The 72,089-nt window shown below is 33.4% G+C and overlaps 1 long non-coding RNA gene across 1 annotated transcript; it reads right to left on the minus strand.

Moving 5' to 3' along the window:
* Window positions 1-10,176: 10,176 nt before the first annotated feature.
* LOC147823417 (uncharacterized) lies at window positions 10,177-36,894 on the minus strand. Its single transcript, XR_015443916.1, has 4 exons — window positions 33,296-36,894; window positions 31,994-32,053; window positions 13,901-13,978; window positions 10,177-10,288 (listed from the first exon to the last, which is right to left on the minus strand). It is a non-coding gene; the product is annotated as an uncharacterized LOC147823417 (long non-coding RNA).
* Window positions 36,895-72,089: the final 35,195 nt, after the last annotated feature.

Below are 72,089 nucleotides of genomic sequence, written 5' to 3' on the forward strand. Positions count from 1 at the left end.
TTGTTATTCTTGTGTTTTGCCATATAATAAGAAAAAAGTAGATATAATCTATTTTTTAATTTAAACATTAGCTCAAAATACGAATTGCTATGAACTGACTAGATAAATGTTTTAAAGTCTATCCTTAGTCCAACACAATTTAAATAAGAGAGGTCAATTTGTAAGATACCAGGTCGTATTGATGATTCCAACTCCTTTAGGAGAACAATGGTCACATAAATGCCAGGCTTAGTTATAATAGATCAAGATCAAGGAGCAGGAATATGGGTAAAGGGTACAATGGTGTAGAGGGAACTAGTAATTTTATCCTAATAAATAATTGAATCTTTCCAATCTACTCCCAATACCATTACTCTCAATGTATATACACATTAGCTGAGAGTAAGCATATTTGTGACATGGGAAAAGATATCTGTCTTTCCAGGGACGGGTAGTGAAATTTTTCCTGTTAAAACATAAAATATAGCCTATATTACCCTATTTTTATTTAACAGAGTAATAATTTCTATTTGTGTAGAAAGTTGGCGTATTTGCTGACTTTTCAGCCCAGTTTGGCTTTAACAGATAACTCAAAATAATAGCGCATTAGCCATGATTGAAGTTCATTGCTTTCTCACATAAACATTTTAAGGAAGAAAATCCAGGTCTATAATAGACTTTGCACTGTGTAAGCCTCCGAGACTGAGCCTACTTCTATAATGTTGCTTACACATATGCTAACGCCATTCTGAGAATTACTTTGTGGTCACGGATGGATATTCAGGCTCCAGCCATCTTCTCTACATTCCAGATGGAAGGAAGAAAGAAGAGACATAGATGGGAAGCTTTAAAGTTTCACAGTGATTTATAGAAGTAAACACAAAACATTATCTAACTATGCACATGATGCAGACTCATCTACGATGTAGAAAAATTGCAATCAAGATAGCTAAGTGTCTACTCATTCATCCTGCTACCAACAGGAGAGCAAAAACTGGGAAGAAAGCAGTATTAAGTGCACAGTGTTCCAAAGTATCACAAACAGCCAAAAGTATGCATATTAACATGCAACTGAGAGGATTTAATGAAATTATTCCAAAAACAAATCATGAATAAGGAAAGCACATCTTGAAACAATGTATAAACTATGCTTTAATCAAATGAATGTAGAACAAAGACCATAGTGCTTTAATAACTCATAGAATATTTTTAAATGAAAATTATTTTGAAGCATTGGAATTTTGGACCAGAAGGGTGACTATAAAGTAATCATTAAGAATTCTGGCTTCTGTGAAGCAGATTTCCTGTCTTTGGAAGCTGGTTGTAACTCTCACTTGTTGTGTATCATTGAGCATTTGTTTAACTTCTCTCTGCTATAGTCTTCTCATATGTTAAAAAGAAATAATATTTCTATAGGACTGTCATGAGGATTAAGTCACTTAATATGTGTACAGATCTAATAAAAATAGTGTAACATTAAAACAGCATAACATTAAAACTCATCAAATAAACTCTGTGTGTATATTCATGTATAGTAGTATTTTTGTATTTGTTTGCTAGTATTTTGAATATATTTTTGCAATATATATATTTTTTATTTATTTATTTAGTTAGTTATTTTATTGGTACATTTTAGATATACAATTCATTTACATTTATCATTTGGTGTTTGTACCTGTACATGATACATCTTGGTTCTTATTTTTTCCCCATTACTTGTGCGCCCTTCACCCCTTCCACCCTTCCCTATTTACATAGACATCATTTCCTTTTTTTTTCTTTTCTCATAGATTTTCCTTTCCCTCTTTTCCCTTCCCCTTCCCCTCCCTTCACCCCTTCGTCTTTGGACCTTTTCTCTTATTTCAAATTATCAATTATTCATTTTAATCATTTTAACCCTTGTTTACCTTGTTTACACTATAAGTTTCTCACACTAGAGAAACTATTCAGTATTTACAGAAGGGTGTCCTATTTATTTCACTTAAGACTATGGGCTCAATATGCATCCATTTAGCTATAAATGACTCTAGTTTTTCGTTCTTTATGGCTGAGTAGTACTCCATTTTATAAAAATACATATGAAAAATTTTCTGATGTACAGAAGATATTATAATAAGTAAATTAAAAATCTTCATCTCCAATATGGAAGATGGCAATCTTGGAAATCTCGAAGATGGAGGGCGGTAATAGTTTCATATGTTAATATTCAAAGCAGATATGCATAATACTCTTAAGAACTTGACTACCTAACAGAAGACATGGCTTTCTACTCTTCTTTTAAACTTAGAGTATGACAATGTCAATATCTTCTTCACTTATGTTTTACCAAGTAGAACCAGTCTTTCACATAAGATTCATGAAAAGGCATTGTAGTAAAATATGACAAAAGAATTCACATCTTTTGCTGCATGGGAAAAGTACTTAAATTCAAACCCCACATATTTAGTATTTGATTGAATATATAAGAGAATGAAAGATTAAGAAGTAATGTCATAAATTCTAAAAAGTAAACCAATTAAATAATTTCAGAGCAAATATGGCTTCAACATATAGCTTATGAATATTGCTGTAATCTCACATCACTTAGTCATTTAGTATTTTTCTGCATTGACAGGCAAAAGAAATATAGCATTAAGCCATGAGACATGTACATTTCATTACAATCATTCTATTTTTTGTAAATTGAAATAAATTTCTCAATTTTATCTCCTTAAAATTATAACTTCATGTTAAAAGTTCACTCTCCCTTTTTGTTTGGATGATTTAGTGTAAAATTATGCTTTTACAATCAAAATATGACAAGTCATTCAAGGAGAAATAGAGAATTTGAAACTTTTTGTAATATTCTAGATAGACTTGAAGTGTTTCTAGCTAATTCTGTAAGTAAAGAATATACCAGGCCAATTAACCATTATTTCTTGCAGCAATCAGAATGAATTGTAATTAACCAGTCAGGGAACTGTAGCTCTCTAAATTGTTACAGATATCTGTGCAAAATAATTCTTTATGAGCACTATTATCTCAGACCTATGCAACGTAATCTGAACTCAGCAACTATACCCAAAATTGAGATTGTGAAGCCAACCTATTTAAGTCATACCTTGGCTTTTTTTTTTTCTGCTGCATAGATATTTCTTTCTTGTTACCTAAATGAGTAGAACTTTATAATTTAAAGTTTTAAATTGTTCAATAAAAGCTTTAATGAGTGTGTTTCCTCAAACTGGTAGACTAGATTTTTTAAGACCTGACTGTTATGTAGTTACTGCCTTTTCAGTTACTTGCTGATGCTATATTTTGAGCAAATAATTATATAACACTTTTCTTTCCTAAAGAATGTCTCAGGATCTGGGAATGGCATTCCCAGTGTCAGCAGTGGCTTCACCAACAGTTACGTAAAATGTGAAGATGGCACCAGGAAGTCCCATTTCACACTTCCAAAATTAATGCTAGTAGATGTGTGAGTGCATGGGTGTGGAAAAATAAGCTATGTATTGTGGCAGGGTTTGTCCCAGAATGCTTAAATAAATGAAAGAAAGGATTCCAAGAATATTATTCTGAAGGCACTGGACAATCCAGTGATTTAGTGAAAAATAAACACTCGAAGAAAAAGGAATTTTTCCATCTGTTTCAGTCAAAATATTTTTCTTCTCCTATGGAAAATATATGCAGTGGAGAATAAAAATTATGTTGTAGGTGAGATGCGATCTCATCTCAACTCCAATCTTGCCGTGTCTACCAAGCAGAGATCTTACAGGGGGCATATAAATTTACAAGTGCCATCAATAAACAAAAACACTATACCAGGATGTTTTAAATAATCACTCTAGGAAAGAAGCAAAGCAGGTGGCAAAAACTACAGCAGAAATGAAGGTGATATTTAAAATTTCCTGTGCATATTGGGTAAATAAATGAAGGAAACATGATTATACTTAAAATACATTTTTATTAAAACACTACACATACACAACAGTGACATATAATGTAAAATTGTCGAATGATCCTGGAGTCATGAATTAGCTTGAATGATAAAATAGTAGTTTTGATGAATTTTGGAGGAGTAAATGGGGCCCACTTTAAAAGTAAGAAACTTATAAGGATGGTTGTGTTCAGGGAGTCTTCATACTTCCATAGTATTTATGGTCAACTCATTATGGAAAGATGAAAGAAGGAAAAAACCGAAAAAAATTTTTTTGTAAATATGGAGGAGTGGTAGGGTGGAAGGGAGGGAAGGTTAAAGGGGAAAAAACAAGAACCAAGATATGTCAAGTACAGGTACAAATTTCCAAAGATGAATGTGATCATGATGTATACCTAAAATGTACCGATAAACTTAATGAATCAAAAAAAAAAAAAAAAGATCTCCTAAAGGCTGCAGAAGGCACAGAAAAGGACTAATCACTGAAAATTATCCCACATGCACTCTATCCTTGCAAAGACAAAACAGTCTTCCTTCAGAGAGGTAAAAGAAAGACATTTCTCCCACACCATCTCTCTCTATCCTTCCTGTCTCATTTAAGATGAAAAAAATATATATACAACAAGAAGTAAAACATGGTCACAGACCAGAGATACAGTCCACTGAAATACTAAGATAAATTATAAGATTTTAGAAGCTACCCTCCCCCAATGCTTTAACACAATGCCAAAAAGGCTTATGTTAATACATTGAGAAACAGCTGGAAAAACTAGTGATAAAGATCCTGTCAGAGAAGTGGTAGTTAAGGAAAGCTCAAATCAAGAATACTTACAAAAAGATCAACAAAGAAATTTAAATCCCCTGCCACATAAGCCACAGAAAATGACAAAGTTCAACCCAAGTCCAGTTACCATAAGTCTTCACATTATTGAACCATTACCTTCATTTCCTATTGACTAATGCAGTGACTGGAAGTGGAAAAGGAAATCTAAAGATGCAAAACCAATATAAGAACTGCACTCGAGTTTGACATGGATGTTGAATTTATCAGAAGTACAATTTTAAAAAAAATATAGTTAATATGCTAAATGCTGTCAAAAAACAGTGACAAAAAACAGAAGGGTAATGTAACTAGACAATTGGAAATTTTAAGAGAAAAAAAACTAAAGAATATTCTACAACTTAAAGTTGTTGTAAATATTGCAGTCTTTCTTTGACAGGCTCATTGGCATACTTGAAATGGCCAATGAAACCAGTGAGCAAGAAGAAATATCAATAAAAATTTTCAAGATGTAACTCGGTGCTAAGGTACTGGGTTCAATCTCTGTTGCCACAAACAAACTAACAAATAATGATTTAAATCAATTAAAATACAATGTCAAAGTAAATTAAAACCAGATTGGTTCAAAGTAAGAAAATGAAAAACAACATACTGTGCTAACATTAATGAAAGAAAAGATGAAATATCTTTTACCATGAACAGCTGTAGAATTTAGTCCAATATTTTTCTCCAACTACTGATAGGATCACAGGATCATATGGCTTTTTCCTTTCCTCTGTTAAAATGATGACTTTTGGGGGTGGCTCTTCCAATGCTGAACCAGCACTGCCATCCCTATAATAAAACCACTTTGTACATACTGCCAGATCTGACTTCTAATAGTTTGATTTGTTAAACAAATTTCTATCTATGTTCATACTTTTTTCTTCTATTATCTTTATCCAGTTTTAGGATTAGCACAATGTTGATTTCCTAAAATGAGGGGAGAAGTGTTCCTTCTTTTTTCTGCTTTAATTGTTTGATATAATTTATCAGTTAAAATGTATACAAGCCTGTTGTTGTCACATAGGTAAGTTTTCAAACTAGGAATATACTTTCTTTAATAGGTGCTATTGAAATTTTATATTTCCTCCAGAGTTAGTTTCATTAATTTGTCTTCCAAGGTACTTCTTAGAAGTTGTCAAATTTATTTCAAAAAGGATTTTTGTAATATGCTTTCTATATCTGTTTAAATTCTGTAAAATCTGGGGTAATGTCTCCTAGATCTTGATATTGTAATTTAAAAAATGTATAATTGATATTGTGTAATAGGAAGAAAAAGTCTATAGGAGCAGGGGAAGTGGGAGGGGTAGGGGAAAGGAAAAAAGGGAAAAGAAAAAATATGAGAAAAGGAAAAAAATGGAAACAAGGTCTTTGCAAATAGGGAAGGGTGGAGGGGGTGAAGGGAGGGCAAGGGAATGAGGAATAAAATAAGAACCAAGATACTCATGTAATGGTACAAGATCCCAATGATGAATGTAACTGTATTTTATACCTAAAATGTACCAATAAACTTAATGGAAAAAAAATACAGAAGATGAAAGTAACCATCACCAGTGATAATTCACATTGATAGAATTGACCAGTGATAAGATATGAGAATGATAATTTAACAGTATGTTACCACAAATTAATTTGTCTAGTTTAGTTATGAGAAAAATATCAGGCAAATCCTAAGGAAGAGGCATTACACAAAATTCCTAACCAGTAATGATCAAAAGTGTTAAAGTAAGTCAAAATAAGGAAATTCTAAAAAGCTGTCAAAACCAATAGGACCCTACAGAGACATGACAGCTAAAATTAACATATGATACAAATTGGGTCTTAGAACAGTAAAACAAAATGTCATTAGGGGAATATTTTGAAAATCTGAATTAAAGTATACACTATCATTAGAAATAAGGTATTAATGTTGGTTAATTAATTTTAACATATATATCATAAAAATATAAGAACTTAATAATACAGGAATCTCAGTGTGCGATATACTGGAAAATTATCCTATTTTTGTAATAATTCTCTCCGGAAATTTTTAAAGTTTATTTTTAGAATAAACCATGACAGATTCTCAAGAGAAAGTATAATGTTGTTCAATACAATGTGTATATTTCCTCATTTATCCCAGCAGTTTTTCTAGAATACCCCTGGTGTAGCCCTTTTGATATAGCTCTAGGGCAGTTAGGGGACAGAATATAAAATTGTACTGCATTCTTTCTCCCGCCCAGTGATTCAGCCTGGTGACTGATGATGTATGACATAAAGGCTGTTATACGTTATAACAATATCAACAAGATCACCGAAGATACCATGCCATAACATGGAGAGGTTGGATGAGTTACTCAACAACCAAAGATGCAATGATGGATTTTAGCTTGAGAAAATACAATTTCTGACAGTCTGAAACACTCAATGGAAATCCAATATGAATAGTTTGGGAATGACCCACATTTACTTCATTATTGATTTTGTTTTAATCCCAATTTGCTCCTGGCTGTATCTGCCCTGAAGATAATTCAAAGAGCTGACAAAAGATTCATGTAATTTGCAAAAAAGTAAAAAAGTCACTTCCAAAGCAGTATAGTCAATATAAATCAAAGGCAAATCCTTTATTGTTTATTCAAAGGCTATATAATTTACACAAACCAAAATTGATAAACCTCAAAGAATTTATGAAAAAACATCTGTATCCAATTCCATAACAGAGGCTCTGAGAAATCAGAAGCCATATTTCTCCTAATATAGTCCTTTGGCTGGATAATCAGTGTGACACTTGTGCCAAATCTTAAAATTTGAAGGGGAGAGGGACTGGGGATTTAGCTCAGTGGTGCCATCACCTGTCATGCAAGTGCAAGGTCCTGAGTTCGATGCCCGGTAACCCCCCCCCCCCCAAAAAAAAGTTGAAGGGGAGAAACAAAGGTCTTTAGGGAAGGTAGTTGGTGGAGGAAGATCTTGCCCAAAAGGTGAGTTGTAGAGCTTCTTTTTCTTTAGTACTTCCAGTATGGCAAAAAGTGATCTGGCTGAAAATGTTAAGAACCACTACCACTTTGGACCAAGGGTAGAATGGCGTGCCATAATGGCTTAATGGTTACATTTACTGTGGCTTTGGGTGAATGCCTGTGAGTCATCTACTTTTAGGAACTGACCTTTTTCAGTTAATTGTCCCATCAATGTTTGGGTAATCCTAAAATGCCCTATTTTTTAACTCTTCCTTCTTGGAAATCCTAGTTTCACTATGATTTTTCTGATGGAAATATTTTTCAATTGAATAAGTAACACCAAAATATACATTAAAATAATGTGATATTTTAAAGCTTAGGCTATGACTTGAAGAAAATATGTTCTGATTTATGGCTTTTTAAATCTTAGATTCAGACTGATTAATTTTATATCTATGGCTATTGGTTTCTCATATCTCAAATGAGTGCACTGACCATGTCCTTTCTAGATACATTGCTACACAATTCCAAAATATTAAGATTAATTTGATTAGAGATAATATGATGAAAGTTAACATTTCACATTATTAATTTTATTAGTAAATGCATTATTGTAAATAAATTACATTTCATCTTTTAAAATCAACAATTATGCCTTATTACTTTATAATCATGAAATATAATGGACATACTCTAGTTGTACAAAATATTTTGAATTTAACATACCTATGATGCCTTTCTATCTTTACATTGGCAGAAAACATCTAAATTGAGCTTTCAAGATAAGAAATGATAGTCAAAATGCCATTTAACTATTTTCCTTTATGTTTCCAAACTCTAGAATAATACTCCATATGTGGTCACATTCCAAATATAAGGTCTTATTCAATTATATTAGTTTATTGTGGTTCCTGTAAAATAATAGCACAAACCTAGTGACTTAAAATAGCACATATTTATTGTCTTGCAGAGCTAGAGATCAAAAGTCTGAAATAGATTTTACTGTGCTGAAATCAAATTGATGGCAGGGTGCCCTAGTTCAGGAGTCTGTTGGAAAAAAATTATTTCACTGCATCTTCCAGCTACTAGAACTTTATTCTCTTCATTTCTTGGTCATAGCTACTCTTTTTTATTAGTCAAAGTCAATAAAGTATAATCATACATCAATGATCACATGGTTTTCTTCTATTTTGTATCTGTTATCACCTCCTACCCTTCATACTATCTGATAGGAACATGTGTGATACACTGGAATCACCCAAAATAATCTACAGACTAAAAGATCTTTAAGAATTATATGTATAAAATGAATTTTGAATGTAACATTTAAATTTCACAGATTCCACTGATTTGGATATCTTGGGGAATGATGATTCAATACAGCTATGGAAAGAAAAGTTAAAAGTGATAATGCAAACAATGGTAGAAAAGAGGAACAAAAGAAGAGAATAGAGGGAACAGTTATAAAGTACGTGGAAGAGAAGAGAAGATGAATTTTTCAACATAGCTAAATTAAATTAAAAGAAATGGACTATATGCTTCAATTTTTAAAATAGGCAGAAATTGACAGACTTTAAAAGAAAAAATTATACATAACCACATGCTTCTAAGACATGTGTTTTATATATAGTCATGAAGAGATTAAAAATAAAATGGTGTAAAAAGATATAGCATGAAAAATCTAAGTCAAAACATTGATGTGGCTATATTAACATCTGAAAAGCTAGACTTCAAGACACAGGAGTTAAAGAAGGTCACTTTACAAAGATAAAATTATCACTTGAATATTTATAAATATGTGCTAAATAAAAGAGCTTTAAAATTTATGATGAGGAAATTACCATCACTAAAAGAAGAAAAAGTACAAATCCATAATCATTTTTGAGCATTTAGCATCCTTCTTTTAGTAATTTATAAGACAAAGAGACAAAAATGCAATACCGTAGAACATTTGAAAACAGTCAACTAAAGTGAATTAATTGATATTTGTAGATCATGAAGAAGATAAATAATTGCAAAATCATAAAATAAACTCAATAGATTTAAAAGTTTTGCAACCATATCTATTATAACACCAACATAAATTGGAAATCAAAAAGAATACTGCTATTTTTCCAAATATTTGTAAATTCGGTAGTATATTACTAATGAGGTTTGAATAAATAATAAATCACAGAAAGAAAAGGAAAATATTTCCTACTACATTTGAGTTAATGCTCAAATATACAATATAGCGACCAAAACTAAACTGGTACCTAGAAGCCAATGTATAACTTTAAATGCTTACGTTGTAAGAGAAGGAATTTCAAGTCTGTGAGCTAAATTTTTAACTTAAACTACAACACTATAATAGTGATATATAAGAAAAAATTAAAATTTAAAAAGTAGAAGAAAGATTTATAAACAATGATATACAACCCAATCATATATAAACACAAATTAATGAGAAAATGTGATTTTAAAAAATTAATGAAATTAATAGACAAATTAAGACTAGTCAAGAAAAAAATGCAAACTCTTTAACACTAGAAATAAGAGGATATTAGTACAGAGTCTATAAATATTAAATGCATAATAATCAAATAATATAAATACATTATGGCCATACTTGAGATCTTAGAATAAATGGATGATTCTCTGCAAAATAAAAAAGAAATAGAAGCTTTGAATGTCCTTATATGTATTTTAAAAAAACAATTCATAAGTTAAAATCTTCTTTCAAAATACCTTATTCAAAGTCCAGATAAATAAACTAGTAAATTTTTTCAAATATTTAATCCAATTTATGAGTAAACAATAACAGTAGCTAAAATTTCCTAACCCAGTTAATCTTGCCATCAAAAATGTCCTAAAATATTAATAGATTAAATTATAGAACAGTATCTGTCATATATATATATATATGCAAAAATATTAGCAATATGAATCCATGATTACATAAACAATACGTGACTACAAAGACTAAGCCCAGGAATAAAAGGATATTTGAAAATTTGAAAATAAACCTTAATAAATCAACATACTACAAAATAATAAAGATGCACTATCTACATAAATGAAGAAAGAGCATTTACCACCTGACAAAATTAAATGTGATTTGGATAAAAACTTTCACTAAATCAAAATAAAAGGAGAAATTTCTCATCAGTGGTGGCATACTTAATTGTCTTCTTTCTCTCTCTCTTTCTCTCTCTTTTTCGGTACCAGGGATCAAACTCAGGACCTTGCACTTGCAAGCCAGGCACAGCACCACTGAGCTAAATGCCTGGCCCTGAATTGTCTTCTCTTAAGAAACAATAAAACTACCATTTCAAACTGAACCTTGAGGAATTTACCTATGCAAAACAGGAATAAAAAGAAGGAAGGACAATTCATAAAGATTGAAAATGAACTTCAACTCTGATTATCTGCAGATAGCATGAGGGAGTTCTCATCATAAGGAATGACTAATAACCAACCTAACAGAACCATAAGTAAATATATTTGACAATAGGATACAAGGCCAATACAATAAATTTTAAATACAGTATTTAAGTCAAAGCTCTAGAAGAAAAGCTAGCAGAATATGTTCATAGGCCTGGTGCTCAAAAATTTCTTAGAAAGAAAAATAGGTGCATTTATTTAAAAGGAAAACAAATTAAAAATTAGACTCCATTAAAAGTATCTTTCCAATAAAGATAACCAAGAAAAGGAAAGAGAAACCTAATGTCTGAAAGAAAATTCCCAACATATCTTTCTAACAAAGAATTATGCAGAAAATATATGAAGAATTCTTAGTAACAAATAGTATTGGTAAATATTGCAATTTATAATGTAGCAAAAACTTGAGCAAATATTTCAAAAAGATGTTTGGATGTTTTATAAAGAAATAAAAAGGTGTTCAAAATATTCATTGGGAAAATTTCAACTAAAACCACAAGGCGACACTAAATTGTACTACTTATTAGTATAACTAAAACCAAAACCAAACAAAATATTATTTGTTCTTAGTTAGGATGTGTAGCAAGTAGAACTCTAATACATCACCACCAGGTTGGTATCTCAAATGTAATAGGGACATTAAGATACTACTTGTTGGTTACAAAGTAGAAATAAACCTCCTTGTGGGTCAACCATGAGATATTTATGAATTTATCCAAAAATTAAAATATTTATATATAAATGTGAATAAAATAATGTTAATTTTATGTTTAGTCATCTAAACAAAAAGAAAAAGTGGGGAAAATCCACAAAATGTCCATCAACACTTGAGCAGATAAATATATTGTAATTCATTTTGTAGAAAAAATAAGAATAAAGGATGTTTATTAATTAGCAAAGTAAATGAATCAACATAAAATATTATTTTAAATAAAAGGAAAAAAACCAGAAAAGATTCTATTGTATGTTTTCATTTGTTTGATGAAATTCTAGATTTGGTAAAACTAATCAGTGGTTAAAAAAAAATAATGTATGGTTCTGTATATGTGTGGCAGAGAGTGTTTCAATGGAGTGAAATCAAACTCTCTGGGATGATGGACGTGTTCTGACTCTGATTTGAGTATTTGTTATATGAAGAAAGGAAATTTGTACAATTATTGAACTTCATATTATTTTATGTAAATTTTATATAAATTAAAAAGCGTTTGGAGGTAAGACATAGCTAACAATAAATGGAACACTTACAGTATCACAGAAATGTCATTATTTGGAAGTTCGCTGAGTGAATTAGAAACTTACGCTGTTGACACAAAGGTGCATGTAACAGCTCATAGCAGTTTTATTTATAATCATTAAAACCTGGAAACAACTCAAACATCCTTTAACAGCTGAATGGATAAACACACTGCATAATATCTACCTAATTGAATGATATTCAGCAATAAAAAAGAACAAACTATTGATTCATGCTGCAATGTGAGTAAACTTTAAATGCATTTTGTTAAGTAAAAGAAGCCGGCTCCCAATGGCTATATATATATTGTATGATTTCATCTATGTGATATTCTGGAATAAGGCAACATTAAGGAGGGATAATTGATCAGTCAAGGGGTCGGGCTGGAAGAAGAAGTTGTTTACAAAATGACAGCTGGTAAAAGTACTCAAAGGTAATACTACTGTTCTGTACAGTACTACATGATGGATACATGACCACACATCCGTCAGACTCATAGAACTATATCCATACAGCAAACACCACTGAATGAAAATTCAAAGATAGAAAAAACAAAACAAAACCATGATGTAGGGAGAACACAGGCTGAAATTCCTCTAAAAAGAAGCAAATTACTTTATAAATAAATCCTAAAGCTACACTGAAGGTAATGAGTAAAGAAAGACTTAAATACATCGGGAAAACTGTTCTGATTGGGTATTGGAAAGATAAAGACTGAAAACTAGACAAAACCAATGTACTCCAGTTAGCAAATTTCTTTCACACAAGAATAATATGCATGCACACGGAAATGGATAAAATATAGAAATGTGTGCGTGTACACACAGTACATGTATTTCTACTACCTGTCTGCTTGACTGGGCTAGGAGGTGGTGACACCCAAGTTATAATAATGAGTGTACCTAACATCAATCTAGGTACACTGCCCAATCTCCAAAAGAAAGGACAGGGCTCCTTGGAAATGGAGTTGATAGTTGATTCTAAGCCTGGGAAAGGTAAAATACAAGATAAGCCTGAAACTGATGTTGGCAGTTAGGATATGCCAATAATAAAACAAAAAGAGAAGAACACATCAAAAGCACAGAAGACTGGGCTGGAGACACTGCTCAGGGCTAGAGCATTTTCCTAGCATGTCTGAGGCCTTGGGTTCAATTCCTAGCACCATTAAAAAATCAACGTAAACAGGAGACAACCAAAAATTCCAAGCAGCCAAAGTTCAAATATTTTGTAAATGAGTGTAAATAATAACAGCATTGGCTTTGAACTAAATGACAAAATAAATATTCATGAGGACTCATATAAATAAATGAATAAATAAATTCACGGATGAGAAGTATAACTCTTACAAAATAAATCCAAATTCAAAATATGAAAACAATGAGGAAAATAGAAAAGCACCTTGGAACACCACAGTAATCTTTTCACAGTTCACTAATGAATATTAAAATTAGTGGGCAAATGTTTGAGGCAAACAGAATATTTGCATAATCTCCATTGTAGCTTTTCACATTTATTAATGACAAAGGTAGGGAAGAGATGTACAGTGCAGAAACCTGAGTGATATCAGCTTATCCAAGTGGTGACTATAACCTCACCTGTAGAAAGCATGTTCTCCTTGACATTGTATGATGAAATCTGTCTCTCTGGTGTTCTTCCAGAGTTCACAATCCCAGCTGAATAACACAAAAATAGAGCAATAATTGAAACATGAATGTGTGACAAAATTCATGAACTCCAATCTGTTTCCAATTTTTAAAAAAAGGAAAAACTGAAAAAAATATCACAGATTGAAGGTGTCTAAAGAATCACAAAAATTGAATGTAATGTCAGGCCCTAGATTGAAATCTAGAATAGGGGGAAAGATATATTGAAAACATGGATGTAATCCAATAAAGTGTGTAGTTTTGTTCACAATACTGTACCAATACTAATCTTAGTTTTGAAAAAATTGTCAGTTACATAAATTTTTAATATTAGAGGAGTTTGAATGAAAAGTATTCAGAAAATCTGTATTGTCTTTGCAAATCTTCTGTAAACCTAAGATTTTTTCAAATTAAAAGTGAAAATATTTAATGTAAAAATCTGAGTCTTTCTTTATGTTCCAGAAATATTAAAAAGTTCAAATGTTTCCTTGAGTTGTCTTGTAGAATGAGCAAGGCCCAGAACAGAATGTAGAATTGACATTTTAATTAAAAAATTATTGTTCTACAGGATAAAAACAGATATAATAAAATTGACTTCCTGCTACTTACCAACATTCTCACTTCCCACCCACTGTTAAAGTTTTAAAAAATAGCAGCTTTGTTGAGGAATAACTGATGTATAATGACATAGTCACAATTTAACATGCACCACTGGTAATTTTTTTTTTTTTTCAGAACTTGAGATCCGACTCAGGACCTTGTGCTTGAGAGACAGGCAGGGTGCAGGGTGCCACTGAGCTAAATCCCTGGCCCTCTACTGGTAATTTTTGATGGAGCAGTACACCTGAAGAATCAACAACATAATCAAGAGAGTGAACACAAGCATCATCCCCAATATTATTTCTCCTCTCTTGGTAATCTCACCCTCACAGAATTGCCCAACCTGCCCTGGAAAACACTATTTACCTGTCTGTCACTATATTTTCATTTGTATATTCTTAATTTTTATGTAAATGGATTTATCAACTATACACTCTTTTCCTATGACTTTTTACAACCAATGTAATTATTTCTGAGATCCACCCATGTTGTTGTACATGTAAAAAGGTAATTCCTTTTCATTACTGAGTAGTTTCCGTCAAATAGATGTGCATTGTTCATCTTTTATCTGTTGATTGATGTTAAGCAATATCCAATTTAAGATCCATACAAATAAAATGCTTACAAGCCCTTGTGCTTGTATAATATATACTTGAATAAAAGGATTAACTCTTTGGTAAATACCTATATTTGATATGACAGTTTTAAAGTAGATATTTGTTTAACATTTTAAGAAGCTGTCAAACTGTCTGTAAAGTAGTTTGACATTTTACTCTGACTGGTAGTATATAACCTTTCCAGTCACGATACGTCTTATTTTATTTATTTATTTTTCCATTAACTTTCCTGGTATATTTTAGGTATACAATACAGTTACATTCATCATTGGGATTTTGTACGTTTACATGACCTATCTTGGTTCTTATTTTTTCCCCATTCCCTTGCCCTCCCTTCACCCCCCCCACCCTTCCCTATTTACAAAGACTTTGTTTTCACTTTTTTTTCGTTTCTCATATTTTTTCTTTTCCCTTCTTTTCTTTCCTCTTCCCCTCCCACTTCCCCTGCTCCTTTAGGCCATTTCTTCCTATTTCACAATAGCAATTATACATTTTCATCCTTATTTACACTTTTAGTTTTTCACACCAGAGAAACTATTCAGTAGTTACACATGTGTGTTCTATTTATTTCACTTAAGAGTATCACATAGTATGGGCAGTCACTATAGCCTTTTCAACTGGAGTGTAGTAGTACACATTGTGCTTTTATTTTGCATTTTTTCAGTGATATTGAGCATCTTCACATGTACTTGTAATGAAGAATTTTGAAATCTGTTACCCATTGAACATCTTGTTTTATTACTAGATTTTGAGGGTCACACATTTTGGACACAAATCTTTTCCTGATATTTCCATTGAAAATGTTTTATCTCATTTTGTAACATGAATTTTTATTTTTTTAATAGTTCTAACAGCCTATCAGGAGAATAGTATGTAGGGTATAAGTATATATACGCAAATAGAGTAATTGCATAATCTTCATATATATATTCCTTCTTTTTAATCTCTATGGCTACTTATTTAAAATTATTTTGTAAGATGTATAGTTTGATCTTTCTTTTGTTGTTGTTCAGCCTTATAATCTTTACTGTTTAGTTGTACTATTTAGATTTCATAGTTAATGAGTTTATTATTACTATCATTAGTGCTAATATTATGATATTACTTTTATATTAATTTGTCATAACTGTCCCTTTTTCCTTTTCTCCGATCTTTCTGATTACTGGCACTTTTTTTTTTTTTGCTGATTTTTTACATATAGTTTCTTATTTTGATTTTATAGTTTTATTTTGGATTTATTTTATTCACTATTAATTTAATACAGTCTATCTCTAATACATTATTTTATGTGTAGTAAAGCAATCTTAGCCTAGGATAGTCTATGCCCCTCTTGTCTTTGTATTTTCAGGCATCCTAGATGTAAATGTTTACTTATACATATTTCATGTGTCCCAAATATTCATACATGTATCTTTCAAATGAATTTAAATATAAAATCTTTTATATCTACCCTGACATTACTATTTCCTTTGCTCTTCTTTTTTTTTTTTGCATTCCATTTTTCTTTTATTGTAAGGACAGAATTTCTCTTAACAACTCTTGTGGTAAAAATCTTCAGGAGAAAAACTATTTTGGCCACTGGATGTTCTAAAAAGTCTGTATATTGTTTCCACTTTTGAAATATATTTTCACTGAATACAGAATTACTGGTTGCTGCGTCTCTATTTCTTGCATTGCATTAAAGTGGTTTCTCTTTTGTCTTCTTATCGTTTGTCTTCTTACTTTTATTCTTTCTAATCTTATATTCCTTATATTTTCTGTTCGGTATCTAATGTCTTTTTACTATAATTTAACATTTTCTCTTTATAACTTTTTAAAAGAAATTTAAATACGATATGCTTGGTGTAGTAGTCTCTGTGTGTTCTAGTGATTGAGTTCATTGAGAAAATTTGATATATGACTTTATAATTTTCATTACATTTGGGTAAAAGTAGCCATTAATTTTTGTTTCCCTTTTTCATTTCCTAGAATTATAATATAAGGACTTTTTAAATTATCATACATCTTACTGTTGTCCATTTTACTTATTTTTAAATTGCTTTGCCTGTACCTGATTAATTTCACAGTTTCAATTTTCCTGTTTTTTCACAATGTCTAATTTATATTTAATCCAAGCTGCTGTACTTTCAACTCATACATTGTAGTTTTCACCTCAAGATTTCAATTTGAAATCTTTTTATCTCTTTATATCATTTCTTATCTTTTAAATAAAATTAATACAGGTATAATAATGTTTCAGCAGTTCAAGGTTTCAATATATTGATTGTATTATCAGTTGTATACTGTCCTTGAGTGCCTGAAACTCTTTCACTGAATGTCAGACATTCTGAATTTTATCTTGTTGGATAATAGCTTTTTGAGGTTTCTATAAATATGGCTGAGCTTCATTTTCTTTTTTTTTTTTGGACCAGGGATCGAACTCAGGACCTTGTGCTTTCAAAGCAGGTGGCTGGACCACTGAGCTAAATCCCTGACCCAGAGCTTAATTTTTTAATACAACTGAGTTCCTTGGAAACAGCTTGGGCTTTTGAAGTTTTTCTAAGATTTTTTAGGTGTTTAGTCTATGAATAATTAGACCTCATTATAGTGGCAAGGTATTCTGAGTCCTTACTTACTGTCCTTTGAACTGTAGATTTTTCCTCCTGGCTGGTAAGAACAAATGTTACTTCCAGGTCCCAAGTGAGAACCTGAGAGATGATTCCTTGCCTCAAGAGTGTCCTTAATGGCTTGCCCCAATTATTATTCTGAATGCCTCAGAGAAATCCTCCTCATATCTCCAGAATAATGTCTCTGTGTGGCTTTTTCTTTTCTTTTGATATTCTACCCTGTAAATTATAGCATCCTTGGTCTTCTTAATTTTCAGACACTCACTTAGGAAGTCCACCATCCATTCTTAAACTTTCTGTATAATAACTAGTCTGTCTCCAGGTAGTAAGTTCAGCTAACTATGGGGCTCACCTTGCTTATTTTCAGCCTTTTGGTTACCTTACGACCATCAATAACTTCATTCCTACCTATATTTACAGTCTTATATTTAGACTTTATGTCTTTTATGCACTTACAGACACTAAATACCTCCATGCCCTTTGTCCTTGTTCATACTCTCTCCTCTCCCTAGAATGCTCAGATCCTGTCTTTGACACCTAGACTGTTTAGACTTGGCTATTCAGTCTGATTTCTCTATACCCTTCTTTCACTTAGCTTACTACAACACATTATAAATATATATAAAATTATAAGCTGATATTAATAGTGGAAGGGATTTGTTTCACGACTGATTGTAATCATAAAACTTAATACAGGTTAGGTGCTAAACACATATTTATTGAATTATATATTTCCCTTTTTATATATTTTAGAGACGTGCATAATATGCTTCTAATTGTTAAAATATTTTATTTCAGTCAATATTATGGGACAAATAAAAGTATCATGTTTCTTATGATTTAAGAGGCCTATGAAATAAAATGATTATCCTTTTTAATTAAAAATCAATGATGTGTGTATTTAATTATTTTGTTTAATCAAAACATAACATTCTCAAAAATATTAATATATTTATCAGCTCAGTGCCTCCTCACTTCCAAACTTTTATTACTTAGTGAAATCTTTGACTGCCAACTAGAGTTGGTGTGCTTGTTTGTTATTATGATTGCTTCATAATATGTTATGTGTTCTGCATCCATGATTAAGAACTTTACACACAAATTAAGTGAGATTAGACATATTTTGACACAATATCTCATGATCTTAACCACCATAAATGGACAATTGTAGCTGTTAAAGCTAGTGATTATTTGGTAATTAATGTATCCTAAGCATTCAGATAATTACTTTATACATGGTATTTTATATAATTTTTATCACAGATTAGTGTGTTCGGTGTCGTTATCCCATTTTATTAATGAGTAAACAGAATTTAAAAAGAAAGTTGAGAAGGGTATGCTACAATCTGAATGTGTCCCACAAAAATCATAGGTTGAAACTTAAGCTATTAGGATGAATAAAATCATATTAATTCCCACCTATTTTACCAAGTGAACATCTCTACCTTGCACAACTTCTGTCAGGAACTTGGCTATTTGAGTTGTACCATATAATAAAATCGTTTGAAAACCACAGCTTACATTATTTCAGCCCTTTGCAATTTTTAGCATGATTTGGCAAACACTGCCACTTCAGAACCCTGAAGTAGTTAAGTCAGTTTCATGTTTCTCACTGTGCAGTTAAGAAAACACAAGCTCAGTGGATTCTTCCTTGTAAACATCAGGTATCTCCCACCACCCGTGTCCTTCTGTTTCCTTATAAAACAATAAACTCTATTCAACCTCCTGGTATTTATCCTATTTTCATCTACCAGTAATTCTTTTGTTCTGTACATTTTCATGGAACAATTCCCTTCCTCACTGTAATGAGTGCTTAGCTTACATGGTCGCTCCTTAGGGTCCTCCCCCACCCAATATATTTATTCATCTTTCATGACTTCTCAAAATCTTAATCTATATAGAACTTTTTTAAAAGACACTTTCCTTTTAGAACTTTTCCTCTGCCTTTCATTTCATTACCTACTTCCTGTCTATAGCACAATAAAATATGACTGAATCTTATATACTAGAACAGCATTCAGCAAAATATATCTGTTCATGAAAGACTGATAATCATAGTAATCACTCTTTAATAAATTATTGACTGTTGTATGTATGTTTTCACTGAAGGAACAATTCAAATATAACATTATATTTGGCACCATTAGAATACATTTTGATTACTAAGCTAAATTTTTGTGATTATATACTGTATTAAACTAGGTTTTATCATGAAGGTAAAATATTAGCTTTAGTTGTCATTAAGAAATTTTGATAAATATAATATTGTTTTATAAACCTAAAAATTATGGTGTACATCTGTTTTTGTTTATAAGTTAATAAAATCTATAAAAATCTGAAATCCCAACTAATTAAAAAACTGAAATCTCTTTATGTCAAACTTGAATTGTAGATCATAATTCTAGTCTAACATAAGCATAATATGGTATTGTGTTAATTTTGTATGAATATTATTTAGATAATGGACTTTAAGGTCTACATTCTTTGTGTATATATATTTACTGTAAGTTAAATATTAGATATTTCTCTCTAAAATTATGCACTGCAATAATACTTTACTAATGTTTATAAAAAAATTATTTATTTATTTTATATAGTACTATTTTCATATTACAAACTTCATTACAATTTCCTTTTGGAATGTTGACTATAAATAAATTATACACCTTATTGAAAAATAACTAAATTTCTCTGTTCTGTCAATAGACTCTGATAAAGTTACCATTAAATTTTATAAAATAAAAGGAAATCAAGTTAGGTTTAAAAAAATATTAGTTTTATTTGGTATATTTTTAATAATTCTTAATTGGATGCAATTGTATAGTTTCAAAAGGGAAATCCAATAGAAAAGTTATTTGTGCTATAATATTTCTAATTAGAAGTACAAGACTATTTGTACTAAATTTTAGGTTTTTTTAGGAAAAAGCACAAGTTATACTATTTCTGATAACCAAATAGGTGTGCAAAGTCTTTAAAATTTTTCTCAGGGTAATTATTTGTATTATTTACTTACCTTGTGTTACTAAAGAGCAAAATTTTAATATGGAAACCAATTCACAGTTTTCTAGTTTTATATCAGAAAATGATTGCTTTGAAAGAGAGCAAAGGTAGTATAATTTAGTTAGTTAGTATTTTTGAGAAAATAAATGCTAATTTTAGTCTTGCTTTAGCTTCTCTGAACTAGCACTTAATCTCGGCTTTTTTTTTTTTTTTTTTTTGTACCACAGATCGAACTCGGGTCCTTGTGCTTGCCAGGCAGGTCTCAGAACAACTGAGCTAAATCCCTTCCTAATCTGGGGTTTACTTTTATTGATTGCAGGTAGATCATAACTACAGGCTCAGGTTTTACCTAAGATAGCCACATCTTATTATTACTGCTTTGGTTTGATTGTTTCCTACTCCACTGTTTTTCAAAACTTTCCCAATAATGATAGTTAATTTGATGATTATTCTATATTTACAAAAATCTCTTATGGCCGGAAATGTCAACAAATATAAATTATTGCAATGTTTAAATAACTACTGGAATTATTTTGCTCATTTCTAAATTACTTTATACATCACTATCTTCTAAATGCACTTTAGTACAACACATACATAATCCAAATCCATGTGGGTGTTGCATATACTGCAATATGAGTTTAGGCAATTTACATCTATGAAGATATGACATTATGTATATTTTACCATATAATATACTTTAATGTCTTTATATTTTTATTTTCATTGTAGTAAAATGTATATAAAATGCTATTTTTTGTTTGTTTGTTTGTTTTTTGGTACCAGGGATCGAACTCAAGTCCTTGCACTTGCGCAGCAGGTGGTGAAACCACTGAGCTAAATCCCAGGCCCTAAAATGCTATTGTTAACATTTAAATGCACAGTTAAGTACTGAGGAATATACTCACATTATTGTGTACAATTTACATTAAAAGAATATATAAATAATAAATTATCAAAACACCATGAAAATCACGAGTAAAAAGATTCTAAACCAAATTATAAAGTAAGTAAAATGTGTGTATAAAATCCCAAATACTCATGCATATCCTAATTTCAAATCATCCAAACTCTGCTTATTGTAGCACACAATCTGAGCCCTGTGTGCTACAAGAAGAAAGTATGCCATCCACAAGGCCATTATAATGGCTTACTTCTAGATGTCACCCCAAAGCCACATGTGCTCATGCAAAACTTTTTGGAGCTAGGCTGTGTGATACTGGGATTAAGGTTGTGTGGTACTAAATTAGTCCACTGGTTGGAATTGGTATAGTTCTGGGTGTGGCTGAATGCAATTACTGAACACAGAGAAGCACCACCCTGTATGTTGGCAGCATTACCTAAAAGGCTTGTAGCCTAGATGGGGATAAAAGGGAAACAGGCTACTTGATGCCACCTGCCTGTCTTGCTGTGGACTGTTTTTCTTCTGCCATGTCCCTCTGCCATGCCACCCTGCCTTGGAGCCAGCTGACTAAGAAATGAAACTTCCACAAACTATGAGCCAAAATAAATCTTTCTTCTTTTAACTTTGGGTGGGTATTTTTGTCCCAGCAATCAGAAATGCCACTAAGACAGATTTTGCTACCAAAGAAGTGAGGTCTTTGCTGTGACTATACCTAACCATGTGGTTCAGGAGCCTTTGGGAATGGCTTGTGGGAAGAGGTTGGAAAGGTATGGAGATGCTGGCTGAAGAAGTAGCCCTGGAATGCTGTAAGCTGAATTTGTTGGGAGATTTTGGTCAGAGTTCAGAAGACTGGAATGCTGAGAGAAATGCAGCAGGTAAAGACCAGGTTCAGAGGTTTCTGGAGGAAAGAACTGCACTGGTTGGTGGACTCCAGAACATGTGTGTTATTCTTTGGCCAAAAATTTGTATTTTGTTCATGTCCAGAGATTTTTCAGGAGACTGAAATTAAGTGCAGTGGAATAATTAATCTGACCAGAATATTTTCAAAGCAATCTAATGTTGAGGCAGTGGCATGGCTACTTTTGGGGGCTTTAAGCTAGATCTATGTTGAGAATCAAGAGCAAAGAGCTCAGCAGAATGATTTAAAACATTTTGAGTTTGGCCAGAAAAAGTTCCAGTAAAGTTATGGCCTGCAAAGATGGAAGAGAGTAAAACTGGGTTACTGAAAAGGAACAGGACAATATAAAAGATGGCATGAGAACATCATAAGAACCAGCAGGACCCCACCCTTTGCAGCTTCAAAATTGAAAAGGTGAAAAGATCTTGAGAAGAGAGCCCCAAAGCACCATGTTCTAGAGTGGCAGTGACTAGAGAATTTGTTCCTCAGGACTGGATTCACAGCACTCAGTAATCTAGGTACTCACCCCCTACAGCCAAGAGAGGAGAAAGCCTGGCTACTGCTCCAACTGGTGGCAGACCTCGGCCTCATCCATGTGGTGCTGGTTTTAGGTGCCTACAGAATATAAGGACTGTGGGGTCAGGAAGGGTTCCACACAGATTTCAGAAGAAGGCCTGGGAGGCGAGGCAGTGTGCCCCTGAGCGGGCAGTGTGTGATGCTAACAGTGTAAAGCTGAAGGAACAGTAGAAACCCCAAAGGGATGGAGAAGCCAGGAACATGATCATCTCTGGAAAACTGCAAAGAGAGAAAAGAGCCAGCCCAAGAAAGAAGCCATGAGAGCCGCAACTACCAGCAGTGACTTAGGAGTGCAAGCTCCTAAGCCCTTTGGAGGTCACTTCTTTCCACAGGTTATCCCAGGTGCTGGACATGAGAATGGGACTTAATGATTGCTCTGCTAGATTCGGAACTTGCTTTGGTCCCATTTCTTTCTATCCTCTTATTTATACTTTTGGAATGGGAATATTTATCTTGTTCCATTGCGTGTTGAAAGTGTTTAACTTTGTTTTCATTTGTACAGGGGCTCACAGCTGAGTTTGCCTTAAATCTTAGAGGAGACTTTGGACTTGGACGTTTTAGCAGTGCTGAAACTGTCAGAATTTTGCCAACTTTTAGGGATGAATTAAATGTCTTTTGCACAAAGGGGTGTACATGAGTCTTTTGGGGCCCAAACTCAGAATGTTATAGCTTATATCTAGTGTCGCCCCTCGTGTGCTCATAGGTGTAGCTTTTGGGAGGTGGGTGGATCATGTGTCTGTGTATAATGGCTTGTATCTAGATGCCCTTCAAAAGTCTCATGCGGTCATAGGTGGGACTTTTCAGAGGTGGCTGGATCTAAAGTGTTCAATCCTGGGATCGAGGAAGTGAAGCTCCAATTGACTCATGGTGCAATGCTAGGATTAAGGGTGTGAAACAGAAAGAAGGCTGCTGTGGTTCTCATTTGTGGCTTGTCATTTGCTGCTTTCTGCCTTCTGCCTGCTGCTCTGTGATGCCCCTCTGCCATGCCACCTTACTCTGGAGCCAGCCAACTATGAACTGAAACCTCTATGAACTTTGAGCCAAATAAACCTTTCCTCCTTTAACTTTAGGTGTCAGATATTTTTGTCTCAGCAGTGAGAAAAGTAACTAAGTCTGTTATAATGGCTTTAATGGAATGTGATAACTAAATTGATTTATTATAATTCTGGATATGAATAATGGAAGGCCCACCCTGGATATGAATGGCACCATCCAAAAGTCTCATAGCCTGCATAGGATAAAAGAGAAAGAGAATTGCTGCTGCTGATTCCTGGCTTTGCTGCCTCCTGCCTGCTCTGCCAAGAACTGTTTCTCCTCTGAGATACGCCCCCTACCGTGCCACCCTGCTTTGGAGGTGGCTGACTACGGACTGAAATCTCTACAAACTGAGCTAAAACAAACTTTTCCTCCTTTAATTTTGTACATTGGTAACTAAGAGAACCACTGAAATCCAATATGTCCAACTGCTCCTGGAAATTGTTTGTGATTGTAATAGTTTATGAATAAATACTTGAACCTTAATAGATAAGATATTTGGTCAAAGACCCACAGTGAATAAAAGTTAAAATTTTCACTTTATTTTTGTTATCTCTAAACACCTGATACTTTATTACAAATATTAGCTATTTAAAAAACCCAAAAAACAAAAAAACAAATACTAGCTATTTCTTAGGCAGCATTCATTACTAATGGAATATCATTTTTAGACACACAGGTTTATCCACCTTTTTAGCTGAAGGTCTGTGCTACAAACAACAGTTACACATATAACTAAATCTTCAAAACAAAATGCTTTCAGAGTTGATCCTTTTTAAATTGTACAATAATTAAAGTTGCTTTTTGTTAAGGGATACTGAATTTATTTAGTCTACTTGACACCAACTAGCTGCATGGACTTAGATAAGCTTCTTAAATCCTTGGATGTCTCTGTCTTGCAGTTATCTACCTATTTAGATATATTTATCTGACATAAATATTCATCTGAACATAAATATAGGAAGTCACTTATTTGAAATTTTGAGATTGCAATAATAATAAAATATATAAATTGTTATGAGGTCAGACCAATTTTTTAGGACACAGCTGTTGGTCATTAGTACCTACATTCAAATCAAACTATTCAGATTGAAAATCTAGTGCCAATGGATTTAAACTTATCAATTTTAACACATTGCTTAATTTAATGATTTAGGATATTTTCTTGTAATAATGCCTAGAAATAATTATACTGCTCATGTTGTAAAGTTAGTGGGAGAATCAAATAAATTGTATAACATGTTTTTTGAACATAGTCTGTCACATAATTGATGTTCAAAGTACATTAGTCTTTCTTGTGGTTATTTTCTTCAGTTTTCTTCTCAGTTATCTCAGCTGCAAGAACTCACTGAGTATGGAGATTTTACTACAGTAAGAATTCAGAGCCCGCTTAATGTAAAAAAAAAAAAATGAAGTATATCTTCATGGGAACAAAAATCTTCGAGTTCTCTGCCTCCTGGGGCCACCTCTACATTGCAGGGGTAAAAGGACTGCTTTTTTTTTTTTTAGTTCTTTTCTTGGTACATTTTAGGTATACAATTCATGTACATTTATCATTGGGTGTTTGTAACTGTACATGATGTAGCTTGGTTCTTATTTTTTTCCCCATTACCTGTGCGCCCTTCACCCCCTCCACCCTTCCCTATTTACATAGATTTCATTTTCATTTTTTTTCTTTTCTCATAGTTTTTCCTTTCCCTCTTTTCCTTTCCCCTTCCCCTGCCTTCACTCCTTTGTCTTTAGACCCTTTTTCCTATTTCAAATTATCAATTATTCATTTTAATCATTTTAACCCTTGTTTACACTATCAGTTTCTCACACTACAGAAACTATTTGGTATTTACACATGTGTGTCCTACTTATTTCACTTAAGAGTGTGCCCTCAATATGCATCCATTTAGCTATGGATGACTCTAGTTTTTCATTCTTTATGATGGAGTAGTACTCCATTTTATAAAAAAAAACCCCACATTTTCTTTATCCGGTTTCCAGTTGATGGGCACTCAGGCTGTTTTCAAGCTTTAGTTATTACAAACTGTGCTGCTATGAACACGGGTGCACATATATCACTGTGGTATGATACTTTTAATTCTTTTGGGAAGATACCCAGCAGGGGAATAGCTGGGTCAAATGGGACCTCTAGTCCTAGTTCTTTGAGGTATCTCCATACTAACTTCCCCAGTGGTTGTACCAGTCTGCACTCCCACCAAAAATGAAGAAGGGTTCCTTTCTCCCCACAACCCCGCCAGCATTTGTTATTTGTTGACTTCTTGATAGCAGCCATTCTTTCTGGGGTGAGGTGGAATCTCAGTGTTGTTTTCATCTGCATCTCTCGAATGACGAGTGATGTTGAACATTTTTTCACATATTTGCTTGCTGCTTTTACTTCTTTGTCTGAGAAACGTCTGTTCATTCCAGTTCCCCATTTTTGAATTGGGTCTTTGAATTTGGGGGGTCTGATTTTTTTTCAATTCTTTATATATTCCACAAAGTAGTCCTTTGTCTGAGGTACAGCTGCTAAAAATTTTTTTTCCCATATTGTAGGTTGTCTGTTAGCTCTGTTGGTGGTTTCTTTTGCAGTGCAGAAGCTTTTTAATAAGATGAGATTCCAGTTGTTGATTCTTTCTGCTACTTCCCATGCTGTTGAGGTTTTGTTCATGAAGTCTTCCAGTGCAAATGTCTTCAAGAGTTCTACCTAACTTATCTTCCAACAAGTTTAGTGTTTCTGTCTTAATATTTATATCTTTAATCCACTTCGATCTTAGTTTAGTACATGGTGATATGTATGGGTCTAGTTTTAATCTTTGGCAGGTTGAAATCCAGTTTTTCCAACACCATTTATTAAATAGGCTATCTTTCCTCCAATGAGGGTGGTTGGCTCCTTTGTCAAAGATGAGGTGGCTAAGCATGTGTGGAGTTGTTTCTGCATCTTGTAATCTATTCCACTGATCCTCGGGTCTGTTCCTTTGCCAGTACCATCCTGATTTTATCACAGTAGCTTTGTAGTATAGTTTCAAGTTGGGGATTGTGATACCCCCAGCCATGTCTCTGTTGCTTAGAATTGCTTTAGCTATTCTAGATCTCTTATGGTTCCAAATGAATTTTTGGATTGTTTTCTCTAGTTCTGTGAAGTATATTGTTGAAATTTCAATTGGTATTGCATTGAATCTATATAGTAGTTTTGGAAGTATGGCCATTTTCACTGTATTGGTTCTTCCTACCCGGGAGCAAGGGATGTCTTTCCATTTTCTTGAATCTTCTTTAATCTCTTTTTTCAGAGTGTTGTAGTTTTCACTGTAGAGGTCTTTGGCTTCCTTTGTTTGATTGATTCCTAGATATTTCATTTTTTGGATGCTATTGTAAAAGGACTTGTTTCCCTAATTTCTCTCTCAGTGAGTCTGTTATTTGTGTACAAGAAGGCTATTGTTTTTTGAGTGTTGACCTTGTATCCAGCTACTCTACTGAATCTGTCAATTAAGTCTAGAAGTCTTCTGGCAGAGTTTTTTGGGTCTTCTATGTAAATTATCATATTGTCAGCAAATAATGACAGTTTAACTTCTTCTTTTCCTATCTTTATTCCTTTTATTTCTTTCTCTTTTCTAATTCCTGTGGCTAATATATCCAGATCTATATTGAAAAGTAGTGGTGATAGTGGGCATCCTTGTCTTGTTCCTGATTTTAGCATGAAAGTTTTCAGTTTTTGACCATTTAGTATGATGTTGGCTGTTGGTTTTTCATAGATAGCTTTAATCAGGTTAAGATAAAGACCTTCTATTCCAATTTTCTAATGGGTGGTTGATTTTGTCAAATGCTTTTTTCTGCATCTATTGAGATGATCAATTTCTGCATCTATAGGATTTTGTCTTTGACTCTGTCAATATGGTGTATTACATTTATTGATTTACAGATGTTGAACCATCCTTGCATCCCTGGGATAAATCCGACTTGGTCAGGGTGCATGATCTTCTTGATGACTGTCTGTATTCTGTTTGCCAGTATCTTGTTGAGCATTTTTGCATCTATGTTCATTAGGGAGATTGGCCTGTAGTTCTCTTTTTGGGTTGGGTCTTTCCCTGGTTTTGGAATCAAAGTAACACTTGCTTACAGGAATGAATTTGGAAGTACTGCTTCCTTTTCAATTTCCTTGATGAGTTTAAAGAGTAATGGTGTTAGTTCTTCTTTAAATGTCTTGTAAAATTCAGCAGTGAAGACATCCAGACCTGGGTTTTTCTTTGTTGGTAAATTTTTTATTACATTTTCAATTTCACTCATTGTAATTGAGGTGTTTAGAATTTCTAGATCTTCTTCATTTAACTTTGGCAATTCGTATGTATCTAGGAATCTGCCCATTTCTTCTGTGTTTTCCATTTTATTGGCGTAGAGGTTCTCGAAGTAAGTATTGATGAACCTCTGGGTTTCTGTTGGAACTGTTGTGACTTCACCTTTTTCATTCTTAATTGCATGTATTTGTGCCTTTTCTTTCCTTTTTTTGATAAGGTTGGCTAAAGGTTTATCAGTTTCATTTTTTCTTTCAAAAAACCAACTCTTTGATTATTTGATTTTTTGTATCATTCTCTTAGTCTCCATTGCATTGATTTCTGCCCTGATCTTTATAATTTCCTCTCTTGTATGAGCTTTGGATTCGTTATGCTCTTCTTTTTCTAGGAGCTTGAAGTTCTGCATTAGGTTATTTATCTGAGTTTTCTGTTTTCCAAATGTGGGCATTTACTGCTATGAATTTCCTGCGTAGAACTGCTTTCATTGTGTCCCATAGATTCCTGTATGTTGTACTGGCATTTTCATTTACTTGGAGAAACTGTTTAATTTCTTCTTTAATTACTTCTGTGACTCATTGGTTGTTCAAGAGGGTATTATTCAGTTTCCATGTGTTTGTTGGGTTTTTGTGGTTTCTTATTTATCACCAATTTTATTGAACTATGGTCTGATAATATACAGGGGGTAACTTCAATTCTTTTACATTTACTTAGACATGTCCTATGAGCTAGCATGTGGTCTATTCTGGAGAAGGACCCATGTGCAGCTGAAAAGAATGTGTATTCTGATTTTGTGGGGTGGAACAGTCTGTAAATATCTATTAAGTCCATTTGTTCAATAGCTTGGTTCAGTTCTAGAATTTCCTTGTTAACTTTTTGTCGAGATGATCTGTCTATTTGTGATAGTGGAGTATTGAGGTCTCCCACTAAAATTGTGTTAGTGTTTACTTGGTTTTTCTTGTCTATTAATATTTGTTTTGTATAGTTGGGGGCATTCGTATTTGGTGCATATATATTTAGGATTGTCATCTCTTATTCTGGATTGTTCCCTTCACAAGGATGTAGTGACAATTTTTGCCTCTCTTAATTAGTTTTGGTTTGAAATCTACTTTGTCTGCAAATAAGATTGCTACCCCTGCTTTCTTCTGGGTTCCTGTGGCATGGAGAACTGTTTTCCATCCTTTTATTTTCAGTCTATGAGTTTCTTTTTGAGTTAGGTGTGTTTCTTGTATACAGCATATTGCTGGATTTTGCTTCTTAATCCATTCTGCCAGTCTATTTCTTTTGATTGGTGAATTGAGGCCATTAACAGTGAGAGTTATAATTGATAGATATTGATTTATCCTTGTCATGATGTTTTACTTTTGTTAGCTGTTTTATTTCTTAATTTTTCCCCCTTTCCCTTTAGTGTCTTACCTTGCCTGGTGGCTTCCCTCTGTTGGGCCTCATGGAGTTGTGACCTTCATTGCTTTTTTCTAGGATATTGTTTAGAATCGCTTGTAGTGCTGGTTTGGTGTTCATGAAATTTCTCAGGTGTTCTTTGTCATGGAAGTATCTAATTTCCCCATCAATTTTGAAAGATAATTTTGCAGGATACGACAGTCTAGGTTGGAAGTTATTTTCTTTTAGGGCTTGAAATACTTCACTCCAGGCTCTCCTTGATTTGAGGGTTTGTGTTGAGAAGTCTGCTGTGATTCTGATGGGCTTTTGTAGGTGATTTGTTTCTTTGCTCTAACTGCTTGTAGGATTTTGTTTTTCTGTTTGGTTACTGGGATCTTGACTATTATATGTCTAGATGTAGATTTTTTTATCATGGCTAGTTGGAGTTCTATATGATTCACTTATCTATCTGTACGTCCAATTCTCTACCTCTGTCTGGAAAGTTTTCCACTATTACTTCTGTGAACAGTTTTTTTTATGTCAATTGTGCTTTCTCCTGTTTTTTCATGGACTCCTATCAGTCTTATGTTATTCTTCTTTACATCGTCTAGCAGTTATTGGATTGATTTCTCGTTGTCCCTTACTATTTTTAAGAAATCTCTATTTTCATGGTCTCTAACCACGATTCTGTCTTCTATATCTGATATTCTATCTTCAGATTCCCTTAATCTGCTGTGGATACTTTCAATGGAGTTTTTGATCTCCTGAATATCTGTTTGAATCTGTTTCATGGATTCCATTTCTTTCTTATGCTGGGTGATCATGGTTTCCATTTCTTTCTTGTGCTGGGTATTCATGGATTCCAGCATATTTCTGAGCTCATCTATTTTTTTATCTGTTTCTGTTCTAGATCCTCTAATCATGTCTTTCACTCTGCTCACCATCTCTGTAGATATCTGGGAGATTATTTCTGCTTTGAATTTTTCTATAGCCTCATTCATCTGTTTTGTTACTCCCTATGCTATCAGTTCAGGGTATCCAGGTGGTTGGTTATGGCACTTTTCCATCTCATTTCCCCCAGGATTTACCCTTGGTGGGGTGGAAGTCTGAGTTTGTGCCTTGCTTAAATGTCTTCTCATTTTTGTTTTTAATACTGTCCTTGGTTTAATTCCTGGGTTGACAGTTTGAAATTGCTTATTGTAGGTATCTTTGTTGCTTGTAATTAGAACCCTTATGGAATGATTGCTTCTCAGAGGTGTCTTCCCAATATAGCTGGTCTTTAAGTTTTGAGCCTCTAATGACTCTAAGGCTATCTCATTTTCCTTATACTAGGAAGGTTCATTGACTAGATCAATAACAACACCCTAGCCCAAGTGATACAATCACCAACACCATAGCATCAAGTACATCTTTGAAAATGACATTTTGTGGTAGTTAATAATCTATCACCTTTAGCTGTGTGAATTAAATCAAGGTCGAGGACCAACCAAACATATAGTGAATAAACTCCTCAATATAACAACTTTACCATTTGGGATGGGGAGTTAGAAGGGGTTGGGGAGGGATTGACAGATGGGAAAAAGGATAGGGGAAGGTTAGCAGTGTGGCCAGAGGACACAGGTGAGAAGGAAAAAGATACTAATAGGAAAATAAAGAAGAACTCCAAACAAGGACCAAAACAGGGACAAAAAGGGAAGATGAACAATGTGGGAGAGCAAGAGAGTGAGTGTAAGAGAGAGATAAAGGAAAGAGAAAAGAAAGAAGAAAAGAAAAGAAAAAATGGAGAGAAAAACAAATATTTGCAAAGAGTAGGAAAAAAGATAAGAGGATCAAAAGAAAAGAAAAGAGAAAAGAAAACTAATAATACTAATTTTGGGAATAAAAAATAACAATGAAGATGAAGGGCCTCTTTCAGGGTATGTCTCTGCTGTCACAATAAACAACGTGGGTAGCAGTGTGCAGATATAAGTCAATGAGTCTCAACAAGCTAGTCTCACACCCGTGAAATTCAGGCAGATTTCTGGCTGCAAGTCCCAAGTTGAGTTCCCTGTCCTCCTGTAGGGTTGAACTCCCAGAGTTGTATTGCAGGTTCCAGTTGCCCTTCCCCTGAAGATAGTCCCGGTCTTGATGGGAGGTGATGATGACTCCAACTTACCCAGTACAGTGGTCTGGTGGTCCGGTGTCCTCTGCATCTTTGTAGTGTGGAACCAGGTGGCTGTACAGAGAAGAGACCAGAGGAGCGGGGTGGGGGTGGGGGTTCCAGTGGATTACTGCTGGGGCACGGCATCCACAGACCTGCCTCTCTGCAGTGGGCTGATTCGGCAGACTTACGACCTTGGTACAGCGTCCCAGGACTGCTAACTTTTTGTCTCACCAATTAATGACTGGGCTTTATTCAGATGTCCATGTTTTTCTCGTCAACAACCACTGCTGTTGCAAGAGTTAAGTCATTGTGTACATAGAGCAGCCCCTCTGATAGGCTACTGCAGAGAAGATTTCCTAGGAGTTTCTACACAGTGTAGGCAATGAAAGTCATCGAGTATGCCTATTTTAACACTAAAGAATCAGTAGTGCACAGATTTATTAACTGTCAAAGCTTAAATTGTTAATGACAGGAGAAACCAGCAATTTAATCTATGTGTCCCATGTTCTAGAACCCTAGAATACTATATTTGGCAGTTTTAAGACACCAGCTATAAAACTTACCTCCTAAGACCAGTCCCCATGCACATGCCAGGTTCGTACCCCACTACTACTCTCTATCCCTAAATCCTAACCATTAAAGTAAGCACAATTAGAAAACAAATTCAAGCTGGCCGATTATAGTCCCCATACAGAAATTAAATTTTAAGCAGTTAGATAGTGGCATGGAAACAGAAAGATCATGTGGAATCAAAGTATATGTATAACTAAGAAAAATAAAATAAAGAGCAGGCATGAAAAATTTCTGATAAAACAAATCCCTTAAAAATAGTCTCAACCTTACTTAAGACTGTAGATACAAATGACACTTCATTTGGGTTGTTTTTGGCAAATGTTTGTGTTTTAAAAAAGCAAAACTTAACTTTAGCCAATCAAAAACACCCAAACTTATAGTTGTGTGGCTCACAATGGTCAAGCAAACAAGACAATTATATAATGGTAACCTATCAAAGAATTTCCTTGTTTTATTTCCTGTTCACTCCACATATATGTACCTCTAACACTTCATCATGGGAGTACTAAACCTCTTTTGGTTCAATGCTTCCCAAGTAATGAATGGTTATTTGCTCAAATAAACTCTTCAAAATTTCATTGTGTCTTAGTTTTTGTTTTTTAAGTACAAACACAATAACCTGTGAAATCTGGCCCTTATGAATGGGAGAAACATCCCCTCCACTCTTGCCTCAAAGGAGAAAATACATACAGGAAAAAGCAAATAAAACTAGAAGAGAGAAAGATGGAAAAGTAGCCTCACCTGATGACACTACAAATCCCAGGTCGATCTTTCCAACAGGTTGCTTCCTGTTTCCTATCTTCCAACAGGAAGATATTTGACACTGAAGCCCTGACCAGGCCAACACCCAGCTCTTCATTTCTCTAGGAGCTCAGTGAGTCTTCTCTTTTCCTAACCAAAAAGAGCCCTGCCTGGAGCTCAGGACACTGTTCAGGAACTTGGTCTGTTGGAGTTTCTGTCCTTCCTTCCTTATGCTCCTAGTAAGAAATTTAAAATCCAGAACACACTTCATAAAACAGAAAACTTCTTACATATATTTTATGCACATCAAATTTCATGTTACAACAAAATAGTTCATCAAATGAGTTCAAAAGAAAATTGTAAAACTGTGCACGCCTTTAGCTGTATGTTTTTTAAATATATTTCGTAATGATTCATGATAAACAACTTACTAATCCGTGTGTTTTACTGACTTAAGATTTTCAAATACAGAAATAATTCACTAAAAGAAATTGTATTTAGTCCTGTAATTATATTTTTATTTATAGACTGAAATATAAATATTTCTGTGAAATTATAAAAATACCTGTCTTTAACAACAGTTTATTATACGTTTTTAAAATAGTAACTATTATCGCTTCTCAGCCTTTTGGCTAAGATCAAGTGTAAAATAGTAACTATGAGGTTATAAGGAATCAAAAATAATAGTTTTAACATGTTAATTTGAAAGGCTAGTTTACAAGTTTAGGTCCTCATATTTAGAATGAAATTTATTTTCACCTGTACAGTGATATTTTTAATCTACATTAAAATATTGTTATATTAAATGTTTATGTTGGAGTATGTTAAATATTAGTGATCCACCTTAAAATAGTAAATCACCTTCTCAACAAAAGATACTTAACTGAATCCTTTGTCTATAATAGAGAAATTTGGAGGAATAAGAATAAAATTTATTTTAAGAGAGACTTTCACCTACTCATACATGCAACTTTCATTGATAAATGAGAAAACAAGCAAGAATTAAAAAATCTCAGAAGAAAACCAAGGAAAAGGAAATTTAAAGGATGATTTAAGGTAATAGCAAGAGTCAGTGCCCGTACTTAAGTCACTGATCTTCCTAACTCCCGTTTGTGCTTTGTCCTCCACTTCAGTCTCTACAGAGTCCAAAGACTGTTTAATTCTCTGTCAATGGTAAGGATAAAATTGAGGATAAGTATTTAAGGATAAAATTTTTCCCTAAAAAGTATAATTCTTTGTGTGTGTGTGTGTGTGTTTTATCTGCAGTGAAATGCTCACATTCTATGTTTACAGAGAAGTTATGTGACACCTTCTCTATAAAGAGAAAATGATTGGAAATTAGTATGCAATATATTGATTGAAATACTGCTGAAGTGTTTTTTTGAAAAGGCCTCTACTAGAATCTATCCATACTTTGAGATTCTCACCCAGTTTCTGTATCACGGAATACACAAGGAATATATAAGACAAGATAGTGTGTTAAACAATTATAGGAAATGACTAAGTCGATATACTAAAAAGGATATACTTATTCTTTGATTAAGACATCAGAAGTGATACCTCAGTAGGATACCTCAGTACCTAACAAAGTGTCTAGCATATAGTAGTTATTGCATGAATATTTTTTAAATGACAGTAGGAAAAAATTTTGACCAACAACTAGGTAATTATTTTGTTTGATACCTTTTGTTTGAAAGCATAGGAAAATTAGAATTAAAAATTTTAAATATGAGATTCATCTTAATAGATTTGTTGTACCCATATAAGATTTCAGGATCATTTCATGGAAATTTTTACTTATTAATTTTATTTTCCACACAGATTAAGCAATATATATCAACTTTGCATTGAGGTAATTGGGTACTTTTAAAAATTATTTATAAGTCAATGAGATTAATACCTTAATTGTGTTTATAAAATTTAAATTCTATACTGTCTAAACAGAGTGTCTTACACATTTGTGAATTACATGAGATTATCCCACTTTTTCTAACAAATAAAATATTGTATGCAATTTAGAATAAACACGATTTTCCCTGAAAAAAGAGAGACACGAAGTAGATTGGCTACAATCTGCTGTCACCACCACTATCATTCATAGATGTGTGTGCTCAGGCCCTATTTACACACACTGTTTTGCTGGGCACTGTTTCAAACACCTTACTCAGTGAATAAATTGGCAACAAGATGACAGCAGTCTTCCCAAACTATTCAAACCTTAAAACAATATAATATATGGCAAGAAAAATGTTTGCCTTAAAAAATTAAGATATAATGGAAAGTTGATCCAGATAGTCAAGATTAAGTTCAACATAAAATCATGCACTATAGTTTGAGACTGATATTTATCAGAGAGCTCTTACTCTTCTAAAGAGATTTGCATTAACTGGAAACAAATTAGAGCAGAACAGTAACTCTTTAAAAAATATTCCATTAAATGAACGCTTATTTATTCAGGCTTTGAATCTGGCAAGAGTTCTAGGCAACTCTTTCCAGTAACATGTCCTCTTTCAAAGCTCTAGGATTTATTTCCAATTTTTCCACAGACAAGTCCCTTCTTTGCTGTCTCAGTTTTCTATTTCAGTGTATCAAATAGCAAAACTTTAAAAAGAAAGGAAATAGCATGGATTTGTCATGGCATTAAATACCACCCCTAATTCTGTTTCCCCTAACCTTAAAATGAAAAAATGTGGCTGAGTGAACAATACATTTTCTCCTTCTTAAGATCCAATGTTTTTACCTCCTTAGGTATAAATCAGAATCAGACTTGACCAAAGTCCTTTAAAATGAATCTAATTTTCTTAACCACATTCTATCATTGTTCACATTATATATGTTAAAAGATTATTGAAATTGAAAAACGAGTCATGTCAGCTAGGTATTATTGACAAAATTGTTATTACACAAATTTAAATTATTTAATATTACAGCAAAAATTTTCTAAATGGTGTCAAACTGATTTTCATGAAGTAAATCAATAGACATTTTTTTCTGTGCTTTTTCAATTGTGCACAGATGACACATTTTGAAAGCTGAAATTCCTGCATGTTTAGTGTTCAGGATGACCAATGCACACATAATGTAAACAGGATGATTCTTACTTCACAGTTTTTAAAAAAAAGATTTAAGATGTCCTTTCTTGTTATTGTTGTGATGCATGTGACAGACACTGTTTGTCCCTAGCCTGTAAAACTTTTTTTTCCTCTTTCTTCCTTGCCAGAAAAATAATTACTCAGTATCTTCCTCGGGTGGAGTTATATTCAGAAATATGAAACAGGAGAGAAAGATGATGTTCTTTCTGATGCAAAAAGAGAAGTTGTTTGCCACGTTTTGCCTAAGCGTTTAGTAAAGAAAGACATAACGAATGAAGTCACTGCAACATCCTCTGACCATTTGAGATTGGAAGCAACGTAAAAACTGAACTGTATGTATGAAGGACATAGAAAATAAAAGGCCATACAGACTAATAATCTAATGAATGTTCAAGTAACATCAAGATAATTAAAGTAAATGCTAGATTTGTCTTTTTTTCCTAGAATGGGAGAACTCTAAATAATTACTTTCACATATCTAAATAAGAGAAAATAATTGGAACCAAATTATAACATTAAAACTAAGAATGCATTTTCCTTAATATTATATAGTCATAAACTTAAATTCATGCTTTCTACTATCTAATAATACTTCCTTACTTTATAATTATCAAGAGTGTAGTTTTCTTTATTTTTGGAGGGATCAGGTCATAAGCATTAGCAATTTAGCTTTGAAAATAACTTTTTCTCCAAACAACTGTGTTGGTATTAATTACTTTTGACAGTAATGGTATAGCAGCTCATGGAAAGACGTGCATAGTTGCCTTCAATTAACTCTAACATTAATTTCATTAGATTCATATCACTTACGATTTATTTCATATAATTCTCTGCAATATTCCCTTGATTTCTATATATTTCTGACTACATTGTAATAATTCATTAACTTTTGGAAATAGAGAAATTACTTATGTATTTTCTGCCACTACCACTCATGGTTTCTAAAAGTTAAGGAATCTAAAACAAACCTCAAACACACTGAAACACTTAAAATTATAATTTAAATATACCAGATATCCAAAGTCAATAGATTATATTACTGCAAAAGTCTTTAAATTGAAATAATGGCTTACATAATCTCTAATATAACAAACATATTTGCAAATGTTTTTCCATTGTGAAAGAACACTTTCCAAAAAGAAACTTACAAAGATTTTTATTATCATTATCACCATTGGAAATAGTTGATATGTACACACTTAACATTTTCCTTTTCTCAATTTTCTTCTGATCATTTTCAAATTATAGGAATGCTGCCATTGTCAATAAGGCAAACCTGTTTAAATATACCAACACATATCACATGGGTTTGGGAAAGAAATTCATTTCACTTGGTTGAGAGATCAGTCTGATGTTCCGCACCAAGACCTTTGGACAGATGATTACAGTCATTCAGGCAATGCACAAGTTGTATCACTGCCAAACTTCCTCCCTCCCTGGGGTCATGGATTAGTGACCTTTGAGCAGCTGCCTATGCAAAAAGGCAAAGACTCACATGTCTCTCTCTCTCTCTCTCTCTCTCTCTCTCTCTCAGATTCTCTACATAAATCTAATTGACTGCAGTGATATCTGCTGGTGACAGCGGAGAAAGCTGACAGCTGCAGGCCCTTTTGTTACAGCCAAAAAGCCACTCTTGTAGGGATCATAGATGAGTTTATTAAGTACTTTTACTACTCAGCGGGTGAAGTGACTAGCTCACTTGGCATGAGCACTGGCCTGAGAATAGCAAATCAGCTCTTAAAAGTATCTTCTTGTCATCTGAATTGTAAATGTTCAGTGAGTTAATACTAATAATCTTTTATAAATAAAACTGACCTTTTAGTGCACTACAGTGCTATCAAGAAAGTTTTTTCTTTCATTTTGCTAACTTTTCTTTTCCTTTGGTTAACTCAGTTTGGCCTTCTATACACAATAAGCAGAAATCTTAGGACAGCTCATGATTAAGTGTAATAAAAGAGGTCCACAGGTGAACAATCTAATACATCAGTGTGCTGAGCTTTAAAATGCTGTCAGGAGCTATATTTTAACTTGTTGGTAGATAAGAGTACAGAAATAAATATCTACTTCAAAACCAAACTCAGAACCAAAGAAACTCATAGTTAAACAACCCAACATAGTGCTACTGTTTTTAAGTGACATGTATGTCATACTTTTCTACAAAATATTTGAAGTTGTACATAAGGCTCTTAGTTTAAAGAAACTATAGAAGTTCATCATTATATACTATAATCCAACATTAGAAATAAACTGTTCTACTGGATCATAATGATTTGGTCCTGGTTTAGACTGGACTGCATCTGTCTACACATTTCTTTGTCTAATGATATATAAAATGCTCTTTGAAATGCAATTACAAACACAACAAGGAAATCTGAAGACCCAGAAGTCCTGTTTTTAACATAGACAAGTAATTGCTGGAGGCACAAAACTTCAAGTATTGTAGCAAAGAAAGCAAGCAATTAAAAAAGGAGTTAATTGAATTTTTCTTACTTTAAGTACTTGTCAGTGTGGGTTGTAATGCACTGACTTTTAATACCCAGTTATTTAAATGCAGGACAGCATAAATACTAGGTAGTTAATAATTCATTGCTAACTACAGAAATGAAGAATAAATGACACTTAATTACAGCAACCCATTCTTGCTATTTCTAAACTTAATTGGAAAGTAAAATTGGCAAAATCAAATTTGGATGTTGCAGTGAGACCAACAAAAATAAAATAGTTTATCTATCTTTACAAGGATGGCCTCATAAGTGAATTTAATTGCTTGTTTTATCTAATTAGAGAACCTCTAAATAGCCCAAAGATTATTAAGTTTCCCTCATTCATCACATTTTAATATTATCAAAGTATTATAAATTGCATGGTTTAAGCATTTTACTAACATAGTTCTCTTCACGATAAGTAATATTTTCTGATTAAAACCTTCCTTGTAATTTTCCCCAATAACTGTAAATTCAAGTTTTCTTATATTGATCTTATCTGACTTAATTTAAAATTAATACACTGATAATATTTTCTCTCTATAGGAAAAGCCAACCAAGTCAATTTTTACACTGATGTAAGTTTATAAAAGGATAAATCAAATCCCTTAAAGCATACAATTACAGAGTAACACCCTAAGGAAGCAAACTCATCTTCAACTGAGTTTTAGATTTGTGTTCCCAATACTATTTCCACACAGGTTTCATTACTGCTTATTATAAATATCATTTGCTTCAGGAGTACCTTCCCCTATAGATCATGGCAAGTGCACATAATATGATTAGGATAGTGAACAAAATGGCTGGAAAGTAGAGAGAGCTGCCTGGAAAATGCTTGGAAACACCAATTCTCTCATATACACAAGATGTCATCTATGTGTTCCAGGCTCTTTGTGAAGGAAAAGCAAACAAACAAGCAATGCCTACAGGTCATAACAAGACATGCTTGAAAACTATTTGGTTTGGAATTCATATCTGCTGAATTGCTTAAATACTTAAATTTAACTCTCTAAAATGATTTCTTATTATATTGACTTACAATGACCCCTCAAAAGAAATAAAATTCAGGAGAGCAGATAGCGATTAAATAAGCTCAATATAAGATCTGTATGGACAATTCATGCACTAAATTGAATAACTCTCATTGGCCGTTTCATTGGCTTAGTATTATAACTAACAAGCAAAGGTCACAACTGAAATATTATGTGAGAATTTAACTCTATAGTTCCCACAATTTATTTTCATTTTCTAATATAATAAATATCTGTAATTCATCCAAACCTAGGTATTCTTTTTCTTTAAGGTAGCACAATCTGTGGTTTGTTTATACTTTGAATTTTTTTCTCAGAACAACCTGCCTTAAATCTTGAGTCTATCATTCAGTTTGTGCTGTTGCTAAATTTTCTGAATCTATTATCTACCTACAGATATAGATAATGGTCCTCAGTAGCAATGCTCAATAAAAGGCCTTTTTTGGATATATGAATAATTTTTAAATTGTATTCTGGAGACAAGATCTCTCTATGTTTGTTTATGTTGCCCAGGTTGTCATCAAACTCATGAGTCTACTGCCTCAGCCTCTGGAGTGGCTGGGACTACAGGTGCACTGGGTTCTCTGATGAACATTTTATATTAACGTAAATGTATCACAATTAATAAAGTTCGCATTTCATGTAAACCACGTAAAAATTATTTTAAAAAGAAAATAAGTATTAATACAGAGGTCTATAGCATTAGTCATTTTAACCATGTTATATAAGAAATGTAACTTATGCTTGACAGTATTGTAAAAAGAAAAGGCACGGTGTCAATTTGGGAGTGTCAAACACTTATCCTTCTAGTCTACAATAGTATGCAGAAACCCAGAGGGCAAATCATTTGCTGTAATATATTTTCAAAACAAACCACCAAGTCGTGTGTCTCATCATTCTTTTTTGGGGACCAGGTCTTAACTAAGTGTCCTTATTGACCCTTATTTCTGCTGCAGGTAGGGTAGGACGGACTTCATGTAAAATAATTTTGGGTAATCAAGAATGTCATTATGTTTCCCATTTAAATTTTCCCATGCATATTACCACTGAAAGATTTGAAAAAGCCCAGCAAGAAGAAACTTTTAGATGGCATACTTAGCAGACATGAAGTCCCACAATGGAAAAATTAGGAATAGTGGAACCAAACGTTCTTTGAGAACCAGCTTATATTTAGAGAAACTAAATTTATTTCACAAAAAAATAAGCTTATTTTATGGAGTTTCCATTTTCATGGGTACATTACAGTGATTATGTCAATCCAAATGGGTAAAAAGCAGGATAATCACATAAAAGAGTACATTGAACACATATTTTAAGAACCTAATGAAGCATAACTTCAAACTATGAAGAAACAAAGATTGTCACAGAAAAGGACCCTTTGAGTACATCAGCCTGCATGACATAAATCCAAAGGCTCAGGAAATCCACAGCAGCAGCCAAAGTACTGTGAGTTACAGACCCTATGTTTTTACATCGTATACAGTTTCATGTGTTCAGTTATAAGAGAAATGTCATAAGTTAGATGATGCTTACCTTTGAATATGAAAAACAATTAATTAGAAAGAGAAGAAATTTGTCAGGGAAGAACTTCAACCTGAGAAGATGGCAACAAGTAATAAGATGACAAAGCAAGGCAGGTTGCCTGGCACACCTAGAGAGTGCTGAAACTCCGGCCTTCCAGCAAAATAGTTATTATACCACCTCCACCCTCAGCAGGACCTCAGTGTGGCAATGCAGGTTTTCCTGAGTCAGAGTCCCATGGGGAGACAAAATGGATCCTGATGGAGTTTATACATAAGGACTTTTATGCCACAGCAGAGAAGCCCACTTTAAGGGCTCAGCAACGCTCCCACTCCCACACACACACCAGTGGTTGTGAGGATTAAATTCAGGGCGATCACTGGGTTACATTCTCAGCTCTGTTTTGTCCTCATTGTTGCTGTTCCTTTTAAGACAGCTTCTCACTAAGTCATTAAGTTGCCCTGGCTGGGCTGAAACCTGCAATCATCCTGTCTCTGCCTCCCTGAATGCTAGAATTACAGGCATCCACACCATGCCCAGTTATGGGCTCAGTACCTTTTGTAGTAGATAGAAAAATCTCTTAGTCATTTCCTCAATGCCAAGACTCCAAACCTGATACTCGCAATTTAAAGAAGGAGAGGTTTATTTGGGTTCATGTCTCACTTCAGAGTCCACTGGCTCCAAGCAGGATGACATGGCCGAAGAGAGGTACTCAGGGCAGAGTGGACAAGAAGTAGGAGCCATGGGGAGGACCAGGAAGGGAGATCCCACCTCTTCTGACCAGGCCCCACCTCCGAACAGCAAGTCAGACATAATGTCCTATACTCCAATCACCTCCCAAAGGTCCCACTTATGACCACTTGAAGCTTTAGGGGGCATCTAGATATAAACCTTAACAGCAAACACTTCAGAATGAGAAGGTACACAGTAGTCACATGTGATTTCCTTGACCTACCTAATTGTCCATGAGACTAGCTACTGAACCTGCTCGTCATCAGAAGAGAGTAACATTGCTCAAATTCTAGTTACTGAAGGCTTGCAAAGACTTAGGAACCTGGCAGACGGCTCTGAACAAAATTAATATAAAGAAATTTTACTCTACCTGGCCCACTTTTTAAAACTGGCCATGGTAATTATGTGAGATTAACTGCTACTTAATTAACTTTTTGTCATCCTTCAAAATAGCACGCTCTTATTAATATATATGTAATTCTTTGGATTTTAGGGTGATTCTCCACGTTTAGACATAATTATCAGAGTGATTTACAAAATACAAAGTCTTTAATTAAAATTCATAAAGTTGGAATAAATTGATGTATCATTATAATAACTGAGTAAAAAGAAATTATTTGGACCTCAATTCAGATCAGTTTAGATGAATATGGTTCAGGTGTTATGATGGGGCAAATTATCATAAATTGAAGTTTTGTTTTTTGTCAAAGTGTATCAAATTTCAAACTATGAAAACGTTCAACATTACAACAATGGTAAAAGTAATATCAAAAGCAAAATTAAACAAAACAGATGACAACATTATGAAGAGAGAAACAAATAAAATTTGAGAGCTGTAACAGAAAATGTTCCTGTGATATTTAGTCTCATGAAGGATAGATACATAAATTGATATGTCTTTGTAATAAAGTGCAAATGCCAGAATCAACATGGACAGTGTGTTAGCAAACTGAAACCACACAGAAAACCACTTAAAGCAACGTGTGGCTCCAATGAAGAGTATCAGTAAGTCCTTCCTAGATGTGGTGTTATATCAGTACCTAGTCAGAGCAAGTGTTAATCAAATAAACAAAGAAAGATTAATTCACTAAATCACAGAAATCACAAAAGCTATATAAAGGTATGACATCTCCTAAGGCATTATTTGAAATAAAAAATTTTATTAAGTCTGAAAAAAGGTACATCTTATGTTAGTCAATGTAGCAAGAACAGAAAAGAGGTAAATTCTCATGTGATAAATGGCACGAAATTTAGAGCCATGTGGGAACAATCAGAAAAACAGACAATGAGGAAGAGAAGAGACAGCATCATAAAATGCTTGGTATTCAATTGTTTTGGATGAGGAATGAACAGAAGGTAAAGATGATTACCAACTTTAACAGGATAATCAGTGGCATGAACAAGAAGATTGCCAGTTTAAGAAAAAGATCAGTAAAAGGTATCATGACATATTGAATCAAGGCACCCAGTTCATCATTCTTTCTGCATTCCTACTCATTGTTATGCCTTTGAATCAGAGATAGGATCTATACATGACCAAGTTCATTGACTTTGGCCATAGCCAAATGAGAAATGTTAGCTAAGGAAACATGAGAAGACATGATGCTCACTGTGGACTCATTACATGTGAGTGTGCAATATGGCTTGGGATCCTGCATTCCTACCCGGTCATGAGATCCTCATGTCTCACATAATGTTTGCCCTTTAGCCTATATTAATAGGCTAAAGACATAGAAATAGAAGAAATGGAAGACATGTGGACCCAGGCAATCTTCACAGAGACAAAATTAACCTACAGTCCTCAAGAAATGCAAGCAAGAAATGTTAGTTTTCATAATTTCATGTAAATATAAAGTAGTGTGTTATCACAGAAAAATGTAACTAGTAAGCCAAAAATGTTTGATTCAGTTTAACATTGAGTGAAATGCTGCACAGTGTGCTATTTAGGTATAGAATGTATAGAAATAACAGAGGAAGTGGAAGAAGATGAAAATATAAAGAAAATCAACTTGACAACAGAGGGTATTAGATGAGGCCGAGGTCTTTCTTCTTGGAACTAGGTAAAAAATTGTCTCCAACATTGCTTTCCCAAATTTATGTTCCTAAAGTAACAAAGACTTTATAGGAGCAGGTCTGTATTTTGTGAATTAGCACTTTATAAAAGTGACTTTTGAAAATCTTACCTTATATCCCTATACCTATATTTTCTCTAAAGATATTAACATCTTGGGACTACTTTCTAACTTTAAAAAGTTATATTATACTGCCATTAAAAAGTTGTTGACTAGGTTTTGTTAATTACATTGCATCAAAATGTTTCATTTCTAAGATATATTTCCTTTTGTTTGTACCTATTATAGTTTTAAATAGTAGATGGATATTGTCCTACATGAGTGGATAATATTAAACTGATCTAGTATCTCATTATTAAGCAAGATAAACTCTCATTTTATCAGTAATGAGGATTAATTTTATCTTTCTCCAACTCTCTGGCCCTCTAAGATTAATGCAGCTAAAATAGAAAGAAGCATTTATGGAATGATAACCTTTCCAAAGTTACAGTGCATGTGGCTTCTGGGGTCATTGGTGCAAATCATTTCCTTCTATTGCAAATATTCTAGTTAATAAGCCATTTCTTGATGGTACATGACCCATCCTTGTAATAAAATCATAAGTATGTTTGATCCTGTGTTATTTATATTCAAACATTTAAGGAATCCAAATATGAGAAAAAATTGCAAGAATGTAGTAGTCATTAACACTTTAAGAAAAGGAAAATGTTTTCTTGATTTGTTTTGCTCACTGTTTAGCCAGTTCATGGCATATGATAAGCATTAAATAAAAAAGACTGAGCAATGCCTTTCTTAACGCACCCATTCCGTACTGTGTATAAAGATATGTATGAGTATCTAGGAAGTAACTGAGCACACATGACAAAGATCAGATCTAGCCACTTAGAATTAATTAGTTGATTATTAAAAATAAGACAACTAGTGTGCATTTGAGAGATGTAAACAATGTTTTTCTCTGGTATGGTACACCTAATAAAGGCCACAAAATGGAACACATTTAAGGTGCACAATGTAGGTAATGATACATAAAAATCCAGGTTATCCCAGAGATCAAGAAAGATGCTTCTCAAACAACATGAGCTGGAGGTAGTTTTCAGGAATCCCAACTAGAAAGGAAATCATCAATAAGAGAGCTTGACTGCTTGACATGGCTCTAATTTTGATATTCGATCGGAGTCTGAGTATAGAGGCAAAAAATGTGTGCAAGGATACCTCAATATTCAGAATGACTGGTAGGATTAAGTATGAGACTCAGATTTTTTTTTGTAGTCATCTTGCATGGTCAACTGTCAAATGTTAGTCTCTACAAAACAAAATAGTTTTCAAGATGCCACTGGTAAAGGCAGAGGAACAAATCCTCTAGGGAGATCTCAATAGACTACCAATTGGATTTTAGGGGAAATCAGCTCTACAGTTTATTTCTCTTGTAATTTTGTCTTGAATTCTTTTTAGGAATATGAATATTGCTTGGGTTCACATGTTTTATGTGATGGTTAAATAGACAAATTTTAAGTGAATTTTATTTTTCATTTAAATTAAAAATAAGCTTTGGACTTAACTGGCCACAAATATTATATGGCAAATATAAATAAAAAATACATTTGCATATTAGGCATACAAGCAAAGGTAGTGTCATCTTAAAACAAAGATCCAAAACTTGTATTTCACCACTTTGAAGGTGATAACTCACTTTTACAGAGACAAAAAAGAAGGTAGCAAAGAAGTAAATTATATTGTTTGGTTGAAATATGAAGTTCTACAAAGACAAAAATTATGTCTTTAGATAATAAAGGAAGAAAGCTAAATTAACTTAGCAACTGTTCATTATGTCATATATGTTATTCTGTCTAAAGTTCACAACAATTATTTTAAAAGGACAGTATTATTTTCAATATTTAGACAATAAAACTGAGGAAAGAAAGAAAATTGTGCAAGGTCACATAGACCACAAATAAAAGAACTTTATTATACTCACCTAGTTTTTTTATTTTATTCATGAGGTAAGAAACTACTATAACCACTTAAATAGGTCAGGAACTGTTCTAGGCAAACACATCCTCAATAAAGTTTGGAATTTCACATTTTCATATTTCCTCAGGTAAACCATTTCATCTTTTTAAATGTCATTTTCCCCATTCATAAAATGAAGATGTTTATATATGTACATAGAAAGTTAAAATACTATACTCAAAAATGTTTTATAAATTATAAAGTGCTATTCAAATATTAGCTCAAAGTAAATAATCACTTCCCCTGTCTTCATATTAGTATAGGTAAATATTTATACTTGTAATGGGGAAGATAAGCATAGAATTTTGGTAAAGCATTCAACATCTTTTTCCCAGCAAAAATTTATAAAGCTCATCTGTAGGTAAAGGGCTGGGACAGAGGAAATGAAAATAAAGCTCTTTGGAAAGCATATTTGAATGCAAGATGTGTTTTCCAACATAAGGTAAGTATATAATATTTTCTACTGACAAGTCTAAATTGGGTTGCATATCACTGAATAACAACAAATTGATGTCATTATCATGTCTTGCTGGTCTATATGATATACTGATCTGTAATAGTGGAAATTGAATCTTGAGAGTTCATAAAATGTTTGTAGGAGGGAAATTATCAGGTTTAATGGAGGACACTAAGACCAAATCAACACAGAGAAAAAAAATACAGGAAGAGATACAAACGCCAGACCAGAGGAAGAAGTAGGATTAAAGTGAAAAACGAGAGGAAAATAAGATATGAAAAGAACAACTACTGAAAAATCTTAGCATCTGATACACTATTCTGGTTTACTGTTAAGCCGATTTCTTCATCTATAGTGATATTGTTTGTCTAACACAAAAAATGTAATATCACAAAACCATCATAAAATCTAATTAATGCTGTACATAACTTCATGGGACTTAATATAAGGTTAAATAATTAGGACCTCTAAATAATACATTGAGTCTTTCGTGATATTTTTCTTAAAGTTATAATGTCTTCAAATTTTAAATGTATTATGTTATGCTTTGTTCAGAAAATTTCTGAATATATATATTAGTAAGATTGAAAATGAAGGTTCTTACCAAGATTTAATAAGCTAATTAGAATCAAATTTACATTTATAATTAAGGGGGTACTGCTCTACTTCAGATATATTTTCTATCATGGAGCCAAAATTGTAAGGCATTCTTCCAGAGTAAGAAAAACCTGTAATTGTTTTTATGGGCAGAGTGGGTAAAGATGAGGGAAGCAAACATTTATAGTGAATGAATCCACACATTAAAAATTTAGATTGACCATCAGGAATTGTTTTTTGTTTTACTATTTATGTAGTCTTGAATACTTAAAGAATTTATTTTGTACCATAAGCAATTAATTATATATTAATGACCAGTCACAAAATAGTGAATTATAAATTTTAGAGAATTAGAAGAGGCATCAAAATTATACATTTCAATGCTTTAAAAATTGTATAATATTAAAATTTTATATGGATATTATCTTATATACAATAATTATATAAAACATAAAATCCTGGATATAATAATTTTATATACATTCTGATATAAGACCTAAAGAAAATTAACAGTGGCCATAGAAGATAATGGAATGTGGTTACAGAAATATTGTTAAGCAATGAGGTTGCCAGATACCATAATGGAATAAAGAAAACTTAGGTCCTAAATCTCCTTCACATGAAGCCTAGGGGCATATGAAAGCTGAAAAAACAGACTGGAGAATACTATACATAATACTAACCCTAAGATGAAAAAAAAAATCTGGGAAAAAACATAAAGAAATAAAATTTTACCAGTGAAAAGAAACCACAAGGAAATTCTATACCTTTCTCATCATATGTTAAGATGAGGAAATGATTTAGTAACAGAGTAGAGCCTGAATTTACAGTGCTACTTCAATAAATTAAAATTAAGAAGAACTAGGCTTGCAGTATCATGCATAATTCTTCCTGACAGAACCACCATGCAATCTAGCCTCAAGAATCACTCCAGGCAGTTATAACAGTGATGAACTCAAAACAAAGAATCAGAAAACCCATGGAAAAAGCTTCTATTCATTGAGTTAGCTGAAACAACTACTGAGAGAATCCAGCCTACAATAGTCCATGCATAAATATACTTTAAAACACACAAAATAATCTTGTTTCTATGTCTAAGTAAACAAGAAACAAAGTATAAATTGAGCATTATTTTAATGGTCAATTAATCTTGACATTCAGCCAAATAGAAATTTTAGAAACAATACACACATATATGCATATAAATTTTTAAATAAGGTGGTGTAAATTGGGTAGAGATGAAAAAACCAAACTTGAAGGAAATATGTGCAGAAAACCCCGAGAAATATGCAAGGTTTATGTAACATATTTCTAGGAAAAAGTTTTTAAAAATTAAAATCAATGATTGTAAGTCAAGGGGTGGTTTAAATGTGTAACCCCATGTTCAGGGAGTAGAAACTTACTCCTCAGTGAAAGACTGTTGATAGCTGTAACACTTCTAAGGCGTGATTAAGCAATGGGCAAGACTGCATGCATCTGTATTTCTGCTACAAAGGAGGTAGGAGGATTACTGCTTGAGCAACACATCAAGACCCTTTCTCAAAAAAAGAATTTATAAAGAGCTGGGGATGTAGCTCAAGTGTTCCCTGGGTTCACATACTAATACCACACACACACACACATACACACACATACACACACACACACACACACACACACGCACGCATGCCAAGTGAGTAAGGTCATTAAGTCATGAGAGCTTTTCCCTCATGAGTGGTTTAATAATCATGGGAGTGGTTTCCTGAGCAAAGAAAACCCAGCTCTCTCCTCTACTCCGTGCATTCCCTTGCCCTTCTGCTTTCCACGATGTGATGGTGTACTATGAAGGTCCTCACCAGAAACAAACAACCTGGGGTTAAACTTTTCAGTTTTCAGAATTGTGAGAAATTTTTGCTCCTTATAAACTGCCCAGTCTCAAGCATTTAATTGTTGGAGCACAAAGAGGATTGAAGTAATCACCATTTTTCAGTTTAAGAAAGTTTAAAGAAACTTAAACAGAATAAATAAAAATAAATGCATTCCTAATTATTTAAACATTAGATCATAGTTAAGCAGTAAAAGTAAAGAGGAAAGCCACACAATAGCCACAAATATAAAAGCTTTTTATGAGATTAGAAAGAGAAGTAAATGACAATTGACTTCTTTCTCAGAAGCAATGGAAATGAAATAAAAATGTATTAGGAGAAAACCATTCTTAAACATAGAAATATAACTCCTATGAGCTGTCTTTCAAAATGAAAGCAATTAGAGATGGTTAATGTTAAGAAAAGTAGACCAAATCTAAACACAGTATAATACTTTTAAACCTCCTATGTCAGAGAAAACAAAGCTATATTTCTAGGAGGTAGTAGTGTTTAATGTATTTGACCATGTACATTGGAAAGGAGGTAATTTCAAATTTCTTTGTTTTTGTGTTTGTAAAGGCAAGCATAAAAAGTAACTTCATATTTTAACCTACGTACATACACGTGTTAAAATTCTCACTATCATTTAAATATAAAAGTTAAATATGCATGGTAAAATGTTCATGACTTAGCCATGAAGAGGAGAAGCACAAAATATATATTTTACAGTAGAAGAAAGAGTGGGGGGATTTTAATCTGATCTAAGGAAAGGTAGAAAATACTAAAGTAAAATACGATGGGACAAAGAAAAGCAAACAATAAAATAGAAAAAAGTAATCTGAATGTATTTGTGGCTACAAAAAGAGAAATGAAGTCGCTAGTCTGAGCTAAATGCATGTAGTTTTAAAAGATATTTCTAAAATATACAAAGACAGCAAAAAAAAAAATAGGGTATGAGCATTCCATATGAGTTAGATATAAAAGGCTGTAGCTGATCACTGTTGCAAAAATGACTAAGAAAAAGAAATTAATCCATTTTTAAAATCATATATTTTTTAAAACATCACTGAATTGTGAATACAAAGGAGTTCAAACAATCTAACTTGGTAGAGGGAAGGGCCTTCCTCAGTTTCTAGGTGAGCGGCTGCTTTTCTCACAGAGCTGAGTATTTCTTGATTCTGAGCATTGAGGTCAGATAATCATGCTTGTTACAATCTGGAAATGGGAGAACCAGAAGTCAGCCATGCAGACAGCCTGAATTTCCTACATACTCCTATCTTTGCCATTGTATAAAAGAACCTCTTTCTCTTGCTGACTGAATTACCATTGTCAAAATGTGACTCATCATCTTTCTGAGTTCCTGGGCAAAGGGCTTCTAAAGCACCTCAGAAATAGATGCAGTTTGAACTTGAATACAACCATGGCTAAATCTCCTAAAGAAAGAGCACAACCTTTGATACTAAAATCTCTAAATCTTCAGAGGCCAGCTTATGGAGAGTAAAGATTCGGCCAGTGAATCAATAGGATGATGAAAAATAGAGCCATGATTATGAATTAGGATTTTCCAGAGAAACAGAATCATTAGCTCTAGCTAGCTAGCTAGCTAGTGCATAGGAGAGAAAGAGAGAGAGGGAGAGAGGAAGGAAGAGAAAGAGAGAAAGACAGAAAGAGATAGAGATAGATAGATAGATAGATAGATAGATAGATAGATAGATAGATAGATAGATATGAGAGAGAGAGAGAGAGAGAGAGAGAGAGAGAGAGAGAGAGAGAGAGAGATTTTCTGAGAGACTGGCATCCCAGGTGGGCAGGCAGAATTGTTTCTTGCTTGGGAGAATTCTCTCTTATGTTTTATTCTATTTAGGCTTTAATTGACTTAATGTGGCCCATCACATTACACAGAGAAATTTGCTTTCCTCAATATCCATCAATTTAAATCTCATCCAAAAATACACCCAGAGAAATAGCATGAACAATATTTAACCAGCTATCTAGGCTCTATGGCCCAGCCAGGTTAACAAACAGCATTAGCCATCGTACCTGCTGTTACAAACTATTGATTCCCCAACTCACATGTTATTCCTTTTGAGGATATGGCACAAAATGAAAGTCCCCAATTCAATAGATGCATAGCATGCTCTGTAAGTGACAGCTTCTGAGACGGCAATCAGTTGTATTTTAGTCAACCATCAGAAGGCCCTATGAGGCCATCAACTTCCACATGGTGCAGAAAGAAATGATATAAATAAGTCCTATCTCTTATTGGTCCACTTTTGTAACTCATTTGTTGTGAACTGGTTCCCTTTTTAAAATTCTGTAGTACTGAGGAACCTATACCTATGGATCAAGCACTCTGTAATTTACAAAAAATGATACTGACACTTTATGTGCAGGAAAGACAAATGTGTATTTAAAATGGCATTTATTTCTTTAAAAACAAATCACTTACCCTGCCAGAAAAGAAGGTTCACAATGTAGCCGATGACCTACTAGGAGGCTGGTAACTAATTGAGTCAATTTTTAACTTGGATATTCAACTAACAACTGGTAGGATCATTTGTCTAGTTGGGCATTCCATAATATTTTGATGGCAGATACATTATGAGGGTCACTAATATATGATACAAAGAGTTACTCATGCTTCCTCCCATACATTGTTTTTATCCCCAAGTCTCTACCTCAGATTATATTGACTTCTATTTCCAAAGATTTTTTCTTTCATGCCCTTCAGTAGGCAGCCAGTCCACCGACACTATCCATAAATTCATATGCATCCTAACCTTGAATCATTATGCCTTCCACATTACATGAAGGACTAGGTGTACCATTCACAGTTTAATCTGTTGAAAAGATTTTCCCTTGCCACTCTTTCAAGACCACCTCTGCCTTGGCAGTAAAGCAGCCGCTACCAGTTATGGGCTTGTGCCAACATACTGAGCCAATCTAGCTAAATAAGAAGTGTAATTATTTTCCTTTACCTTACTACTCTGTGATCCTCCTCAGTCAAGATATCTCCTTTAATATGGCCACAGGACTGGCCACAGGACTGACCCAAGACATGGGTGCCATTGCAACCACTTGGACGCCATAGGAGTTTGGACATAGTTGGTATAAACTACAATACAGAAAGCATTGTTAAACATGAACAAGGATATTCCACAGCAATAAAATAGCCAATTCAACATAAATAACTAAAAATCTTAAATGCATATGTGCCTAGTAACATAACATGCATTAAGAAGTAGGAATTTACAGTTCATTTAAAAAACAAAAGCCACGAGTCCTGTAGGCTTACACAACTAAAATGACACAAAATTAAAGTACATGAAAATATGCTTCTTTGAATATAAAGTGTGAACATAGACAAGATAAATTTTTATGATAATCTCTTCACATTTACCATAGTAATACAACTATATTTTAGAATCAATGACAGTTTTCTGACATGTTAAAATGCTTTATTTAATTATGCTCTTTATACTATCAATAATTCAAGAAATGTAGATCATATGCTTTTTACAGCACCACTTAAAGCTATAAGCAAGATTTTCCTTTATTAGTACTTAAATATTCATTACTATTGCCTATAGAACAAGTAGGAAAACAAATTATAATTATTATTAACATTTTATTATACATTGTAACTGATGACTAAATTGTTTAAAATTCTACATAAATATATAATAGTAAAGCATTTAATAAGGAAAAATCTTGTTCAAAATATTAGACATATTAAAATGCTTAACAAATTTGAGTAGGAAGTAAATGAATGCTTTCTAATTTCAGAAAATTAAAGGTGCATATAGTCATATTCCAAGTACAATTTGAAAACCATATTTCAATTTTAAAACCACTCTTTCTAAATAGAAGACATGTTCTGAAATGGCTATATAATGACTTAGAGAGCTAGCATTGAATAAATGTGCTTAAATTTTGATTTGCTTTTTAAATGAGGATATATATATTATATATATACATATTTGTGATTAATAAGTAGTCAAACTTCCAGCTATTTTATTTATTACTATTTTTTTAGTACCAGGAGTCAAACTCAGAACCTTGCACTTGCAAGGCAGGTGATAGATCCACTGAGGTAAATCCCTGGCCCCCAGCTATTTTATTTTTAAGTTTGGTGTTCTAGTATGACAATAATCACTACCACAACAAAACCAGCATCATTTAATGGCACTATTAACTCAAGAACCTAAAACAGCAATGACATTAATTATATTCATTATACTTAATTGAACATAATCACCAAACCTAACAATTCCTTGTACACTAATTAATGAAACAGCATGTTTCTGCTTCAGAAACATAGTCTTTCATTTTGAGTAGATCTTTTTGATAAAAATGTATGAATCACAATTTAGTATACATTGAAGATACTGAATTATGTTTAATGTTAATATTATATTTTAATGTGTCTTAATGTCATAGTCTTATGAATAATAAGGATGTGGTGACAATTTTTTTAAATATAAGCAAATGTATCCCAGTGGTCCCTTGAAGATGTGTACTCTCTTATTAGCTTGTGATTATTCCACACACATCTCTCCCTAAACAAACCCATTTATCCTCACTACATACACAACAGCATCCTAGCTAAGAAAATATTTATTTCAACTTTGTCTCTGCAAATATTAATCTAAACTAAGTATTCTCATATTACTCTATTTTACTTATATTACACTATATTACTCATATTACCCAAGTGGAAGAGACATTTCTGTGCAGTATTGACAAGGTCAATAAAGACAGGTATCATTATATTCCCTGATATTTTTAGATTCCTTTTGTTGTGACTTGTTTAGATGTCCCCCCAAAGTCTCATGTGGTCATAGGTGGGGCTTTTACAGAGGTGGCTGGATCTAGAGTGTGTGATGCTGGGATTGATTTATGGTGCAATGCTAGGCTCAAGGATTAAGGATGTGAGTGTTACCTTCCCTAAACAGTCTGGATAAAATGGGCAGAAAAATGCTGTTAGGGTCCCTTGTTGCCTTTGCTACTTTCTGCCTGCCATGAACTGTTTCTCTTCTGCTACCCGGCCTTGGAGCCAACTGACTATAGACTGAAACCTCTATGAACAGTGAGCTAAAGAAATCTTTCATCCTTTAACTTTGGGTGTTGAATATTTGTCTCAGCAATGAAAGAGAAGTGACTAAGACACCTTTCTTATTTTTTCTCAGACAACTTGTCAAACATCTTATTTTCCAGGGCATCCTTCCTCCTAGTTTCTTTCTTCATATCTCCTTCGAGAGACTTCCTTCTTATACAACAAGAAGCTCACTACCACTGTTCACTTGCCCATTTGGATGTCTGTATTTACTCCCATTGTGTAAATTTTTCTTAATCTTTTATTATGCCTCATTTATAACTATAAATATAAAAAACTATTTTCCAACGTCTCCTCACAGAAGCACCACAACATTTCTCCCACCATATAGACAACACATGGATACAACACCTTCAAATTGCCACCTATAGGGAAATTACCATATGTTTCATAATTCTCAGGTCAAAGTAATATGCTGGTGAAAATCTTCTATGGTAGAAAAGGATATTAAAGATTATATAATGAAAATTGCTTGAGGTTTCATAACTGATAAATAGTAAAGCCTTAATTCTGATCTTATATTAAAAATACATCTTTCTCAATCAAGGCAGTTTGCTCTTCTATATTCAAATGACTGATGGATGCTTATTTAGATATGCAATAGGTAACAGATACCCACTTCAAAAATGGATATCAACATCTCTTTCTATACATTATCAAGTTGAAAATCTTCTCCCTACTTGTATTTCTCTATTACAGTAATAAGACAAAAAAGCGTCATATAGTCTTAATGTTAGAAGAATTGTGTAACCTGTACACAATTTTTGCACTTGCTCTTGATTCCATATTCTTTCCAAATATAGGTTTTCTTCTGTTGAGGAAGACCTTATTATTTCTGGATAGAAGAAGCTTAAATATCATATTTTCTACTACCATACTTTCTACTTATAATCCTATTCCCATACAAGAGCAAGATAGATTTTTATATACATCATTAATCAAATATGGAAATTTGTCTGCTTTACACAATCAGCAGCAATTGGAATCAAAGATATTTTTTAGATAGTCTGCAAAGAGATCGATGACATGGTTTTTGAATACTTCTCAACTCGTTTTCTCAATTAGCTTACTGCATTCCATCCATATGATTCTGTTTAATTGATCAGTACAACAACTTCAGAACTGACACTCGCTTTCAGATATTCACTTCATTGGCTCCTTTTAACATTCACTCATGTTATGGCTTATATCTTGATGTTCCCCTAATGTCTCATGCACTCATATGTGGGGTTTTGGGAGGTGGGTGTTTCTAAACTGTATGAATATGGATTAAGGGGGTTGATAAGTAAATTAGTCCACTGATTGGTTTCACAGAGTTCTAGGTGTGGATAAGAGAAGCCCCATCCTGGGTGTGAGTGGCAACAACCAATAGGCTTTTAGTCTGAATGGAATAAAAAAGAAAAGGGGGCTGGGGATTTAGCTCAGTGGTTCCGGTGCCTGCCTCGTAAGTGCAAGGTCCCAAGTTCGATCCCCGGCACCAAAAGAAAAAAAAAGGGGGGGGGGGTCAATGCTACTGCTTTGCTGTCTCCTGCCTACCTTGCCATGAACAGTTTCTCTACTGCCATTCCCCTCTTCCATGTTACTTTGCCTTGGAGTCAGCCAACTATAGATAGAAACCTCTACAAACTGTGAGCTAAAATAAATGTTTCCTCCTTTAACTTGTGAGTGTTGGGTATTTTGTTCCAGCAATGACAAATAACTAAGGAAGCTCAAAAATTATATATTTACACATTTAATCATTTTCAATTAAAACACAACATTTACTTTTTCATAGAATTTTATTATTTTGTGAAAATATTTTTTATGTGTTCATTTACCTACTTATCATCTCCCAATAGAATGTACGGTTCATGTAGAGCAGTGGCTTCAGTGATATGGAATATCAGGTCTTTCTAATATTTGTTCCCACACAGAAAAAATCAACTTAAATAACTATCCATGTATATGAATAGTAAACAGACACTGAAGAATTCAGGTAAGAGAATACAGCACTTGAGTGTAGTGCAGAAAATATGGAATGAAGAAAATAAGGAAGACAGTTGCCCTTACCCACATAATCCCACCTAAATCCAAGAGAGAGCAATGTGCATTAAAAATGACCTTTTCATGAAGAAAAGAGAGTAAGAGATGTTGTGATGGACAGTAGCACCTGTCCAGCCCCAGTGAACACTACCTTCAGGCTGCCTGCCTGAACCTATCCTCCTGCACTGCCTCAGCACTGGGTCAGCCCTCTTTCTGCAGTCTCCCTGCTGGTCCCCCCTGAAATTGGACTCCAAGACTGCTGCTCTTGTGAGCTAGGCTTCCCCTGGGCTTCTGCAGTCAAAGGAAGCAGGTGATTGGAGCACAGGGTCATTATCTTCATCAGAGAATTAGGCTATTAATGAGTAACTAAATGTGCTGTTGGGAGGTAGGGTTTGGTCAGAAGAGGCAACTCAGTGGGGACATGACCTGAAAGAGTAAAGCTCCCTCACCCGCACCTCCTTTCTCTCTCTGCTGCCTGACTACAATGGCATGAGCAGCTTTCCTCCTTCAGACCTTTCCACCATGCCATTTCTGCCTTTGATTGAGCCAACTTTGAACTTAAAACATGAGGCAAAATAAATTTCTCTTCTTTTTACCTGTGGGTGTCTGGTGTTTTGTTTAAGTGACAAGTAAACTGAAAAGATACATATGCACCCGGGCTCCAGGCCCACTTTCATGGAGTCAAGAGTCTCAGTTTCCCTTAAGAATCCAGGCACTAATCAAATTCTCAAATATTAAAGACTGGGAATTTGATAGCAGGTAGAGTTGCTGACCCAGTGGCTGACACAGGCCCTTGGAAAGCCTGGCTAATGTCACTAGCAGCAAGCCTCCCTGTCAATGCACCCTGCCAGAGACCTTGTGCAGTCTCTTGATGGATGGGCTGATTGGATTTCACTGTAAAAGCCATTCCAGAGACTGAATAAGGTGCTTGCCTCCTCACAGATCAGACAATATAAAGCTATAAGCATCATGAATGGTCAATAAAAGATGGCAACACCAAAAGTAAAAGAAAGCACCGGTGACTAACACAAAAGAAATGGAGATCTACAAATTACCTGCCAAAACTTAAAAACAAATGCCTTTTCAAAAATGTTCAGGGAGCTACAAGTGAAAAAAGATAAACACCTAAGTAGAATCAGGAAAACAATGCAAAAAAAGAAAAAAGTTAACAAGGAGAAAGAAATCATAAAAAGCAATTTCAATATGGCCCAGCTATCCCACTAATGAGTACTAGTAAAAGAAAGTTAAATTACCATATGAAATCTATAGCTGCACTCTCATTTTTCTTGCAGCACTATTCACTACAGCTAAGTTATATAATCAACAGAGGTGCTCACTGAAAGATGAATGGATAAAGCATTGTGGTTTGAATACATAATGGAATATCATTAAGCCTTAAAAAGGAAATAAATCCGGTCATATGTAGCATCCATATGGATGGAACTGGAGGACATTATGCTAGAGGAAATACGCCAGACCCAGAAAGATAAATGATTTCACTCATGTGGAAATGAAAAGAAGAAAACAGAATAATGATCACTAACGATTGGGAAGGATAATGGGGAAGAGGGATAGAAGGTGATTGGATAACAGGTACCAAAATATAGAAAGATAAGAAAAATAAGTTCCAGTCTCATACAGAAGAGTAGGGTGACTACAGTTTACATTTATTACCTACTTTTAAAAGAACTAAATCAGAATGTTTGAAGGCCCTCAATACAGAGAAATGATAAATGTTAAGAATCTGGAAATGGTGACTATCCGAATTTAATCATTACACACTAAACATGCATGAAATTTTAGTACTTTACCTCATAAATATGTATAATTGTTATGTATTGATTACAAATGCTTAAGAAATGGAAACTGTAGAACTGAATTACATGATGGTAAATTTTTTTTTTAAATCCATGAAAGAATGCACTATGAATTCAATCAAGCAGAAGGAAAAAAAAATCAGTGAACTTACAGACAGGTCATTTGAAATTACCCAGTCCTGGAAATAAGGAAATAAAGAAAATTTAAAAGAATCAAGAAAGGTCTTGAGACCAATGGGAAACCATCAAATAAATCAATGTATGCATTACAAAAATTGATAACAGTGCTAAGAGTATCATCAATTTCAAAATATGCTAATATTGTAATGATAAGTAAATCATTTTAACTTCAATATTAAAGTTAAAAGACAAAAGCAATAGAAATAATTACAGTAAAAATAATTTGTTAATAAAAAATCAATGCATAAAATATATAAATTGCTACACTTATAATACAAAATAAGAGAAAGAAGAGATTAAAATATAGTTTTTGTAAGCTTTTTAATTAAAAGATGTTTTATGTAAACTTCAAGGTAACCATAAAGAAAAACAAATATGTAGTAAAGTACACAAAAGATAATGAGAAAGGAATCAAATCATATTACTGCATAAAATCATCATATCACAAAGCAATGCAGCAAATAAGGAAGCTACACAATAGTCCAAGAAATTAACAAAATGGTAGTGTAAGTCCAGATATGTCAATAATTAAATGTAAATGAATGGACATATCCAATCAAAAGACACAAGGTAGCTCTATAAATAATAATAAAAAAAAACAAGACCCAACTCCATGCTTCCTAAAAGGAACTCAGATTAGCTTTAAGGCTTAATGTGAAGTGATGAAAAAAGAGACTCTGTGCAGCTGATAAATAAAAGAGAGCAGGGATCGATACTTACAACACATAAAGCAGACATCAAATAAAAAATTATTCAGGAGAGAAAGAGGGTCATTATATATTTGCAAACAGATCAAAGCCTCAAGAGAATGTAACAATTGTAAATATATATGTACCAGGCTCTGGGGATGTAGCTCAGTGGCACCATGCCTGCCTTGTAAGTGCAAGGTCTGAGCTTGATCTGCAGTACTGTAAAAAAAATATGTATGTACCAAAGAATATATATACATAAATATATGTGCAAATATTAACAGAACCAAATAAATAGACCTTACTCCCAGAACAACGGTAGTAGGCTTCAAAATTTCTTTTTAACAATGGACAGGTCATTCAGATATAAAATCAATTTAAAAAATGGCTTTAAACTACATTACAGACCAAATGGATCTGAGAGATATACAATAAATGTCTCATTAATCAGCACCAGACTACATATTCTTTTCAAACATGTATGGAATGATTCTCCAGAATACAGTAAGATTTGGCCACCAAAAAAGCCCATAAATTTAAGATTGAAATAATAGTAAACATCTTTCCTGACCATAATGGTATTAAAGTAGAAATAAGTAACAGGAGAAATTTCACACAATTTACAAATACATGGAAATTAAACAACACACTCTTAAACATACAATGTATCAAAGGAAAAAATTTAAAGAAAAATTACATGATATTTTGAGACAAAATTATGAATTTATTATATATATCAGCATCACTTTGAGGAGAGAAATCTATAAGGTAAGATTATATCTATAATTCCTACATTAAGAAATAAAGAAAGATCTTAAATAAACAACACAACTTTACACCTAAAATCACTAGAAATAGAAAAACTAAGCCCAATATTAGTAGAAAGAAATTAGATCAAAGCACAAATAAATGGAACAGAGTGGAAGAACAACAGATACAATCAAGGAAATTAAGTGTTGTTTTATGGAAACAAACAAAGTTTACAGAATTGTACAGATTAGAAAAGAAAAAGAAAATTGCAAATAAATTAAAAATATAAATGGAAGAGGAGACATTATCACTGACACCAGAGAAAAACACAGGCTCATAAAGATTACCATGGGTAATCATATGACAATAAATTGTATAACCCAGAAAAATGTGTGAATTATTAGAAACATATTAGCTCCTAGGACTGAATTAGAAATAGAATATGAGCAGAATAATAACCAGTGAAGATATTAAATCAGTGAGCAACATCCTTCCCACCATAAAAAAAAGGCCAGGATATGATGGCTCCGCAGATGAATTATAATAAATATTTAAAGGAGAATTAATGCCAATCCTTCTCAAGCTCTTCCCAAAAATTAAAGAGGGAAATTTTTAAAACTCATTTTTAGAGACAAACATTATCCTAATAATAAAATCAAGGACACTGAAAAGCAAGATTTACAGGTCAACATCACCATGAAAATAGATGTAAAAATCCACAACAAAATACCAACAGTCTGAATTCAATTGCACATTAAAGCAATCATCCATCATGAGTAAGTAGGATTTGTTCCCAACATGCAATGATGGTTCAGCAACAAATCAATAAATGTGATATGGAATATTAACACAATAAAGCATGAAAATCTCATGATATCTTGAATAGATGCAATAAAAACATTTGACAAAATTCAACATTTTTTCAGTACAGCAGAACAAAACCAAAGTATTTCAACAAATATGCATAGAATGAATTTACTTCAAAATAAAGAGTATGTATGACAAGACGATAGATCACCTCAGTTAAAGGTGAAGACTTTTACCTCTAAGACAACAAAAATGCTCACTCTCTCTTTAGTATTAGTGTGACTCTAGAAGTCCTAGTCATAGACGTTAGGCAAATAAAAAAAATAAATGCACCAAAATTAGAAATATAGAAATAAAATTCTTTGCCTATGAAATTGTATTATATATACAGAAAATCATACAGATTACAGCAAAATATTATTAGAACTGATGAATAAATTCAGTATAATGTTGCAGATGCAAAATCAAAATAAAAATATTCATGTATTTGTATACACTATTAATGAACTATTCAAAAAAGAAATTAAGAAAACAATTTCATTTGACATTGTTACCAAAAATAAAGAAAGAAATACAATTTAGGAATAAATTTAACAACGAAGTCAAAGGGCTATACACTGTAAACTATGAATTACTGTCTAGACAAATTGAAGACACAAGTAAATTAAAACAATGTATTCATGTATTCCAAGAATACTTTTAAAATGTTAACGCTTGGCCTGGGGATTTAGCTCAGTGGTTCCTCCGCCTGCCTCCCAAGTGCAAGGACCCGAATTTGATCCCTGCTACCAAAAAATAAAACATAAAAATGTTAACACTTCTCCCAAATGACCTAAATATGCAATGTAATCCCTACTAAATTCCAATAGCATTTTTCCCAAAAAGCAAAAATCCTAAAATTGATTGGAGCAAGAAGAAACCTGGAAAACCTCAAACAATCTAAAGGGAAGAGAACATAATTGAAGATATCACACTATTTAATCTCAAAGTATACTACACAGCTATAGTAATCAAAAAGCAAAATACTGGCACTACACCAGACACCTAAGTCAATGGAACAATATAGAGTGCCCACAAATAAATCAACACATTTACAGTTAACTGATTTTTGCCAAAAGTGCTAAGTGTACACAATGGGGACAGGAAATTCTCTTCAAAAATGTTTGTAATGAAAAGTGGATATTCACATGAGGAAGAATGAAATTGGACCATTAGGTCAAGGATTAAAGACTTAAATGCTTGGGCTGTGTTTGTGATGTGATTTTCCTCCTAGGACCCATAATTTGAGAGTTTGGTTTTCACTGTGGCAATACGGGGGTGATAGAATCCTTAATAGGTGGGACCTAGACGGAGATCACTACATCAATTGGTGATGCACTTGCAAGGCATTAAGGAGTTTCTCATGCTACCTGGGTTAGTTTTCATGAGAGGATTGTTACCAACGTGTGCACCTGGCCCTGCTCAGGCTCTCTCTGGTTTCATTTGCTCTTGCACTTGCTCATGTTCCTGCGGCTGTATTCACCTCAAAGTGATCCCGCTGAAAGGAACTTACCTGGAACTGTGCCAGGACCTATTTTATGCCACTGAACCTCAAAAACTGTGAGCTACGTAGACCTCTTTGTTTCATAAGTGCCATAACACAGATACTTTATTATAGTAATAAAAATGACTGCTACAATCTGTAATTATAAAGGCACTGAAAAAAAAACACAGGGGAAGAACTTTTTGACGTTAGAGTCTTCAATGAATTTTTCTGACTATCCATCCATAGGCAATAAAAGCAAAAATAGCCAAATGGGATCATATCAAACTAAATATGTTCTGTACATAAAAGAAAACAATCAACAACGTTAAATGTTATGTTACAGATTAGAAAAACATGTTTGCAAGCCATAAATCTGATAAAAGGTCAATATCCAAAATATATAAGGAACTCAAAGAAAGAGCTCAAGAATAAGAAAAAAATAATTTGATTTAAAAATGAACAAAGGACCTGAGTAAACATTATATTCATATATAATTTAATTCTTTGAGTTTTACTTCTAAAGTTACTTTTGCCAGAAAAATATGAACCTGGGGTTTTCCTACTTTAGGAAAAAAATAATCAAAACAAAAACTTAGAATAGGTCCTATATGGATTATGGAATGAAGATATATTCAGTATAAACACAAGATATCTAAGTTACCTCTAAGTATAACAACAAGCCAATTTATTATGCCTCTCCACTCATGGAGAGGTGCCTTGTAGGGGTGGCTTTAACTTTAAGCAGATGTATAGAGAGAAAGAATTTCATAGATGATTTCACCAAAAGGCTAGTCATTTTAGCATACAGGACTTCATAATGATTTGATCTTTGTACTAAAGCAATAACATTCATAGAGAAAAGGGAAATGTATAACAAGATTAGAAAAAGTACTTGCTCAGTGTCACAAAGGTATCAAATGTCAGTATTAAAATTATCATAGTAACAATCTTTCAAGACTATTAATTTGCTTCCTTGTTTCATGTTGCTGCCCCAAATATCACTTGGAAATTTTGATAACCAATTTATCAAAAGCATATGTTCCTATACTTTATTAAAAATTTTGGTTGCCAGATTCATAATTCAACCCATGTGCTGCTATACTCACATTAAATGTTACAAAATTAAAATATTATGGAAATGTATGTATGAGAGAGAGAGTCTGTGTGTGTGTGTGTGTGTGTGTGTGTGTGTGTTTGGTGACTGGATATGAGTGCTAACTTTCACTAGACAACCATGACTTTCTAATGCTAAACTAAGATACTTGTATGTTTTATAGACAATATTTACAAAATAAAAGTTAAGATAATCAAGCAAATAAAAAGTAGAGGGCACATTATATTCCTTATATTTTTCTACTTCATAGCTAGACAAGAAGTATATAATAACCTCTTTAACAGCTATATGTATATATGAATATAACAAGATTTGGGGGTGTATTTCTAATATCAAATATTCCATGTTTTATCCATATTTTAAATATATATAAATCGCTTTAAAATAACCTATACTATGAGAGCATTCCAGTAGAAATATCTTCTTTTGGGACAATAAAAGCCTTTGTTGTACAAAGGCTAAAAATTGGAATTATTCATACTACAAAATATATGTCTAAAATGGAAATCAAGTAAAAAGGATTTGGGGCATAATAGATTTAAGAGTGAGAAACACAGTTAAGAGAGGTTAGTCAAAATGCTTCCTATTAATAAATTTAATAACAATCCCAGTCTAAAATTATAAATTATTTTTGACCAAGTCAGAAGTAAAACATAGGCAGAATAGAATAGAATAAATAAAAAACTCACTTTTCTGAATTATAACTCAATATTATAAACTTGCCTGTCTGCAAAACTCAAACCAACTTCCTCCAACTACAATGTATACTACTTGATCTCTCAGTAGTGTTTTGATCAGTAGCAAGTCAATCAAATATGAGAGAACTTTCTTGTTTTGTGAAATATTTTAATCCTTCTTCAACAGACATTTAGGAGCATGACAGTGTAACTAAAGCATGGAGAAATGTTAAATGGATTGTTGAATGACTCTTATACAATGATCTCTTCCTTTGTAAGGAATCATGTTTCCCTTACCTTAGCATCTCTTTCAACAACTGTGTAGTAGTAAGCCAATGATTCTAAGAATCTAAAAACACTCTCTTTATAACATCATAAGTACAGACATTTCCAAGTACGATCATGTGTATTCCTTTGTTTGTGGTCTTGGCTTTTTAAAAAAAAAAAGTACTTATGCTTGACTTGTCTATCATCATACCTGCAAGAAACTTTTGTCACTCTATACCACCCGATAACACATATCTGGTAATAAATACCACCAGACAGCAAAAATTATTTTTAAAATTTGAGTTCAATTATTTGTTTGCCTTATTTACAAATGTATAAGTCTCATTCACTAAATTCCAAGCAGTGAGCTTGTTGCCTGAGAAATATCAAAGGGAAAGACAAACTGCATAAGGAATTCATAGCCAAGGAGGGAAGACAGACATTGGGCCTATGATAGATGGTTTGATGAAAAAGGAGAAGGTCCTGTAAAAGAAGTTAGCAGATGCTCCTCACCAGCTGAAGACACAAGAAATGATTTCTCAAAGATAACATCTAAGATATAATCTGACAGATTTATGAAGTGTTTACAACATATAAAAACATCTGTAAGTAAAAACTCAGCATTCTTATTCCAAGATATACAAGTAAACTTTAGCTCTTTTGGAGCACAGATTAGAAGAGTAAGATATTAAACTAGACAGGGAGTCACAGGCCAGATGATTCAGGACACTGCAGGTCATGATAATAATTTGAAGTTTTATGTTAACCATAATGAAATCCTTGAATCATTTCAATTCAAGAGGAGGAAGGTGACCAGTTTACATTTTTCAAAGATCACTTGATATTAGTATCATAAGTTGATATATATGGATATTATATTTAATACATATATCAGAAACAGATGAGAAGTTATGCTATTGAAATGGTCAAGAGATGGGTGTTGGAACTGAAGGAAGATTAAAAATTGGCATGGCTTCAAGGCTATACTGGCACAAGAATAAATCAGATTTTGTGGCCTACTGGCAGTCAACTTGACAGTGGTGGAAGGAAACCAAGTCAGATGGAAAATGAAGAGGCTGGCTTTGGATAAGAAGTGTACTAATTATATTCTATAAAATTACAAAATGATAATTATAAAGAAAAGTTAAGAACTCTGTTATTACTGATTTGTGTTTAACCTCATGATCATTTCTCACTAGCAGAAAATTATAACTGCCATGAATCAAGTTCATAACAATATAAAGTAATGCAAGAGCTATTGATTACACTTAAAATCTAAAATGCTGATGGGTTATGGAATTACTATAATTAATATTGAGCCAAAAGTTGAAAACAAATACATAAAACTCTGTAAAGATATTACAAGGGGTATTTCATTTATAAAATATATACTAATGTTATATATGTGTCTCATGTACCAGAATCATTATTCTAATATGACTCAGTGCCACAAATATAGCACAGCATAAGCAACAAGTAAATTTATACCTTTTATCAGTCATATTAAAATGTTGAAATACTTGAAATTAATTTTAATAATACATTTTATTTAAATCAATATATCTAAATTATTAGAAATGCAACATGAAATAAAAGTAAAGTTAGAGAGATATTATGAATTTTTCCAAACTAAGTTTTCATAATCCATGCTTCACTTCATACTTAAAACATGATTTAAATCAGACTGGCCATGTTTCAAATAGCTTAAATGTCTACTTATGAATAGTTGACCATCATATAAAAATGTGTGTATATAATTTCAATAACAATAAAATCAATCCCCATATGACATCTTAATGTTAATCTTCACTTGACAAAATTATCAAAAGTAAAGGGAATTAACTATTTTTTTAAACTTGATCTTCTGGATAGCTTTAAAATAATCATCATATGCGAAAAATTCAAGAACCTACTTAGAACTGGATTCACAGAAAAAATAGTCATGGAAAAAGAAGATACATTAATTATTAAAGTATTCAACTTAACTAAATATTTGAAAAGGTTTATCTGAGATATTATGACTAGGTAAAGTCAAATCCCATGTGATGAGAACACATGAATTTTTCTTTGATTTTTTTTCAGCTGTCTTTTCCTTTAAAACTGCATGCCCCCTAGCTTTAGAGAAAAAAATGCCTCAACTCTTTCTCTCTTTTATTACTGTGAGTGTAGGCAAGTTAGTTATCTTATTATTTATAGTTGTGCTTGGATTGTTTTACATTTGTTAAATCTTAATATAAGAATTTGAGCTATAAGATTTTATTCCGAAGTATATGTTTTTAAAAAAGCCATTTCATCTTAATCTGACTGTATGTCAGAAAAAGAATGATGTTTAGGACTGAACTTACAGGAAAAAAAAGTCCCTAATGTGAAAATTGAGGGATCAATCCAGCAAACCCACTGCTGAGTATTTGCCCAAAAGGTGGAAATCAGAATATGGAAGAGACATTTTTAGTGCTTGTTTATTGCAGCACTACTAATGAGAATCCATCATGGATTTAACGTATACATCTCCAAATGATGCAACAAAAATCATGTGGTATATGTGGAGAATGGACTACTATTCAGCCTATTCAAGGGAAGAATCTGTCATTTTTTACAACACAGATGGAAAAATATCAGTTTAAGTGAAATAAGCCAAACTATTCTAAAACAACTGGAACCCATTAGAGAGTGAAATAGTGGCTGCAGGGGAGAGGGATGAATGGAATCGGGAGATAATAGACAAAGGGCAGAAGAACTCAATTAGACAAGTGGAATAAGTTTGAATTTTCTTTTGCAATTTATTGTCTAGCATAATTAATAGAGCTGATAATTGAGTACTGTAAATTTCAACATTTTTATGAGTATAAATTTCAAATGTGCACATGACAAGAGAAACTAAATATTTGGGGTGACAGATGCATTCATTAGCTTGATAAAATTAGTCCACATTGTATGAAAAACTCATAACATCACTTTGCATTCCATACTGTACCTGACACTATAATTTGTCAGTGTATAATGAAATAAGTAAATAGGAAATTCACGAGTAATTTCTTATATTCTCTCTTAAGCAAAAAGCATTGAGCTTACATGCCTGATTTCTTAGGGTTCTATTTCTTAAGTGAAATCAAATAAAAATAATGCACGCTGATCCATGACAAGGATTATATGTAACATAGAAAAAGAAGAACAAATACCCAGCTCACCAAAAACCACCACTCATAGATTGTTTCTATAAGTTAAGGAGTAAAGTCTGACTTCCATGTAGTAAAAAGCTACTTGAGTAATTACAAATAGTAAGAAAAGGTCATTAAGAAATGTTAAATTTAAAACATATCTCTATTTTTTTAGTGTTTTTGGAACATGGTCTTGTTATGTAGTACAGGTTGGCCTTGAATGCACTATGTAGCACAGAGGGGCCTCAAACTAATGGCAATTCTCCTGACTCAGCCTCTCAAGTGCTAGTTTGCAGGCATGCAACATCACTCTTGGCCACTACTTGTTTTCACATTGGTAGAATTTGCAAAGCATAGAACTTTAAAACAGTATCTTTCAGTAGTTTTAAATTAAAATCTAAGAACCACCACCAGACTCAAGGAGAAGGTGAGCCTCCCAGGCTGCCATAACACCACCCCAAGTGCTGAGGAGCAGAGATGTCCCCAGCACTGAGGAGACGCCTTCTGGGCTGCCATAACACTACCCCCAGCACCAAGGGGCAGAGCTGCCCACAGCGCTGAGGAGGAACCTTCCAGCCTTCCTTACACGGCCCCAGCACTGAGGAACAGAGCGACCCACAGGGCCAAGGAGAAGGTGAGCCTTGCAGACCACTGTACAACCACCCCCAGAACTGAAGAGGAGCCTTCTGGGCCACCATACCACTATCCCCAGCACCAAAAAAGTGAGCCACGCAGGTGCCAGCCGCAAAAACCCCACCCCTGCTGAAATGAGAGGACACATAAACAACTCTCAAACCAGACTCCCAGATCACCTAAAGCAACGCCAAAGGGAAAAAAGATGGAAAAATCTGATACTTAGCCACCTGGACTCTCTGAACTGGCAACAAAAGAGGATCTGGAAAAAATTAAATCAGAAATAATTTCTCAGATAACAGCAGAGATTGTGCCCATAGTGCAAGACATGATTAATAAATCTAGAGAGGACATAGATAAAGAAAAAATAGAGGAGCTGAGGAACATAATGGAATCCCAACATAGGAAGCAAATGGAATCCATAAAACAGATACAAACAGATTTCCAGGAGATTAAAAAATTCACTGAAAGTTGGCACAGCAGAATGAACCAATGTGAGGAGAGAACTACAGAAATAGAAGATAAGATTGCAATTAGTGACTGGGAGAAGAAAAATTTCTTTAAAATGGTAAGGAACCACAAGAAATCAATCCAGCAACTGCTACACAAAGCAAAGAAGAATAATATAAGACTGGTCAGAGTCCATGAAGAAACAGGAGAGAGTGTAGATGACATAAAAAAATTAACAGAAGAGATGGCAGAAAAACTTCCCAAGCAGGGGAAAAGAACTTGACATACAGATAAGTGAGCCATATAGGACTCCAACTAGCTGTGATTAAAAAAAACCCAACAAATCTACACATAGGCATATAATAGTTAAGATTACAGAAACCCAACAGAAGAACAAAATTTTACAAGCAGGTAGAGAAAAGAAACAAATCACATACAAAGGAAAGCCCATGAGAGTCGCAGCAGACTTCTCAAGACAAAAACTGAAGGCAAGAAGAGCTTGGAGTGATTTATTTCAAGCCCTAAAGAAAAACAGTCTCCAATCCAGATTGATGTACCCTGCAAAACTATCTTTCAAAATTGATGGACAAATAAGATACTTTCATGACAAAGAGAACCTTGGGAACTTCATGAATACCTCTCCAGCACACCAAAAAAATTTAGAAATAGCCTAGGAAAAGACAAAGAGAGTCACAACCCCAGGAAACCCAGCAGAATGAATCCATCAGGAATGACAAGAAATTAAATGCGAAGGGGGAGAATCCAAGAAAAAGAAATGTCATGACAATGATAAGTCAATATATATCACTTATAACCATCAACGTTAATGGTCTCAATTCACCAATCAAAATAAATAGCCTGGAGAATGGGTCAAGAAACAAGATCCAACAATATGCTGCATATAATAAACACACTTAATTCACAAAGAAACTCATAGACTGAAAGTTAAAGGATGGAAAACAATACTCCATGTGACAGGAAACCAAAAAAAGCAGGAGTATCTATCCTCTTTGCAGATCAAATGGATTTCAAACCAAGACTGATTAAGAGAGACAAAGAAGGATACTACATCCTTGTAAAGGGAACAATCCAAGAGGAAGAGATGACAATCATAAATATAAATGCACTACACACTAGTATGCACAACTATGTAAAACAAATACTAATGGAAGTGAAACATCAAATAAGCACTAACACAATAGTAGTGGGGGACCTCAATACCCCAATTTCACAAGTAGATAGGTCAACTAGACAAAAAATAAGCAATGAAATACTAGAACTCAATCACATTCTTGAAGAAATGAACTTAACAGATGTTTACAGAGAGTTCCACCCCACAAAATCAGAATACACATTCTTTTCAGCTGCACATGGCTGTTCTCCAAAGTAGACCACATACTCTCTCATAGAACATGTTTAGGAAGTGAAAAGGAATTGAATTTATCCCCTGTGTATTATCAGACCAAAGTGCAACAAAATTAGAGATCAATAGGAAAAGAAACTGCCAGAATTTCATAAACACAGGGAAATTGAACAACACACTTCTGAATAACCAATGAGACACAGAGGAAATTAAAGAAGAAATCACACAGTTCCTACAATTACATGACAATGAAATTACAACATATTGGAATTCATGGGACACAATGAAAGCAGGCTTATGAGGGAAATTCATTGCAGTGAATACTCATATTAGGAAATCAGAGTGAGCTGAATTAAACAACCTGATACTGAACATCAACTTCTAGAAAAAGAAGAGCAGGACAAACCCAAAGCTCATACAAGGGAGGAAATTATAAAGATCAGAGCAGAAATCAATGCAATGGAGAATAAGAGAATGATACAAAAATTTAATGAAGAAAAGAGTTGCTTCTTCGAAAGAATAAACAAAATTGACAAACCCTTAGCCAAACTTATTAGAAAAAGTAAAGTCCCAAATCCATGCAATTAGGAATGAAAAGGATGAAATTACAATGGACTCAGCAGGATTACAGAGGATCACCGATACCTACTTTGAGAACATATATGCCAATAAGATGGAAAATAAAGAAGAAATGGACAGATTTATAGATACGTATGAATTACCAAAGTTAAACGAAGAAGATCTAAAAATTCTAAAGGACCCAATATCAATCAATAAAATTGAAAATGTAATTAAAAACTTACCAACTAAGAAAAGCCCAGGTCCTCATGGTTTCACTGCTGAATTCTAGAAGACATTCAGAGTGGAACTACTGCCACTACTGTTTAAACACTTCAATGAAATTGAAAGGGAATCAATACTCCTGAATTCATTCCTAGAGGCAAGCATCACCTTGATCCCCAAAGAACAGAAACACCCAACCAAAAAAGAGAACTATAGGCCAATCTCACTGATGAACATAGATGCAAAAATCCTTAACAAGATACTGGTGAATAGAATGCAGAAAATCATCAAGAAAATGATATAGCCTGGCAAAGTGGAATTCATCCCAGGGATGCAGGGATGGTTCAACATATGCAAAGCAATAAATGTAACACACTCTATCAATAGAGCCAAGGACCAAAACCACATGATCATCTCTATAGATCCAGAAAAAGCATCTGACAAAATCCAACATGCATTTATTATAAGGACCCTACAAAATATTGGAATTGATGGTCTCTACTTCAATCTGATAAATGCCATCTATCAAAAACCAACAGCTAATATCATACTAAATGGTCAAAAACTGAAATCCTTCACACTGAAATCAGGAACAAGACAAATATGTCCACTATCACCACTCCTGTTCAATATAGTTTTGGAAACATGAGCCACAGAAATTAGACAAGAGAAATAAATAAAAGGAATAAAGTTAGGAAATGAAGAAGTCAAATTGTCATTATTTGCAGATGACATGCTACTCTATATAGAAGACCCCAAGAACTCCACCAAAAGTCTTCTAGACTTATTAACCAAATTCAGTAAAGGAGCTGGATACAAAATCAACACACAAAAATCAATAGCTTTCCTCTACATGAAAAACAGGCTCACTGAGAGAGAAATAGGGCAAATAATTCCTTTCACAATAGTATCCAAAAAGCTGAAATGCCTATGAATCAACCTAATAAAAGAAATCAAAGACTTCTTCTCTGAAAAATATAGAACCCTGAAAAAAGAGATTGAAGAAGATATCAGAAAATGGAAAGACATCCCTTGGACCTGGGTTGAAAGAATCAACAAAGTGAAAATGGCCATACTTCCAAAACTGCTATATAGATTCAATGCAATCCCAATTGAAATTCCAGCAGCATACTTCACAAACCTGAAGAAAACCATCCAAAAATTCATTTGGAAAAAGAAGAGACCCAGAATAGCAAAAGCAATTCTAGGTAACAGAGCCATGGCAGGGGGTATCACAAACACCAACTTAAAACTATACTACAAAGCTACTGTGATAAAAACAGCATGGTACTGGCAAAGAAATAGACCTGAGGATCAGTGGAATAGATAAGAAGATACAGAAACAACTCCAGATTCACTCAGCCACCTCATCTTCTACAACTGAGCCATACACCCTCACTGGAGGAAAGGTAGCCTCTTTATTAAATGGTGCTGTAAAAATTGGATTTCAAATTGCCAAAGATTAAAAATAGATCTATATCTCTCACCATGCACTCAACTAAAATCAAAGTGGATTAAAGATCTAAATATTAAAACACAAACACTGAATTGGCTGGAAGAGAGTGTAGGTAGAACTCTTGAAGACGTTGGTGTAGGGAAAGATT

The sequence above is a fragment of the Heterocephalus glaber genome, unplaced genomic scaffold (assembly GCF_053883595.1).
Source record: "Heterocephalus glaber isolate CG9 unplaced genomic scaffold, H.glaber_assembly_v1.0 deba00001586, whole genome shotgun sequence".
Taxonomy (NCBI): Eukaryota; Metazoa; Chordata; class Mammalia; order Rodentia; family Bathyergidae; genus Heterocephalus; species Heterocephalus glaber.